The sequence below is a fragment of the Epinephelus lanceolatus genome, chromosome 17 (assembly GCF_041903045.1).
Source record: "Epinephelus lanceolatus isolate andai-2023 chromosome 17, ASM4190304v1, whole genome shotgun sequence".
In the NCBI taxonomy this organism is placed as follows: domain Eukaryota; kingdom Metazoa; phylum Chordata; class Actinopteri; order Perciformes; family Serranidae; genus Epinephelus; species Epinephelus lanceolatus.
In genome coordinates, this window is record NC_135750.1 from 20,470,680 (window position 1) to 20,531,627 (window position 60,948).

The 60,948-nt window shown below is 39.5% G+C and overlaps 1 protein-coding gene across 1 annotated transcript; it reads right to left on the minus strand.

Annotated features, from left to right (window-relative positions):
• Positions 1-44,239: 44,239 nt before the first annotated feature.
• On the minus strand, positions 44,240-56,163 carry chst3a (carbohydrate (chondroitin 6) sulfotransferase 3a). Its single transcript, XM_033612383.2, has 4 exons — positions 55,545-56,163; positions 53,318-53,483; positions 50,665-51,216; positions 44,240-49,448 (listed from the first exon to the last, which is right to left on the minus strand). The coding sequence occupies exons 2-4, from the start codon at positions 53,395-53,397 to the stop codon at positions 48,752-48,754; spliced, it is 1,329 nt and encodes a 442-aa protein (XP_033468274.2). The 5' UTR covers positions 53,398-53,483; positions 55,545-56,163; the 3' UTR covers positions 44,240-48,751.
• Between the last annotated feature and the right edge of the window lie 4,785 nt (positions 56,164-60,948).

The window sequence follows — 60,948 nt, forward strand, 5'->3', positions numbered from 1 at the left end:
CATTACGTTCCTGTTACCAAACAGCACTCATGAGTCAATTTGCCAAATAATGCGAGCACAACTTGACTGAAGAGGCACATCAGGACTGTTAACGCTTGCGATTGTCAGTGACCAGCGGACGACAAATATATCTCATCTGACAAATAACAGAATTATCCTGAAGGGGTTTACAGTCAGTGGTGGTCTTTCATTTTTTGGCTGGGCCGTTGTGCTCCCTACGAGTAGAAGTCATCTTGATTGAATCCAGGACATTAAGCCTGTAAATGTGTATATATACATGATGTTTTGATGTTTGGGACAATTCATCTTTCTTTCTTTGCACACAAATAGCTCAGCAAACTTAACCTCTGACCTCTACAGCACTGTGTGCATGCTGTATGTGCCCATACAAATAAACATAATTTGCACACATTAAATTCTTTGCACAAAAAAAGCTTCTTCTATGGTGTTTGTGAGTGGACATGTGCATTTGTGCCTTACTGCATGTTTGACTGTGCCTGTACAAGTCTTTGTTAAATTTATAGAAATTCTTATGTGTTCTATGCACGGGTAACAACGTTTTTTGTGATGATATTCAGTGTTTTAACATAAGCTCTCTGTTGCTGTCCAGTGCTCACTTGCCTGTGTTGCTGTCTACAGGTTTGGATTGGGAATAAATAAATAAATAAACACAATAAATAAACACAACATTGTGTTTATCATGACAAATGGAGGCAGAATCTTAGAAATAATCATCTGAACATGTAGCCTTCTATAATATTTTTACTGTATCTTGTGATCATGTACACAAAAGGCGGGACAACTTTTTGGCCACCTAACTTAATGAAAAGGGGTTTAAGATGAACAAAATTAACAGTTTTATTAAATATTAATTGAATTTTTTATTCTACATATGACACATGAATATGGCAAAATACTAAATGATGAGATGAACATTTGCTAAGATAAGTTTCTTTTAGTTTGGACTACTTTTTCTGGTAATCACACTAGTGTTGTCATGACACTGAAATTTCTAACTTCAATACAATACCTTAAAAGTACTGGATTTCTGTACCAAAATGTTCTGTAAATCCCACAGAGAAAATTGACTTTGAGTGCATACATTTTTTGAAGATAAGTATACCAAGGTCATAACATGACAATGACAGCTTTTCTTTTCTTGGTTAGTAGCACAGAACAGCAGAATGACTGTCCTAAACATTAACACTAAGAAAGCGAAAAAGTGCAGCTGGTACCGTTGTATTGATGGTGACAACATTCTTGCTCCCAACTCATCAAATACCAACGCTTGGTCAGTGGCCCTCACATCAAAATATGATGCTCCAGTACTTCTTATGGGTCAGTTTTAAACACTCATGGATGACATGTAATAATTAACATTTGTTACATGCATTGTGTATATTCAAAATAAACTTTTAACTTTGGTAAAAAAAAACTTCCTTTTTAGGTTTACTTCCTTAGATTTAGATCTAAGGAAGTAAACCTAAAAATGAAGTTTTACTAAAAATGAAGGTAACATTTTACGTGCATCTTGTTAAGTAGTTCCATTATTGAGGCATTACTGAGTCAATCCTATTAGTCTTTTATAATCTGACATATTCAATTAGTTTAGTATAACCAACATGATTTACTTCAACCTCAAAAAACTTAAGTTAAATGAACTTAATATTTATCCAAAAGTTGCGTTGATATTTAGTGATCCAACAATTTAATTGACGATATTGAAACTTATTAATTTTAATTCCATGCTACTTAAAAATGTTGATTTTTACTGACTTCTTAAAATAAGTTAAAACGTCTTTATTTTAAACATTATCCACTAACCCCATGAATCATTTTTTCGAGTGCAGGTTAAGAAAAAAACATCACAGTTTGCCTTACAATAAGAACATTGTTACTTACATAATGTAACGTCACCTGACATACATGACTAGGGTAGTATGCTACACACACTACATTGTTATTAAAATAACTTGATCGACTTTTGACTTCACATGGGAACCAAACTAGGGGTCTCTTGTGTGAAACTTTGTTTGACGGATCCATACCTCCCCTCCAAACCCACCCTATACGGATTTTCTCACTGTTCATACAACAGCAGTTGCTCGGAGCATCAAAAAATTCAGCCATCCAGTGCGTCTCATGCCGCCTCTAAAGCTTGCCTTGGTGCATTGGTATTTGACGCCGAGGGCCGCTGACCAAGCGCCAGTATTTGACTAGTTCCGTGTGAGACTGGGTTGATACTGAGGAAAATTTGTGCTGAAACAGCTGAATTATCGATATATTAATATTTTTGATAACACTATGCCTAAATCACACTTGTTTCCTTTGTTTGTTGGTGCGAACACCAAATCAGAACGTGTCACTGCCACCACTGCCAGAAAGCAGGCGCTATCCATTCTGGTCGATGTAGAACTGAGTACTGGATCCCCATCGTCAGGGCTCATCAAACCCCAAGATTTATCCAGACAGGAAGGTACGTCTCTTTTGTGTGAGGCTCACATATTTGTCCCTCTTGTGTCCTTCATTGTTTAGGCACTCTGCTTTTTGTGCGCTATAAATATGAAAAACAAGAATTTGTTCTTTACTCTGGATGACGCCTCCTGATTGATGCCTTCTGTTCACACTGATCGTACATTATGGAACGCATTACAGCATATTGTGCATCTCAGTAAGGGTCATTTTCAGAAAGCCGTTTACTCTGCCGCTGCAGAAAATCTTAAATAAATTTAATTGTCTGCATCCACCATCAGAAATGACTTTATGCGTTTTGCTTCATAATTAAGAGCTTTCACATCCATAAACTTAAATCACTGTGCACAGCTGTTGAGGTGTAATTAAAGCATTAAATATGTGAACGATCAACTCCCACTAAACAAGATGACACCAACACCCCCGGCACAGAACTTAGAGGTGAACCACAAGCTGGCTGGGCTTTTTCTAAAACTAAGACCTGCAGTGTTTCTGTCTTTCCTCTGTTTTCCAACTCTCAGATGTCAGTCCCATAAATCTGACTGGTTGGCCACCGCATTAGTAGCTGAACTGATGCTAACACCATTAGCTGATGATTTAATGACACTGTAGATGAGGACAGTCATCCTCTTTCTATCATTCTCTCTTTTTTTCATCCCCGCCTGCTGGCTGAGGATACAGGGAGTCTGTGTGTTTTTGAGGATGAGGGTGGTGGCGCTCGTATCTCATCCACCTCCATTACGCCAAGGTCACTCCGTTGCTTGTCTTAATGTGATCAGGGAAAGTGTCACTTTTGCAGTTCTGTGGCAGTAAATAAGAACTGGCTCTAATTTGAATGTAGTGTACCAGAGGCCCTTTATGGGTTGTTAATTTAGTGTTTAAATACATTTAACAGTTGAGAGACAGTACTGATTAGGCCGGCTCTCCAAGTGAAGGCTATTTTTCTCTCCACTATTTCCACTGACTTGCTGTAGATTATTATTGTTATGATGTGACAGATGAACGGCAAGCTTATTTTGAATTAAGAGGAACTTCAAAGGCAAAGAGAGTGATGAAATCTGTCATTTTCTTAAATCATTTCTCCTTTATTTCTCCTTCAAATTCCTCATGTATATTCTTTCTGTTAAAAGTAAAAAGACTTGTAGTGAAAACTACAAGTTACGTTGTATTAAAAACACATATATACACTAAGCAAAGGTTTAAAGTCGACTAATACATGTGATGTACCGACTCTATTTCCTAGAAATTAAAGCTCCGGCGTACAGGATTTGGGGGAATATAGTGGCAGAAACTGTATATGATTTTTATATGTTTTCATTAGTTTTATAACATAGACTGTAAATAAAAATTGGATGACATGACAGCGCCCTAAAAGACAAGCCAAAACATCTCAATTGCCCCCTGGTGGCTGGCTGCAGTAAAGGTCATAAGCCCCACCCCTTCTATGTTAGCAGATGGGTCATGGGCCAAAATAAAAACTCAAAGTAGATGTGAAATAAATTTTTCCCAAAGGTGGTGTCTGTCATTTTTTCTGTCATGTGCGTTCAAATGTTCATTTCTCTGATAAGTTTGATTTTAATTGGTTATTTGATGCCATAAATCTGAGGTTTTAAAATAAATCTGAGGTGTGCTTGCCATTGGTAGAATGGGTGTATGGGCATGAACTCCATACCGCAGACTTCACTACGGCGCAGAGTCTGGCTCCAAATGACGTCAACAGTGCAAGATGGTAGCAGCCATATCCAGAAAATTCTGGCTCCATATTTATACAGTAGAAAGAAACTGAGACGCGTCGTTCATCTCTCTACACTTCACCCATATTCTTCAGCTCACTCTCTTTGATCAAATACACTAAATTTGTTGTCTGTTCCTCACACTAGTCTTAAGACCCGTGTTGATTGAGCTTTTAAGGCAGTAGCACCTAAAGTTTGGAATGTTCTGCCTGCTCTCTTACAGTTTGTTGACTCTGTGGTTTCTTTTAAAAGCCAGCTAAAGATGCACCTTGTATGTAACTTGTATGCACTAGATCGGTATTTCATTCATTTTTACTGTGCAAATAGTTTTGCTATTTGTGCACTTTTAATGAAGTCACTTTGTCTTCTGTGTTTCTTGTCTTTATGTATATTGCCCTTGTGAAGCACTTTGTGACCTATGTCTGCGAAAAGCACTACATAAATATATTTTAGTTACTTACTTACTATACAGTCAATGACCTGAAAATAGAATCTTTGTGTTCTTCACCTTAGAATGAGCTGGTCATATCTACATGCAGAGCTGGTCCTCTGCCATGGAGTCCACCATGTTTTTCTACAGCTGCAAATCAAACACTGGCACTAGATAGGTGGATGTGAGTTTTCGTGTCGGCCACCATTGTTTTCCTAGATGCAATCTGCAACCTCAACACCAGATACCATTAAAAAACCTACACGCTGGACCTTTAAATTTACACATTACTAATATGCAAGAGCAAATACATTTCCACCTGAATTGCTTTTTATTGAACGCATCATCCAAGATGCAAAATGTTCATACACAATATATCTGACATTTGTTCTTCCAGCAATATCTGCTTGAAGCAACTAAAACATGATTTGTGTTTTTCAGGATTCTATTTAGGCATACAATTTTCTTAAACACCATCTCTGGTTAGAAACTGGGTACCATGACATAATACATGATGCCATATTTAAAGGTCCAGTGTGTTGGATTTAGTGTCGTTTAACAGTGAGGCTGCAGATTGCATGTTGGTAAACTAGGGTGTCCGACATGAAAACACAAAAATACAAAAACGCAGAAACACAAATGGCCCTTTCCAGAGACAGTATTTAGTTTGTCCATTCTGGGCTACTGTACAAACAACATGGCAGACTGGTGAAGACGACCTACTCCATATGTAGATATAAACAGCTCATTCTGAGGTAACGAAAACACAACGATTCTTGTAATAAATTTATTTCTGCCAATAGGTCACCCTAAATCCCACACACTGGACCTTTATCACTGGTGAATCAAACATGTACATTAAACTGAATCTGGTACATGGCTTCATTTGCTGAGCTAAGCCAACTGCATGTTGCTCACTTTTAGCCCAGCAGCTACACCTGATGAAGTCCTTGAGATTTCATTGTCTTTCATTATTTTCCTCTAACTCACCACTTTTGCCCACTTCCTCCACCAGCTGAGAGCACACAGTGGCCGTGAAAGCCAATAAGGCCCAACCAGCCACCTCCACACTACAGATTTCTCCTGACACCGAATGCCAGTTATGAAATTGGGGGATAAGTTAATGTGTCACAGTAGCATTGATTTTTCATTTGCTTCTCACTGCCCTCAGTCCCAGAGCCAGCCTGGGCCTTTCCTTCATGCTTCAGGATGGATTACTGTGGCCCCTGTTGAAACAGAGCGTCGTGGGGTGACAAGGGAGCCGATGCGGGTGTTCATGAGAGGTGCCACACCTGATTACAGGTGACACCATACCAGTGTCATCCACTGTGCCAGGAGAGCTCAAATATCAAAATCAACTCAGTTCAGTTTTAATCTAATGTGTCTGAGTACTCCTGTGAATATTTTAAACCATTCCTCAATACTTCTTGTGCAAATTATAGATATATCTATGTGCATATTTTTTAAACTCAAAATACAATGTAATATTTTGTCTGATCTATAAATTGTGAGGAATTTGAAATCAGTTCTGATGATGTATAAGGAGGACAATAAGGAGGCGTCTACAGCGGGGATGAAATGAGTGGTACAAGAAATCTGTGGCTGGTCCCTATGAAAGGAAAAATACGCTCACGTAACAACAACACGGTGCTCAATGAGCTATGTCCTCAGTTCCATATGAGATTGGTTAATACAAAAGCTTGCTGGTGAAAAACATTGTCCTGCTCCCAGTGACAAAGACAAAGTGCCTGTGTTTGGCGTACGCGAGTCAAAGGGACAGGTGACGACAGGGAGGGAGACCAGGGAGGGAATTTGAATTTCACATCTAGGAGGAGGCAGCATGTCATTAAAAACCCTAATTTCAGTGTCAGGTAGACTTACAGGTGATCCATCATCTTGTCAGAAGAATTTTATTTTATTTTCAAAGGAGTTCAAAGCAGGCTTTCCAGACTTTTTACTTCAGTTCCAATTAGATTTAAACACAATTAACAGAAAAGTCTAGTCCCACGTGTATGGTCGAGAGATACCTGCCCACTCAAGCAGATCTGAGGGAGAGCGATTTATAATGCAACTGCATACATTCTGCATAAATGATAAAGGAACTGAACTCCTTCTACTGTATGCATTATCCTCCAGCACAATGCAACTATATCATAATTAATAGATAATAACTTTTAAGTTAATCTTTCAGTGTTGCACACACAGCAGCTGCACTGCCCTTCATATACCAGCAGCAAACTGCATATCAGCACCCATGAATGCCATTTATTGGTACATTTCTAAATGTTAACGCCTGTCAACTCCAATCTCTCCAAAGGAGGCGCTCGGGAAATAAAATGCATCGGAGGGGACCTGAGAGGAGGACACACGTTAACCCAGATAGGCTGTGACAAAACACCATTACCTTTTCCTGTTCACACAGCGACGTACAGGACAGCTAGTAGTCCCCTGTCCCTGGGAGGAATCCATCTAAATGAGAGACACACACATGCTCTCACACTTTGGGGGGACTGTCTTTGAACAAGGAGTGTGAAGTTAAGAGTTTTCTAGATCTATAATGAACAGGTGTGACTCTAAATCTGTTAAAAAAAACATCAACTGGTGTGTTTAACTGCCTTATATCTTTTTTATAGTAAAGATGCTATTCTTTTGTTTTTTATTTGTCTGATGTTTGACACTTTGCAGGCAACGGTGAAAGGAGTATTCAAATTAAGTTTTCAGTATCAATACTACAATGTAGGAACAATCCATTACAAATAAACCCTGCATTTAAAATATTACCCAAACATTAAAGTGTAAATAGTATTATTAAAAGTGCACTATGAAGGGAAGTGAAGCCAACCCCAGTCGAAGTGAGAGCAAACCCAGATTCACTTTCATTTTGGACAAAAGCTTTGTCCGCTTGGCATTTTGCCTCGCTATATTTCCATTTTTCGGCACTGTATTCAACATTTCATAGCTTCCTCTTGGATGTGTGCTGCTTCTTCCTGATCGCCACCTTTTTTTTATGAAGTCCTGACCTCATCTGAGTGCTATGCCCAGGAACTTCCCCAACAACAATATGAGAAAAAATAAAATAAGAAAATAGCGGCAGAGGGCAGAGTATATACAGATAAACACACAGCCACACACTTCTAGTCATGTTTGAGAGGGATTACTTTTGTCTATACATTGTTATTTTTTGGAAAAGTCTGCGTAATGTACCTTTAAACGTTGGCTATTAATCACAAAATTTACTTAAAGTATGAAAAGTCAAAATGCACATATGCCGTATTAAAATGGTTCATGTGAGATTTAAATTATTTCATGGGATCACTGATATAGGTGGATTCATGAATCTGCAGCATTTTTATGTCGTAGGCGGTTAAGCTAAGGAGCTAATTTATATATAACATACTGTTGGGTAGTTAAGAAGTATTTTAGATAATTTACTCAAGTAAAGTAGGAATTCAAGACCATAAAAATACCCTATTATATGTAAAAATCCTGCATCCAAAGTCTACTTGTACAACAGTACAGACCTATAAGTAACAAAATCTAAAGTCCTTATGCAGAATGTCTCCTGTGAGTGTTTTACTATGTCATTAGATCATTATATTGGTGTATTAACATATAAGAGGAGCTTTAATGTTGTAGTTGGTTGAAGTGAAGTTCATTTTAATGGCTTTAAAAGCTGCTGGATAGTTTAATCTTTAAAAATGTGTCATACTTTATAACATGATCAGTCTTATATGTGAAATCTTTATGTAAAGAGCTATCAATAAAATAGTGGATTAAAAAGTACAATGCTGTCCTCTGAGTAAAAGTATACGTAGCATGTATAGGGAATGCTTACACAAAGTAAAAAGTACCTCAAAATTGTTTGTAAGTACAGTACTTCTATTTGTTACGTAGTTACTTCCCACCATTGAGTTTAAACTGTAATGATGTATTGTGTTTTTCGAGTTATAAAAAGTATAGCTGTAAAAGCAAGTGAAATGTGGGAGGAGAAGAAAATACTGAGTAGAGAAGATGTAGTTGTTAAATATAAAGTGAAATATCTCAAAGCTGTAATTTCAGTACTTGTTACATTCCACTTCTGTATGTAAAATATGAATAAGAGCCAACTCTCTGACTGCTTTTTTTGATTTGAAAAAATGCATACTTGTAAAAGACAGAAATCCTTCACAGTGTGCAGACACTGAATAGTGACAGGCCTCGGATGGATGTGACACCAGCAGTTCAACCACAGTGTGCTCCTGCTGGTGTCATAACATGGATATATAACCACTGTCGTCCTTACACCAGACTGCCTAAATGGACAAAAATGCCAGGGCAGCAGAAAAAAAAATGGCGAACAAACCCAGGGCTTCATTAGCAGAACCTTCCCGGCATGCTTTGCGATGACAAATGATTGACTTGGAACAATATCTAAGGCGATCAGGATAAAGTACCAGCCATTTCAAGGCTCAGCAAAATTCAAATTCTAATTAGACCTTGCACCACATTCCAAATAAAAATGGGTCCCTAGGTGGTTTACCCTATCAGGTGTCTCTCCCAGACCACTGAAACAAAACGAATAAAGAAAATGATTAAAGCGATAACAAAGGCATAAAATTCAAATTATAGCAGCATCACATCTGGGATCTGTATGTCACCGCACTACCATTTCTGCTCTCCCTCTCTTTTTCCCTGACTCTCACTAACCCGTTCACACATTCACACAGCATTCCTTTCTTTCTGCATGAGGGCAATCAAAGACCAGAAAAAGACAGAGAGCAGGAGAGAGAAAGGGAGAGAGGGAGTGAAAAAGCAGGGAAATTAAAAGGTAGAGAGCGAGAACGCAAATAGGCTCTCAGCTTTAAGGTTATTAATGACTCCTCAAAAATGTGCGACTTTTCCAATCTCTCTGAGAAGCGCTTGAAGGAGCCTGCAGATGAAGCTGACCTTCACAATGTTCTTTGGTCTTTAGTTAAGAAATTCACTCACCATTATGGCATCATTAGGGAAACAAGGATAAAATTACTCCATGGTTAATGACCTATAAGATCCCCACCAAAATTTGTTTCAGATCTAATAAAACTGAGCTTAACACACTCGAATGAATTATGAGGACTGCTACGCGGGGTATTAAAATGTGGGGAAATAGATTTTCTGAAGCTAGGAGGACTGGACTTTTCAAATCAGATAGTAGAATGGAATTTTCTGGGCAATAAATTCTACCATGTCTCAATTTCATTTTTTTTTTACCTCACAGAATTTCTCAGGCAATGATGGAATCTGTGAGTGGGATGGCCTCTAAAAATTCATTGCCAATTGCCGTCTCCTCCTCTATCCCCTTAAGGTAGATAGATTGATGGATGAATGGCTAAATGGGCAAATAAGTGGAGAAAAGTATATCCGAACGAAAACTCAATGTATGATGGAAATAAATGATTAGATACACGTATAGAGACTTAAAAAATCCCAGAAGGCACAGCAAAGAAGGCGTGAGAAGTTAAGGGAAAAAAGTGCCTTCAAGAAGTGTATCAAAATCTGCACTGATGCTGATTATTTTATGTGTTTACATTTTCTCTAGCTTGCTTGCCGCTAAATTTAGCACATGCCAGGCTGGTCATTAGCATAATGCAGGGGCAGCTGAGAGGACACAAAAAAACTCAATAAAGAGGAAAATATAAAGCTGCAGGCGACTGTGCCTCCGCAGCATGCAGCACATGCACATACATCAAAGTGCGCGCACTAATACACCTATAGAACTTTACATGTAACATGTGGAGAATCACAAGGAGAGAAAAAAAGCTATTTTAAAAGCAGCATTGGTTTAACATGGTTTGGTTGCAGCCCCTGAGAAGGGGTTTGTGAGCTAATGGCATTTGCTCTCTTTAAACTTTAATCTTTCCTATTAATTCCCTGCAACTGGAGAATGTGCGAGAGTTAATGTTCCATGAACGTGTTTCTCACTCTGCAATCTCTTCAAGCTAATTACCTTCAGGTGCTAAATGGGGGGAAATTGCAATCCATTTGGAAGGGAGAAATTTCACCTCCCCTTTGCCTATGTAACACTGTGGGTGCCGTTAAAAAGAAAGAAAATCAAACATAAGAAGCCAGGTCTAGAGTACATTTAATCAAAAAAATAGACACTCTGCGCAGAGCCCTGATTGGCTCTCCCATTCCAAGGTAGCTTTGGGAGAGTAAATTGCTTCCTGTAGTTTCCCGCCTCGCTGCTTATTTTGCAGGTCACTTGGAGGTCAGCAGGTGCAGCAGTGGACAAAACGCCGAACAGATGTTTGATTGACGTGGATCGCGCAGATTGGCAATCAAAGTTTTCTGATGAGGAAGGAGAGGCTCACTGAGCGGCCATTTCGAAGGATGAACACCAAGGAGATACGGAAGAAGTCGAAATACAAATTAAAAGCAGATTAAGTCAACGTGACAGATTCACGGTTGCTTGTACGGAACATTAAATCTCGGGGAGTGACACGGTATTCGTCAATGACAGAATCAAGTTGCAAGTGTACAAATGGTTCCCGAGTCAATCACTAATCAGTAACGCAGGATGAACAGGCTCATTGCGGACAAATAGCTTTGATAAGTTTTTACCTTTTAAGGGCTAGCCTGTGGAGGAGGGTTATGTGAAGAGGAAGTGGAGGGAGATAGGGTCGGGGCGAGTGAACAGTGGGGGTTCTTCACTCTCCTCAGAGGAGTCTGGAGCGTGGAGGGTCACTTTGTCCCCTGTTTGATCTTTGTCTTCAGATGACATGGCAGGAAATTAAAGATGAAAGGAGGTTCTGACTACTGTCTAATAAACACAGAGACAGAATGCCCTCATTTGCCGCCACATATCCGGTCTAAATATGTCGGATCCGTGGGTGATCCGCACACAGACCTGGATTAGAAAAGCCCTTTTGTACACAGTGTCCTGAAAAGAGGAGGCTACTGTGTCAACTTTAAGAATGTGCTCATAACAGTACAACTTTATTTGTTTTCGAATCCATTAAAAGTTACAAATTAAAAACTGCATATGTGAACATTTATTGTTTTTCTAACTCATTGCCAATGCCTTTTCATAATAATGCACGGTAAATGGTCTTTTTCATAGTCATTAGACACAGTGGCTGTGTTTAATTCATCACTGAATATATTTTATGAGCGTACTTAAGAGATAAAATGATTTGAATAAAAAAAGTCTAATATATCTAACTGATTCCAATACTTAAAAACAAAAGGGAGGTGGTGTCATGATGTACAATGAAAAAAAAACACATTTTTCTCGGCCGTATTTCTTGTGTGTAATAATAAATGAATTAGTAGTGGGGAGTACTACAAACAGTCCATATCTTACACAAGCACTCGTAGTGACGGCCCTGAGCTCCCACTGTGTTGAGGAATCTCCTACCAGCAGCACTCCCACCCATTTATCTCAGTGGCTGAGAGCAGGAAAAAGAGCACAAGCTGGGAGGCTGAGGAAACATCAAAAGAAGAGCATCCCAGATAACTGTAGCTCTGTTTTGCTAGCGCCGTACGAAAAACACCTCCACGCTGGTAACTAAAACCCAAGAAGCAAGATAGCTTACTCGATTGCACTCTGTGTGGCCTTTTGCTCCATCATTTCATGCAGATTGCTTGAAGGCATAAGTAAACCTCTGAACGGCCGCTGATGTTTTCTTGTGTTTTTTATTTTTTCTGAACCCTGTCTTCAATTTTTTTTTCTCTATCTCCCTAAAATGCCAAAGCTATTTGGTTAAATCATTAGAGGTGTTACGGTCGTAGAATGGCTCAGGCGAGCAGCATCCCTGTGTAGTACTGAAAGGTTATTTTCTTCATGAACACTTGAGGGTCCACTGATCCCTTGTAAGTGTCTGTTGGAAAATGCATTGACATTTTACGTGAATGGAAAAACCCTCCTCAATAGACTCTCTTTCATTGCTCTTCAGGTTTCAGGTCATTATACCCGCAATAGGGGACCACTCAACCTAGTTTGGTATTACCTCTGAGAAAACCCTTATGCTACTTCACTTACTCCATTCACAAATTTGGATTGGAAGTGAGAGATATAAACCTTTGACCTGGAGAAAGATTTGAAACATGTGAAGGTGTTTGTCCAGTGCAGGCATCACTGATTGTTTTTCACAGCTTGAGCTTATGAAACATAATGTCTGCCCATGCATTACTATAATTTTTAGGTCACATAAATGAATCAATTGGAACACATTTTGCAAGTGAAAAGTTATGTGTAAACTCCGATAATAGATTTGTTGAAGTTCTGCCAACATTCATATTAAATATTAAAAAGCATAAAAAGCTTTTTTGTTTACGGTCTAAATTATCACAGGTGAGTTGCTGCGGCTTCAGAACAAACACTGAAACAAACGTGGGTTTAGAGGTCCTCTGCCAGAAAATTTTGAGTATCAAACACTTTCTTGTGAATTATTATGCACCAATTTAGGCCTTTTCTGCCTTAATTTATGAGGCAAAGGCCTTGAATTTTGTCAGAGTAAAGGTCCTTTGCTACGCTCATGTTTTTCATGGGGGAGACAAATGCACAAGTTCTAAATATTGAAGGGGATGTAGCCCCTGCAGCCCCCTGAAATATACATCTATGTATTGAAGGTTGCTTTAAGCAGAATCTGAGTGTGTTTGTACTCACAAATAATGTATATGTTGATGTATTTATTTCATCCAGTAGTCCTAATTGCACTATTATTTTATTCAAATCTGTGCCTTGTGTACTACATGGTTGTCTACTGTGTGTCTTGTTTGCATATGATGGTTGTATCTGCTATGCAGCTATGTCGCACTATGTGCCCAAAACAAATTTCCTGCTTGGGACAATAAAGTTGATCTTATTTTATCTTATAAATGAAGGGTATACATATAAATATATCTGAGCATAAACGGGGGAAGGACAAGGCCACAGTCGGTGGTGGAAGAAATACTCAGATCCTTTAATTATGTAATAAAAGCAATAGTGTGATGTAAAGTGTGTAAAAATATTAATTTAAATCTTACTCAAAAGCAAAAGCACAGAAGAATTGGTAAAAAAGTGTAATAAAAGCATCAAAAAAGTAGATATTATGCACTATAGTGCTATACTGCAGTATTATATTATTGCATTATTAATAATGATGACTTGACATGTAACCAGCGTATTAATGATACAGCTAGTTGGACCTTATTTTAACTATTTTAGATACAGTAATGTTTTAATCTACAACAATGCATCATTTTGTGTAATGCCACGATATGTTTTGTATGTAAAGATAAATGAAGGGGAGTAAAAACTAGAATATTTCTGTCTCAAGGTAACATAGATTGGCAACAAGTAAAATGCAAGTACCTCAAAATTGTACCCAAGTACCTAACAACTTTATCCTGAAAAACGTTATGCAGTCCAACACAATGCCATGCAACAAAAGCTACCTTTTAGACTTTTATAATGTCATTTTTTAAAGTCTGTTTTGAATATATGTTGTTTGTCTGGCTATCAATTGTGTCATTTTTGTGTCTGGTTGCAGCATGTCCCTGACATTTTTGGAGAAAATCACCTCCACAATGGGATTTTTTACTCCAAGTTTATTGCATTACAGTATGTTTTACAGGTGTTTTTGTGTCAATCCCATGTACATATATGTAGCAGAGGCTAAAAAGAAAAAAAAGGCAGTTAAGTTAAGGCACAGTTTCTCTAATCATGCAGGATTCAGATGTAGTCATGGGCACCAATCTCCATAGACCAAGTCCATTCAATGCAAATGCAGCACCTGCCATGAGTTGTAAAAGCTTTTGCAATTTCAGTGAAAACAGGGTTCACATCATTTGGAAAGGTAGACTTGCCATTTCACGCACCAGTATCCCAGCAATCCGTAAAGACCAGGAGACATTCCTCGACAGGATTAGAATTTTACGATCACCAGGAAAACGACTTTACCCCCAAAAAGTCATCCTCTCCCTATCTGCGTTTCTCACTTAGTCCCCCAAATTTTGATCTTAACTGCCTATAAGGTCATGTGTTTTTTTTCTGTGGATCCTATAGCATAAATTATGAGCATTATATTGATTATTTTTCAGTGTCTTAAAGGATCAATCATATCAATAAACATACAAAATATCTTACAGGAAATCCCGAATCAATAGCTGCCAATTAAATATAATAAACTTTAACTTATCCCACCAGCACTGAAGAGAATACTGAGATGGTCAGAGACTATATGGATAGTAGTTGGCCAGCCTTCCTAGTCCAGTCAGGCTGAGTCAGTTCACACTGATAACGTAGGTAATGGTGTTTCTGGAAGAGTGAGGCCAGATGAAATACACCACACGGACAGATACCACAGGCATACTGGCCCCTTCTGTTGGAAAATTTCATTTTTTCCGGCAGGAAGCCATGAATGCTGAGGCTGAATCCAAATCCGGTTTTCCGCACTTTATCAGCGTGTGGCCCACCAAGTGGTGAGATGGCGGGGGAAGCGGAGGGCTGAGGGTGGGGGGGTGATCCATTCAGCCGAGACCCTCCACTTTAATCCAATTTACAGCCTCCCCCAGCAAAAGATAATTACAACCCTTAAACCAGCTAGGAGAGGGGTAGAAAGAAAAGGCCTCACTCACCCAAACTGTGCCTCTGGCCCCTGAAGTCTCCACCTAGAGAAAGAGGAGAGGGGGGAGGCTCTGTTAGCAGGACTCAAGCAAAGGCATTGTGACAAACTAAGAGTGTGTGTAGCTAATGAGGCAAAGTGATTTTTTTTCCAGCAAATGGATGCCCGCTGGGCAGCGGTAGAATGCACCCCAGGACTTCTTTGCTCACTGATGTCCACCACAGATGTAGGGGAGGTGTATTTTAGGTTGGTATTTCAATAAGTGCGTATCTACTGCATGAATCAATGTACTTCAATAACGTATATTAATAGTAAACAGTAATCATAAAGCTCTCTGATGTTGCAGCCCTATAGATAATCCAAGTGCTTTTAATAAATGGTTTGTCAGGATGTTAACACCATATTTGAGTCAACAATTTACAGTTATTCTTTTTGTATAGGGTTATGGTGTTGACGATAAATATATTAGCTTATATAGAAAATAGCTTACAGATGCTCTGAAATTCAATCCTTAATTTTCACTTTTTTTTTTTTTTCACAGTCTGCATCTTTGTCAGAGGTCTTTGAAGTGTGAGCAAAGGAATGGGGTTAACTTTTGCGAAAAGAATGTGAAGAAATAATAATGAAGGGGCTCACAGGGGAGCGGAAACGCTGGCCAGTCCTAATTAATAGAAGGAGAGACACTCCCAAAGTCTCCCATTCACAAGCTCACAATGGAGTTCTCCACCAAGCAGAACCTGGAATGGAATATGGGAGGAGTGAATGGAGACAGGGTGGAAAAAAAAAGAGAGGGAGACTCAAGCCCTCATTCTCTTTGCACCCGTCTCTCTTATTGTATTTCTGTTTTATAGCATTAGACCCAGGCCTATGGTCCTATAGTCCACGTTCCATTCAGTGAGACTGTGTTCAGAGAATCCCACTGGTCAGTTTTGTAAATATGGGTCCTGGCAGTATGTATGAAAGGATGGCACATTTCCAGAACTTATCCAATGTAGGCCTCTCCTCCTGCTTCTTTCAAATATTGTTCCATCCCCTCCTCACCCCTTTCACTCTCTCCCTCACACCACCTCTCCCCTCTGTCTTTCAGGTGCATTAACAGTGGCTGGAGTCAAGAGCGTTGGTAGCCTATCCGGGGGCAGTGGCGATGGCGGGGGCTTATTTTGCCACAAGTCAAGTCAAGAGGGGAGGGGTTTGTGAGGGGCAACAGGAGAAGTGTGGACCCACCTGCCACTGATTATCCTCCCAGTTAGAGGGTTTAGTCTTGACCTCTGAACTTCAGAGCTGCCCCACACCACTAATCTGTTAATTAACCGAGAAATACCCTGGAAAAACTTTGAACAGCCATTGTGTGTGCGTGTGCATGTGTTCACGTAAGTGTGTAAAGGGAAGAGACAACAAGAGCAACAGAGAGAGGGAGAGAGGGAGAGAGTAGTGTATAGAGGGAACACGCTGTTGCATGTGGTTACTCTGTATATAGCTGGCACATTCTCCTGCTTGCTGCTGTGTTGCTGGATAAGTAGGACACTTCAGCCATAGTTTTACTTGGTCAGCACTCGTCTTTGTTGCCAGCGTATCCAGCCTGCTGATAGAGGGGGCGGCCATCTCTACAGCTTGATGACAAACTTTTGACCTCAAATGAACTGATGACCCAAAATTACAGACTGTTTTATCCTTTATTTTTGTCATGAAATGCAAAACTGCAAAATTCATCGTTGGTCTGTCTCCCCTAGGACACTGTATAAAAGCATATCCTGAGATGACGCCACTATCAACAGTACATTGTTTCAAAAAATTAAATTGTTTTCTGATCTAACACTAGAGAGTGGATACCTGACCCCAGCCTAACATGACCTGATGACACCTGACAGAACCCACCAGGCCTGGTTTGGACAAATGATGTTTGGGTTCAGGTCAGGTTCGGACATTGCTTTAAATTCTTTTTAGTGAGAACGTAGTGTAAAAAAAAAATTGATTATGGACCTACTGTCAGAGCTTCAGTTTAAATTAACTGCATCAGGCTTTGGTCGGTTGGGATATAAAAAACAGAATTACTGTTGGGTTCGGGTCCAAACCCACTCATCCGAATAAATATTGATATAGTTTGTTTCTGATATTTTACATTTGTACATTTCATATGTAGTGGATCTGTTGAAACTTTGCGTTTTCAGTTTTCAATTTTATGTCATGACATTGCTTTGGTTAATGTGTGGTTAGGTTTGGTCACAAAAACCACATCTTTTTGTTTTTTATTGGCTTAAAATACCCAGTTTTGTCGCTTCAAACATGGCTGGAAATGTCCCAAACTCTGGTTAAAAAACACCCGCTTACGTCGGGCTCGGTTACTACTCTCTTGAACTCGATGTGGATTTCGACAGAAATTTGGTTACAGGACCTTTGTTATCATGGTTACAAAACTAACCACAAAGTCAGGAAATGACTCCAGTTATGGTTTAAAGAGATAAACTCAGTGGGTAGAGCTGGCGTCTCATGTACAAAGCCAATATCCTTGCTGCAGCGGCTGCAGGTTTGATTCCAGCCCACAGCCCTTTGCTGCACGTCATCCCCTCTTTCTCCCCCTTCCACACTTAATCTGTCCTGTCCAATAAAGGCCTAAAAGCCCAAAAAATAATTTCTTAAAAGAAACGAAGACTGAGTGTTAGGTGGAAACAGGAAAAGAACAGGGTTCTCCGGTGTTTCAGTCCATCATTTTGTTGACCTATCGATCCAGACCATCTCTCTACCCAAACTTTGTGGCTGTTAAATAATGTCACACTGCTTCCTTCTTTGTTCCCGACTTAATTGCTTCGGCCACTAGAGGGCTTTGTGACTTGAATGTAAACAAATGTCGTTCTGAGGCACTTCCTGAAATGACTGTTGCTCTCATTTTTCCTGAGATGACAGCGTCACTATGTAGCAGTGTATGTTGTATACTATACATCAGCCTAGTGCAATGATGTGCAAACCATTTATCGACTTTTTTTTCCTAATGTTATGAATTATTATACAAACACTGCAAATGCTGCACAACATGCATCAACAATACTGTGCTTTAATTATGCTTTTGTCATGGCGACAAAGCAAATTTGAACACCACTTGATAAAACAGGGGTCTCATATTGCAAATCCTGTTTAATTCTGTTGAATTTCTCTGATCTTTGCTTTTCTATTGTGAAATGCTTGACATTATTACATCTTCAGGAATTTTAAATCATTCAAATTGTGAAATTATTGATGTCTGATTATACGCATTAAAAAAACAACTAACCTGTTTTATTATTTTTTTCATTTGATACAGAAGACCAGAAGAATAAACTGCAAAAACAAAACAAACATCCATATCCTAGTCATAAAAAGGGCTGTACTGTATTATTTAAGCTAATTTCTGATACATTGTTCTCCACTATAATGACCCCATAACACTAATATAATAAAGTATATTTTTCTTGGTTGATGAGACACACCTGGTAGTCCTGCTGTAAACAAACAAAAATCTCGGAGGTTGCTTTGACTGGTGGGGCAGCTGATAAGTGGGGCAACAAAGTCAATTAGTTCTGTGTTTATTAGTATGTGACAGGTGCTGGGTCATGCAGATTAACTCACAACCCTTGGAGGGATGGGACAGCAATAATGGTGAAACATGTCCGTCCGACCAGAAAGTAAAGGTAGCAAAAGGAACATAGCAAAGCCTGCTCAATTAATTATGTGGATTAATGAAGTTCTGCTTGATTAAATGTTGATGCCATTAAAAACGCCTATTTTTTCTCCCCAATGTGACATAATGGACTCTCTTACATAAATAATGGAATCCTTCATGGTTACGGAAAACCAACACATTATATGTTAGAAACCACTCCTCCTCCTCCTGAACCCCCAATCAATTAATTAAGGCTATTGCCCTTGATTATCCAATCAAAGGTTTCATCCAGGTTTGACCTCTAACCTTCAACCTTCTGTGACTGGAGGGATATTGATTGAAGGGAATGGTTTATTTTCAGCTACTGAAAAAGTGAGTTTGTTACCTTTAAAAAGAGTTGCTGACAAAGTGTCCTTTCATTGACCCCAGAGAGCTGCTGTTGTAGCTATTGTTTTTGTACACTTCAGGCTGAACGGACGGCTCAAACATCAAGTTGCACCCATTTAGACAACTATTACATTAAATAATTGTCAAAATGACGCAAAGGATCAATAACACTCACTGTTCTCTGAAAGCTACTGTTGCAAAAAGTTACCCATCCTGTTATTGAGACGTAGTAATACCCTGTTTATTTTTACCTTCAATATAATGAATTATTTCCACTGTTTTATTATGTGGGTGCATTTGATGGAAACATTTGTTGCTTACCGGTAAACTTCCTCTATCAAAATAGTGTTTATTTCCATTTTTTTTGTTTTTGTTTTTGTTTTGATGGAGGATCTTTCTCCTTTTGTGACAAATTAAGCATGTAATGTTTGCAAATGCAATTACAGCATAACGGATGTTTTTATAAATAAGCAATGCATCAACAAAAACGCACCAATCAATGGTTCACATCATCCTGACCTAAAGCTGCTCACCAGTCGGTGGAGTAAAGCAACGCAGGCATAATGAGCTATGGTGTGGTCAAACTATGGTCAGCCTCAGGATGTCCTCTTCACAGCTACACGTTGATCCGATTAACAATCAGTCCGGTCTTTACTGTTCATTTCACTGACTTTAATCTCTCAGGGGTCGCGATAGGTTTGGAGTTGTTCCCAAATCTGCCTTTGCTGCTGGTTAGTCAGTGATGTTAGGGTGAAATGGATCGAAATTTAACAGAAATAAAACTAGTTTTGCAAGAAAATAGAAGGGAATCATGTGTGATAAAAACTTCCATTGTTACACTGTTCTTCTTTCTTGTTAGTAGAATAAACTGCCACAGCAATACTTTTCTTTTCCACTACTGTTACCATCACCATGGGGCCCAACTGTAAACAGCATTAAGACATAGTTAATATTTAAACAACCAAAGTCATGACACAACCTCAACAAGGTAACAAGAATCTGCCCTCCAAATATCAGCTTGGGTCGATGATTAACTAAAGGTCACATTCATCTTTGCTGTTTTTATTTTCAAATCCAACAGGGTAACTTAAAATTTTTAGTTCTACAGCACCTTCCCCGAGTGGATTTGAACTGCAAGGATTCATGTGAACAACTCTGCCCCCTGGCAGAATTGGAAACACCACTGATGTGTCAACATATCATATAACAGTTGTGAAATGCCGTGGCCGCATTCATTCCTTGTTTTGGTGCTTGCTGAACAAGGCGGCGTGGGATTGCTCTCCCTCACCCTGTGGTCTGTCCTCTAGGGTGCAAGGAATCTGAGTCACTCACTGCACATCAGGCTTTCCCCCCGGGGGCCCTGGCACTGGCAGAGGCAGGTTAACAAACTGTAAAGGCTTCAACTGAGCAGCGCACAAACTGTTTTCTCTCCACAAAGGGATTGGCTCCAACAAATGTCATAAGCCTATAATGAGATAGCTGATCTCTGTAGTAAAGAAGAAAAGAAAAGAAAAATGCTTCCCCTCTCCAGTCAGCGGTTATTAGAGTCAGTGAAAGTAAAAAGGGGAAGCTTCCCCATTTTCTTAGAGGCCCTCGGAGGCCGGCCAACATGACAATGCTGGTCAATTAATTGGTGAAAAAGTGAAAATCCAATTAATGTGTATCAAGCTGGCAGTTTTGCATGATGATGGCTCATTAGGAGACCAAGCTGAGAGTGGAGGAGTAGAAGGGTGGAGGGGCTTAAACCCCACTCATTAAAGCTCTGTCTTTCTCAGTGGGGTTTTAGGGACTGGCTTATTTATGCAACAGGTTCTAAACAAAACCTCAATGTAACGCTCATTTAGTAAAATTGAAACTGATGAATTCCTAAATGGCCTGGGTGGGGATTCACTGCTTCTCAGGCCAAACCTACTAACACACCGAACTACTGTAATTATTCAACATGCTAGTTTTGTCATTATAACCTAAATTTAAAAGCTTAAGCAATAATATAATGCTCAATATACATCTGCTGCATTACCTCTTCGTATGAAATAATGTTTATTTGTATTGTCCCTGTAAGCTACAAGCATCACAAACATAGATTTTGGGGGGGATGCAGGGGACAAGGGGACACATCCCCACAGTAAAAACATAACGTTACAGAGGACTTATTTTGACAAAATTAAAGACATTTACACCATAAATTGATGCAGAAAACGCAGGAAAAAAGAGATTACTATGTATCTATGTTGCTTGCATGTCTGTTTGTGCTAACATGCTGTTTGTTGTTGTTGTGATATTGTATTGTACTGATGCTCTGCTGTTGCTTGCTGCTTTGCATGGCTTCTGTTCTATTGTGAGAATTTCTGTTTGCTGTAGTTAATGCTATGAATTGTCCTGTGAATTTTATCCCTTTATTGGTTTCAAAACGTCTTGCCAAAGGACTGTAGTTGAAAATTAGTCAGCTGGCTAACACTGGCACATTTACAGAAATGTTGATTAATGTGTGTTCTCCTTATAAATAAAATAAATGGAATGAAATATCTGCTCAAAAACTTTGGGTCAAACATGAGTCACATTTTTAAGCTGCATGTACTTGAAGCATGTTCTTTCTAGCAGGTAACATTCTGTCTGATCCCTCTCTTTATTTGAAGAATATCAACTTTTGCCATCACACAGAAGAGTTTGCATCCCAAAGGCTCGATTGAACAGACTGAGGAACTATTTTGCTTTATTTTGGCTCCCGAAGTAGCCTCAGCATACCCATGTTTAACACGGAATGTAACAGGACTTATTCATTTGCTGCACTGCATATACTTGTCATAATGTCTGATGTGATTTGTAGCATTTGTAGTATGTTTATTGTTAATTAAATGTTTTGTATTTTTGTATTTATGTGTAATCATGTGAAACAGTTTATCTTATATAAAATATGGTGCATAAAAAACTCACCAGAATGTAAAATAGGTGTTTGATGCTCAAACTTTTCTGCCGGACACGCCCCAAACCCTCCAATTTTGTGTGTCCCCCCAGTGCTGAAATAAACCCTAAGCCCCTGAATGTTTTAATAGAGAATATCAAGCCAAGCTAAAAAACTGCCAGCTGGAATACTGAATGGATTATATAACATTAGTAAAATGCACATCAAAAGACGTAATTGCGTCCTTACATAACATTTACACACAAGAGATGCTATCAAAACAGTTAAAAAGGAGGGGTAATGGCCCTATCAGTGCATTACAAAATGAGATGATGGTGCTCTCTCCTCCACTTCTGAACCTCACCATATACTGACAAAATAAAGAATGTGCTCCCATACTCTCGCAGCCAGCCTGTGTTTGTCTAGCCTCTGCCTCTATGTGTAAGATTAATACTCTTGCCACACTCTCATAGAATAATGTCACTTTAATCTTGTTTGGGGCGAAATTCGAAGTGGAGTGTGTCTACTTGTTTCCTGAGATTACTTCATCTTTCTTTCGGCAGCGGTGTGTGACTCTGCCGCCTGCTGTCCCCTGGCATTGGATGTCCCATTACCCTTCACACGCCGCAACTTTCTGCTGTTTGCACAACACTGGCCACAGGACCCAACAGGAGGCCAGTATACTATTGATGTTTTTAGTTTTTCTTTACCACTGTCAAGTACATTCTGGTTGTGTGAAGCCTACTATAGAGGTATACTGCCAGTGGCTGAGCCATTGTGAATATTTTAGATGCTTTGAAATGTTTCACCCAGCAAAGAATATCACTGCATCATGTGTCGCTCCTATTCAGCTTTAAACAGCAAGTCACAGAAAACATTTCGAACTGCGAGCCTTGGTTACTTTGAATTTAGGCAGACTCTACTTAGTATTTAGCTGCTTTTATGCTGATACATAAATTATAATCTTTTTTAACCTCTCAAATTGTATTGAAATTCACTCCACTGCTTTCTCCGATGATTAAAAAAGCACATTTCTGACAATTTCTGGAACGTCCAGATTTTTTTCAAGGTAGGCTTGCTCTTAAAAATGGTCATTGCATATTGTAGCCTACCACAAAGTTTCCGCTATAAGATTCTAGACCCCATTTGGTATTCAGTCATTTGTATTTTTGTACTCTCCTTCAATTATTTACAATAAGTGTTTTCATGCCTTTCCACTGTGTTGACCCCAGCATGTCTGAATGAATGAGCTGCAGTGCGTCAGCTATAAATCCCTAATGAGGCTTGATGTAAACACCACAATACAAACCACATAAATTCCTTACACACACACCTGCATGTACATGCAAAAACACACAAACACAACCTCTGATCCCAAAGCTTCTATTCAAGAGGATTTTATTGTCTTTTTCTCTGTGATGACTGTGTGTTTTCTGTCTGCTCTTTAAAACCTGTAAATAATTAATTAGACTCCACTAATACACCGCAGATCTAAATTTATTACGATAACTGTGTGTTTAATATTCTTGTTAGTGAATATGAATTACAATTTATGCCTGCAAATGGCCAGTGCTGCCATTTCCGTATGTATGAGGTGGAGAAACACACTTTGTATGGCAAGCTTTGTGCTGTTTGGAGAGGCAGTGTGTTTTTCCCCTCACTTCCTAATAATCTATTCTGTTCAGCCAGCTGCATACATTGACAAATGTTTCCAGCATTAGGTATTTACCCGGTGAAAGGTAATAGATGCAAGGGTTTAAAAATGCCTGCTGCAAGAAACAGCAAGAAAAAAAAAAATCACAATAAGAAACATTTGTCTCTACTTTGCAACAGGAAAACTGTCTATTTGCAATGGCTGGTTTCTTTATAAAACAAGGACAAAATTTACAAGACACATGCTCGTTGCATTTTTTAAATCTTTTTGAATAATTCCCAAATTGTTTTTCACCATTAATGAGGGGGTAACTTTGTAAAAATGCACACTGTTTGATCTAAAAGCAGACATGAACAATTATATTTTATGTTACTGTGTCCTATGAGGGAAGAGTGCTGCACATGGGGGAGTTGGCAGCTCAGTTTATCACACAAGATGCTCTGAAGTTCAAATATTCACTCCAGTTGTGTTTAAGATACAGGCTAATTCACTGCTGCTCGTGTAGTAAAACACACCCACATAAAATCTGTAGTGTAGTCTAATCTGCTGATTGTCTTTTGCTTAGTTTGTTGTAATTTTTTTTTTTTTAACATCTCTTTCTGTCTGATTTATATGGGTGCAGCTTGTTCTTGGAGGCTAATGAAAGATGTGACGGTGCATTAATGAGGCTGCTTATTTCAACTGAACTCCACTTCCTCCATTTACCTCACTCACTTTGTTCTCCCAGTCCACATTTCCTCTCCCACTCGCGTGTACTCTGTATCATGCTGTTAACGTTACACCCACTCCTTTACTCTCTTATCTCACTCAGCTCTGAAACAGTTCTCTTATTTACTGGCTATTACTGACGTCAGATTTTTTCACATGAAACAAAGTTGCTAAAGGAAAATTTGATGTTTTAGCAAGGGGATGAAATTAAAACTGTGTCAGTGTTTGACTTTTGTGTTAGACTTTTGTTCGTCTATGTGTTGTTGCAGAAGTTCAGCATTTTATCTGATGATCAGTAGGTGCAGGAACAGTGTATTCCTGCCTGATACATACAGGGAATTTCCACTGATGCAGCTTTCTAAAAATACATATATAATGTTCTGTCATATCTACCACACACATTTTTATGTAGAATAAATATTGTACAACTCACTATAAAAAAAAGACTAAATCCTGAGGAAATACTGCAGGAAATGTTTAAATGAAAACTGAGTTATGGCCCTTTTCACTACAGAATAAAAGTCTTATTTGTATGAATTTCACGATAATCAGAATCTAAATGTAATAATAATTACTCAAAATAAATGTAGCTGTCTGACTAGGAATAACGTCTCAGTATGGTACACCTCCAGTGCTGACAAGTGTCTTTAAATGAACGTAACAGATTTAAGAATCAGAGGATCGGTTGGTGTTGCACACTCGCACTCAGCCTGCTGGGATTAATGGATAACTCCAGTGAGAGACGCCTCTGTTCTTAGGCAAGACAAAATGACCAAAGGCAGCCAAAGAATTTGGCGGTCAGTAACTGTGGCTGTTTCCCATACATATATTATTATAGCAATAGTAGCGGTGGTGATTGAATTTCTGACCTTTTGTTGAAATGGGAAAGGGGAGGGGTGCATTTCAATTTTTGTTGTGTCATTCATGTCTTAAAATAACTACAGGGATGAAAGATCATGGCTTGATTCAATTACAGTGCTGTGTAAAGGCTAAAGATTACTGTATTCAACATGGACCCTCACTTGTTCATAGCTGAGATAAATATAGATGCTGATTTCACACACTTTCAATGGATAGAAACAGCTCAAATGAACGCAGGCTTGCTCTTTGTAGCCCTGGAGAGCTTATATGACAGTAAATTTCACAGCTACAAAAATGAAACACAATTATTTCAGCCACAAATAAAACTAACACATGGCTCAATTGGCAAAATTAAAGCATGACGATACAATGAGATATAACTCAAGTTTCAGTTTAAGTACATTCTCAAGATGACAAACCTGATACTGGACTCTTCGTGCCACTCAATCCATCCAACACTCGAGAAACTAGAAAAGTTTGGTGGTAGAACCTGGCCGGCTCTGCCAATCAATAGCAAAGTTTGCATTAAAAACTGCTGACAGCTGTGGGAGAGAGTTCCCACTTTCATCTAGCGCTGTCTGGCCCTCCAGCTAACCTCACCGTCACCCTCTCCCTTCTCAGACCTGCTCTCTTTATTAATCTTTGTCGCATCCCACAGCTCGACCCCGAGAACTGCCCCAGCCACGTTTTTCACTTATCACTGAAAATTTTTAGCTCATTTCTTTTTCTTTTTTTTTTGTCTGTGTGTTATCAAAGAACACTTCACTTGATAGCCTTGAACCGAGGGCCCTCCACTCCCGCGGTGGAGCCCACCCAGCAGCTCTGTCTCACCATATCAACCTGTTTGCTGAAAGAAGGAAAACGAGCTCACCGAATGAAGCGTGTGTACGTGTGTGTGTGAGTGTGTGTGGCGGAGAAAAAGAGGATTTGTTTCTCCCTTAAAACTTACCTTTTTTGTTCCTTCTGTAAATCTCAATTTGCTGTAAAACTAAGCAACAAAAAAGACAAAATATGTCAAACAGCATAGAAATAAAGACAAAAACACGTCCCTACTAAAACAGGTAATACAAGCACACTTTGATTTTTAGTTGTCTGTTGAACTTTGGTCCTTTGTTCCTTACTGCTATTTCCTAAGTCGTGGAAACAAGAGGGTCCCACTTGACAGTCATTGCTCAAAGATGACCTGCCTCTGGTAAATGCAGGCCTCTGCTGCCCCTTAGAGGTGGATTTAAAAAGGGGAATTTAAAAAGTCCCCTCAGCAATACAGGAAAGACTTTATGCTTTGAATAATATCTATTTTTATGACTATTTACAGCTAAAATTGAAATATTAATTCATTTTCATTTTGTCTAAGTGATGGATTATTTTAACTTTGAGTGAAAGTGTCGGTCTCGAGCTTCTCTGTCAGCTCGCAGCCTGGTGTTCGGTGTGTGCGCGGCAGATCTAATCCCATTAGTGCTGCTGATCCTGGGCCTCAGGATCCGTCGTGTCTCTATCAAACCTGCTTTATGCTTTGTCTGTTGAACTCCAATCTGTTTGCTTAGCAGCAGAAGCAAACAATCTTGTTTACAGGTTGTACATAAAAAAGACCAAAGCAAAAATCTCCTCAGGCTTGTTACACAGTTCAATTTGTATTTTAGTCAACACCAAGCTGAACAACGGTTTTTTATATGACTCTTGAGGAAATATTTAAGCATTACGCTCGTATTACTGCAAAGGTTAATATGCAATATTGCAGTTTTAGTTGGATTATGTACATCCAATACTGCCCCCTGGGCATCAGGGAGAGATTTTATATTTCCTTCTTTGTCACTTTTTTAAACAACATAACAGTAATATGAGTTGTGTTCATGCTCAGCTCAAAATTAAATGTCAGTACCACTGCAATTGTCAGAAATAATAACCTCCCATTAATAGAATAAATCAGGAATGCAATGAACAAAATAATACGATTTGAGCTAATTGTGAAATAATCCCCTTTTAATACAATGACACTATAATTAACATATAATAAATTGTAAATCTACCATCTTTCTAGTTAATGTCATCGCTGCACTTATGAGTTTCATTAGAAAGACTGAACATTTGTTTTAAAACTTTAATAAATTACCTGAGAATATTTCAGCAGTACAAAATCTCAGTGTGGTGCCACATTTAAAATGAGATGAATATTTAGGATAAAGGGGGAATTATTAAGGATCCATTTAAAAGCAGAACATGAATAGTTGCAGTGGAGATGAGGTGTTTAAAAGCTGCACGTGGGACTATGTGTGTGCAAAACCAGCCTGCAAAGGAAAGAGCTGCAGAAGGCATAATATAGTTGCTGTAAACTGGCTCTTGGAATGAGAGACAAAAAATTTTTTTGGGTGTTAAGGCGGCTGAAGGGATGGTACAATTTAAAGTCAAATCCTCATAACAGTAAGCAAACTCTTTGATAGATGTGGTCTGGCATGAGGGGTGCTGGGTCAAAGTGCAAATATTCAGTATTATACATCTGGTTGCTGCTATAGTTAGTTTGTCTCAGTGGACAAGATAGTCTCACTAAGACGTGCAAAATGCCGAAAAAGACACTGTGCATACACACTTTAAAAAAGTGTTTCAGTAACATGGTTATCAGTGTTGTAAAAAATATCAATTTATCAATAAATATTCATTCTGAATATTTGAGTCAGTTTCAATACTCATTTGTACTCATGTATTGTTACATTGGTACCAGCTGTGTTTGTTCTCTCTTATTGTAAATGTTACCACAGTCATTCTGCTGCTCTCTGCTACTAACCAAGAATAGAAAGTCATTGTTCATGTTTTAGTCTCGTTGTTATATTTATCTTTTGAAAAAACTTGAAATTGTATGCCCTCGATGTCAGTATTTTCCAAATGGTATCAAAAATGTTATTAAATATAGATATTTTTCAAGGCACTGTAATTCCAGTATCGTGACAACACTAATGAGTACATACAATAGGTGCTCGAGCTGACTGACCCCACAGTCCCTACTTGAAGAATCTGGTGCTTATTTTGGTAACAACTAACCTAGAGGGCAAAGATTTGTCTTCCAGATCTGAGTCCAAGCTGTCCACATGTCTATTTGTAACTACATTTTTGCACCATAATATTAAAACAGTACACATGGAAACAGATGATTTGGTATCATTCTCATCTGGACTGATTTAATCATGACCCCTGAATGAGCATAACGGAAATATTAACTATGAACAAATAAAAGGCCTAAAGAGGCCTTACGAAAGGAAAGCAGGCATTGCAAAATCTGTGATGCTCATGGAAGAGTTTGCTGCCATCCTTTTTAGCCACCTCAGATAACCAGGAGAACATGGTCGTTTTGCAATATTATGTTCGGTGAATCAGGAAAAGGCCTAATAATAATGATGATACATTTTATTAATGGGTGCTTTTCAAGAAACTCAAGGTCACCTTATAGGCAAAGATAGAGAAAATAACAGCAAATTAAAAAAGTTGTCAAGATACGGAATAAAGTAACATAAAAACTTACAACCATGTTGCACAAACATTAAAGCCTTTTATTGTAATTGTTCATATTTCATTGAAGCTCGTCTAAAGTGGACAATAGATTAGAACAAGGATGCACCCTAGTCCGGGATGATCTCTACCATCTACTGATACAATATAAAGCCAAATGAGACACAGTCCCCCAGAATAAAACAAAGAAAAGGTCTGCACCTAGCCGTCTGAAGCCATGGCACCGGTTAGCCCAGGTCATCTCCTGGGATGGAAGGTGTCCTGTCCAATTAAAATGAGGGGTGGGCAACTGGAGGAGTGGGAGTTCAGGTATCTGAGGGAATAATTCATGAGAGAGGTTAAAAGAAATTAACCTCCAATTAGGTGCTGTGGCTACAGCAATATGAGCATGTGAGCCATGGACACAAAAGCAGCCCAAAATAAGTTTCTCCTCAGGGTGGATTACTTTACCCTCTGAGATAGCTGTATTTAATTTGACTAATATTTATTACATTAACAAAGTAGACACTGTATTATTTAACAGGACTTACAATACAATTTGTAATCACATTATTGAGTCAAGCAGCTCATGCTCATAGCTTTATATGGTCTTATCTCAGAGTCTTATCGTCCCATATTGTGTAACAGGATAACATGGCAGTTTTCCTCCCTTAAGGAAGAGATGGGAACCAAATGGAAGGCCAAGAGGAAGTGTATGCAATGTCATTATATCCTAAGGTGTTAAGTTCCTTTTTGTAAGTATTACTACGTGCACTTAACCTTCAATCCCCAGCCACAGCCCCTTTGGGCTTGTTACCTAAGAAATATGTCTCCTCTTTTCTCCCCTCCATGAGGTTCCCCTGAAACTTGTCAACGAGACAATGCGGAAGGAAGTAAGAGATAAAGTTGCCAGGCTCTCCTTCTGTGCAGTGTTTATTTGCTGTGTCAAGGATTGAGAGATTACACTGTTTCTACGCAGTAAGGGAGGAATCTGGTCAAGCATTTCCTCGGGCTAAAAACATCACTTGAAGAGGCAAAGGAGGATTACTGACACCTGCATTTAGGGGAAAATCCTGACTTGGGCCCATTTGCTGTGAGTAGGGAGTCATCATCAATCATTTCTTTTAAGTGTGGAGAGGCTTTATTTTGGGCTGGGAAGAGACTTGGCCTGTACAGTATTAAATGGCTTTACTCTTTTTCAAGTTGTGGTCAAATCCCATCTGTTATCTAAGCACTGAAGTCTATGGGAATATAAACGCTGTTATTCTCTAAACCTTTGCATCCAGACAGTGTATTTAGCATTAAACACAGGGCTGGATGATATGCAGAAAAATTGACGAATATTGCAATTCTGGTATTAGTGGAATTTTAGTGGGAATGGTAATTTTTGCATTTTATTTTAACTAAATATAAACTTTTTTAAAAGATGAAGATGTGATTTTAGCTGGGGTCTGTACCAAACATGCATCTTCCCTTACTTCTAGAATATAATGTTTAGGCTGTGGCATCTCTGTAGCACCTCATTCCTTCATTTATAATTTTATGTTGTGACGTAGTTTACCTTTACCACAAAACACAGCTCATGTAATTTGGATATTGCATCTGGCCAAAATGTGATTTTGTTGATATTTTGACTAATTGTGCAGCCCTAATTAAACATATTATTTCTATAGCAAAGGGATTAAACCTAAACTTTTATGTATCCATTTATTAACAATAGATTCATGAAGACAGAGTAATGAAAAAGTAAAAAGATTACACTCACATATACTGTCAAATGTGAAAATTAAGCAAATTGATTTCTTTTAAAAACACAAGAAGAAGGCAATGAGCAGAGAAAGAAGAAATGACCCCAAAAAATTGCAAAAAATTTGTTAAGAGAAAATTAAAAGCAATAAAATTTCTAAAAAGAAATAAAAAAACAGAAAAAAATAAAGTTAAAAATAAACAAACAATGAAATGACCTGGCAAGAGTGTTTAAAAATTAAAATTAAATTAAATTCTGTAATATAATTATAAAATGCAATGTAATTTTTCTGTAGCTTTTGTCTTTTTTCCCCTTTTTTTTTAAAAAAAAAAAATCTTAATTTGCTCAGGGTTCAAAGGTTTAAATATTTGCAAAAGACGTCTGAAAGCAGCACAAGAAAAGTGATGTCACTCCAGGTTTCAAAGGGTTAAAGCTATAAGCTGCTCTCAAGTTGTTCACTTTTGTTTATGTTAATACAATAATTTGTATGATATCCCACAAAAATGCGTATACAATGGTTTGTATGATATCTAACAAATAAACGCGCCACAAGAAAAGTAACGTACTTAACTGGAGTTATGCAGGTTAGGTTTACAAAAAGAAACATGGTGACGACGTACCTTAAAATAACTCAAAGCCCTCTGGTCTCACATGGTACATGAACACCAGTCTCCTGGGGAACAGTCCTGCGTTGTTTGACTCTTCCACCACCCAAACCTGCCTCCTTATGCAGACTTCTTTGGGCTTCATAATAGGTTACTTCCTTATTTACTCCCGTAAGGACATTGCTCAATGGATTACAGCCTTTCCAAGTGGGTTATACACAAATTACTGGCTCATGATTACGTGGATTATAAACAAGTTATAGTCATTACTTTTCGTAGGTATACGCGTGAACAGTGCATGTGAACAGTCTGATATTTTCAGACATGATGTACCACACATTGACACATATTTAATTAATATATGCATCCTTATTAGTTATCACCTGTCCTTTGTATTCCCTCTACAGACGCCCACTCAGAGGCAGTGGGGATGGTAACACTAACCCTCATGCTGTCAACTGTGTGATTGATCACCAGCAGATAAACATCAGATTGGCGAGAGAACAGGACAGACATTGATCCCCAGAGGAAGAGAGGACTTGTCACACACCAGCATACACAAACCTCAGTGAAACATCTGTCAAAATACCACGACGACAGAGAACTGTACCTCTGTGACTAACATGGAAACCCACAGACAGCTGTCAGCTGTTTTGGATGCTGGTTGATGACCAGAGAGTACAATTCTTTTCCATTACTTAACTTTCCTGTCCAAAGAGGGAAGAGTTTAAATGGTACACAGCCTGACCCTGAGATTCTTCCTGACTGTATGACATTATCTTTAAAAAGTCAGGAATTAGACAATTAGTTATCGTTCCTGTAGAGTCGTGGGGATGAACTCCTCCTGCCCTGAGGCACACCAAACAACAGGAGAGGGTGAAGTATTCCCTGTTGCTCGTTTTGGTCGCCGTAAAGAATCCCCTGTGACAGTGCTGTCGCAAACAGACCTGAAAACAAAGTAAGAAATGTGTACTTTTACAAAACATCAATCCCAGCTGGTCACATGAAGCCCTCTCACCTGGCTGCGCCCTGAATATGTTTTTCTGTCATTAGCTACAGACCTCATGCGATGCCGTACTTAAGAACAGAAGAAAGAGAGGAAAAGAAAATGAATGAAAAGTGAATGGTCAGTCTGACAAAAGGGGGCCAGCCTTGCGTCGACAGGAAGAAAAGCATTAGCGCCCTTTATGTGCACGGCGGCGGATTTCCGTGTGCTACACTGTCAGTGTATTTTCCCCTTAATTAAAACAGTCACAAGTTTCATTGAGCGGTGAATCAAAGGGTGGCTACACCATAAAGCAGACTCAACTCTGTAACCCTGAGTGTGTGTGTGCGCATGTGTGTCTGTCTGTGTGTGTGTGTGTGTGTGTGTGTGTGTGTAGAGTTTAGAAATCAGACTCAAGCACACACAGGGATGGGGATGGAGGGGATTTAAGCTGTGCTCATTCCCATGGTCAGTCACTCAGAATCGGTCATTACTGTCCTGCCCGGAGATGAAAACACAGCGATTAAGAATTACTCAGAGGAAAACATGACCATTTCTAAATGGCCTCCCCTGTGACCCCCTGCCCTCAAAGACAGAAACCATTTTAGATTCCTTTGTCAGCTTTTATTTGCAGTTTGTCGCTCAAATAATATTCATTAAAGTTTCCTTTAAATGCTGCAGAGGAAAGTGATGTTTAATCAATAATATTGTAATCATCCAAAGACAGGAGTCCTTTTTTACACAGGGACTGTGCAATACAGACACTATGAACTACCTTCTGTACATCATCTTTGCATATTTACACAGGATCAAGTGTGTCATTTTAAAGGGCATGCTGGCATTAACACAACAGTTTGGTCTCTAGTGTGACATGTAACTCACGTCTTTGTAAACAATAGCAATGGCCTAAGATGGCAGTAACAATTATTTACCGTCCCTGTTAAATGGCGGCTGATCTCGTCCTCTGTTCAGATGGTAAGGAGCTTTGTTGTCCCCCGAATTTGCAGACAATTTCAGCTGCTGTTCTTCTACTTTGAGTTAGCTACTAACTGCTGCTAACTGTTTTTTCAAATCTCCCAACAGTGGGTTGCACACATGACACATCGTCAAAACATCACACCCATCCCATCCTGCCAGCTATCACTTCCTCACAGATGTCAATTCAGTGCTGTTACTACCTCTGATGCTGGCGTAAAGGCAAGACAACTCTGCCCCCCATTTTGCGATCGTACCTATTATGAGGCAAAATAACAGCCTGGCATTACCGCCTTGAATAAGCAGTGTAAAAGGGGCTAGAACTTTTTCAGGCAGGGCATTTCCTCGCCTGGGTCCAGACCTTTGAATATGCCCACTCCACTAAGTTCAAGTTGACTGATTCATCTGGCATTGTGACATCTGACAGTGGTTTCTCGGTTAAAATAAAAAACAATAAGTCATCAAGCAGTGTACAGGAACCCATGAGGAGTAATAAGAAAAATGGAAAATGCTAAGATAGACGTTGCTATCGAGGCTATCTAAATCGACATGTCATCTCAATCTCACCAGACATTGTAGCTCCAATGTTACGGTGCGTTGACACCTGCCCTGTTTGGTTCGGTTTAATCAAACTCAAGTAGGTTGCCCCCTAAGTGCGGTTCGTTTGGGCAGGTGTTCACACAGCAATTGCACTCGGGTTCACACCAAAACAACTGGACTGAGACCTTCTTGAAGAGATGGTCTTGGTCTGGTTACAAACGAACTCTGCGTTTTGTTTGTGACAAGAACATGTTCTGACCTCGATCTGAACCAACTGCAGTCACATGACACATTGTTTGGGTTAAACATGAGCATGTTACAGTCCTGGAGGATTATTAATGTGCGCCTCCTCCTGTACTGCCTTAATATGCACATTCAGCACATCCAATGCATCAAAACATTGTTTTCTAGTTGGAGCCGCACCTCGTTTTCAAACTGTATGGTTTGACTAAAATGAACAATGACAGCAATATAGTCCATGATGAGCAGCGCTAAAATCAACCTGCGTAGTTGTCCCTCCATTGTGACATTAGAAAGTGTCACATTTATCTTGCAAGTGTACACTTCTTAAACGTTCACTTCCTGGATTTTTCCCACATGGAAATTCTGACCAATCAAGAGCAGCTTTCTCACACAAGGCATTTTATCTGATCCGCTTGTAAATGCTGCCATGAGAACACGAACCAATTCTTGGCAATTATGCAACTTTGTAACAAAATTAGTCCCTGATCCGGACCAAAGCAAGAGAACCCTAGGTCTGAAAGCACCCTCAAAAATCAGGGTGGACTTAAAATTGAATCCCCATCCCCCATGGAAATCAATTACAGTGAACATAATGTTAGACTAAAAACTTCTGTCTATCACAAGGCAAGGCATTTCCCACTTTATTATTTTACCCAAACAAATTCTCATGTTAACCAATCCCACGGTGAACCAGAGCAGGCTTCTCCAATGACAAACCTCGCCGTCTCTCAGCAGAATAACATAGCCGGACAATAGCAGACTTAACTGAGGGAAGGGAAAATGCTTGCTCCACTTTGGTCAGTGTATGGGATCTCCTCTCCGCTGCTTTGTCATACTTGGTCTCTGGATCAGGAGAGCACCCGATCCCTGACGGCCTAATGACCCAACACTTTCCGCACCATTTCATTTCCTTGATGGTGGAGGGGGCAAACCGGCACCTACGATCATCCCCTCATCAATTATCAATCATCCAATGTTTGGACGATTAAAAATGCAGCATTACTTTTTTCACTCCCACCACAAGACAAGCCCTCTGGGTTTTGTTGGAGCAGGGTGGGATTCCCCTCTCGTGTTCTCTCCAGGGGACGGTGAAAAAGAACGAAGGCGATGAATTATGCAGGGAGGATACATAATGGTAGAAATTGCTAATCATAGCGCATGCAACTCGAGAAGGTTGGACCAGCAGACTGACTGACAGAGGGGTGCAGAGGAGACAACACAGTATAAGGTAACACTGATGTCTATAGATGTGGGGGCTCGCTGCGGGCTGACATTTATGGGGTACACCCATCACTCAGGACAGAGGTGCACTGAGGAGCACTGGCATCATAAGAGGAAAAAGTGACGTCATGCTATTGCTATTTTCGTATTCAACCACAGTGTCGACTGAGGTTTGGACAAATGGAGGATCAATACCACAGGCAACTTTATGACATTTGATTGCTAAGCATGAAAACTAATAATCATTTCCCAAATCATGTCAAGATAAAGCTGCCATAGTTTGGATAGAAGCCACCGTTTTGGAGGTAGCATTATAAAATTTTAATGAAGATGGTGGTGGCAGCAGTGATGGGATTGTATTGTCTGACAAAGCTGACATTCCCAGAGTGAGTTTTAATCCCCAACTCTGGCACTTCAGATAGACCTTTCCTATGGGGCTCGGCGTCTGGAAGACATTCAGCTGCACACTGTTACCTTTTGTTTCACGTCAGTCTAACACAGCCTGGCTGCCTCTGTGAAGTTCACTGGGAGATTAAGGAGTGAATAGGAGGGCTTAGTATTACTTAGTGGATGGCACAATATCATATGATATCAATTTCTGCTGAGGATGCTGCTGCTATCAGTTTTGCAATATCAGTTACGTGTTCTCAGCAGACTTTTACACGTTGGAGTACAATGATGATCCTCTTCATCCAAACACTGTTAGATAGTTTACAAATAAATAAGAAATGTTAAGTATGCAGCAACTCACGTTAACCCAAAATTTGATACAAATGAATTCTACATCAACACATGTACCGTGGTGCATGTGTTGATGTAGAATTAATTGGTATTAGTTGTAGAATTTGTATTAATTTGTACCGTTTGAGAACTTCAGTGTTTTAAATGTAATTTTAACTAAAGCCACCTTTCATTATTTGTATTGCTAATTGGCATATGTTTGTAAATATGTTATATTTATATGCATATTTATATCTGGTTTATCTGTTTAATCAACTGTATGCACATTAGTTTACCATACTACTATATGTGTATATATATATATATATATATATATATATATATATATATATAATATAAATAAGAGATTTCTTTTTCATTGCAGCCATACAGTTTGGATGTTTTGTGCTTTTTGTTTGGATGTTTTTATGGATTTGTCTAAATTTTTGTTAGGATTTAACCCCTGGTCTTGTGGAAACAATGCTTCTTTTCAGCCATGGTGTAATTCTCAAAGTTCTCAAATATAACTTTATATTAAACCGTAAAGTATTTTTGCAATTATTATTTTAGTCAAATTTTAATGATTGAGTACAACTGATAACCCAACAATACAATTTTGTGAGTCTTAAACAGAAAAGACAAAGACAGGATGCTTTGTTACAGTCAGTGTTGGTGTAACGAAAACTGGAGTAACTACACCTCTCAAAAATGTTGCTTTTCAAAGTAAAACTAGTTTCAAAAAGTAGTTCAACTATATCTAAACTATATCACAGGAAATGATCACAATCTGTGGGTGCAGGGGTGTCGATTTTGGCACTAGAACAGGCAAATCCTCTCACAGACAGCACAAGGATGTGCTTTAAAGAGAGGATAGGGAGCAATTGTTGGGGTGGAATTTGCAAAATGCTTCCTGAGAAATTCAAGGTTTTCAATCCCAGACATCTTTGTTGAAAATTAGAGGTGATTTTAGTCAAATAGCAGGTGACTGTCATTAAATGCCAACTGTGGCTAATGAGCTGTGGAATTGTGCCATATTGTATAGCACAAAATGTCATGAGTTGAATGAATATAGTTTGTAATTCACTAAAAAAAACACGACTCGAAGTAGTTAACGACTAAAAAAGCTACTGAGATCTGAATGTAGTTAGACTGCCATCTAACTACTGCAAAGTGTAGTTAAACTAGTAACTCAACTATATGGAGTTAACTACTCCCCAACACTGGTTACAGTATTCTGCAACACCATTAGTACACAAAGGCGACAGAGTCATGCAAAATATGTGACTCTGAAAGAAATACGCAGCTTTCTATGTTATAGCTGAAACAGAATAATAAAAAAATAAATAAAAAAGCAACACAACATATCTGGGACATTTTCCCTCCAACACAATCTGCTGTGTAATGGCACCCGCATAAAAGCGGTGAGTAAACACAAAACTGGGGCCAGTTGATAGTGAGCGTTTGTGCCGTTTGTTGTCACTCGGCTCTCTGTCACAATGATGGAGTGTCTGTCTGACAGGTGCTGTGATTTCCCTGACCCCATTGTATTCAAACAACACAGGCTCCTCACACAGGAAGAGCACAGAAAACAATGGTACAGGTGAGTCTGGGAGAATTTTCCCTCGAGGGCTGCACACCTGACAGTTAAGAGGTGTGTGTGATGTGTGTGGATGTGTGTGTGTTGATTCTAGCATCTCCAAAACACAATGTTTTCACATTTATGTGCAGCTTTTAGTATTGGTGTAGAAACAGTTGTTTTTTTCCCCACTAGAGGGTGTCCACTTCTTTGGTCAGAATCATTATCGACTGAAGGAAACTCATCTAGCAATGCACTCTCTGGTGGATAAAATTCCTACGTTCTCCTCCTTCTCACTCTTCCTCCTCATGATAAAACAAAAGATGTTTAACATTAAGATGTCTTTAGAAACTCTCCTGCTCATTTCACCCCATGATAATTCTGACTCGCCTTTATCTGCCGTGCAGGTGTCATATTGTTCGATGATTCTCATGAGGAACTGTCCCAGATTAGTAAGTAAGGGGACATGTGTGTTAAGTCCAGCCCTGCCTGCCTGTCATTATTTGCGGATTAGTGCTGGCCTGCACCCTCTTTGATGTGGACATCTTTTACACTTCCGTCCCATTGAGCTCTAGGGATGCGGCGAGGGGAGCCGAGAGAGCAACAATGGATTGAAGAGGAACGGGCATAAGCAGGAGTCATTTTCTGCTTTGTCTCGAGCTGCGGGAAAACTTCCTGTAATGAGCAAGATAAAACGTCTCAACAATTACCGCTGCACATGTGAGCAATCACCTGAGAGAGGCCCCACACACATGCAAATGCACATATGCTCACATGCATATAGTGCATACATATATGCATTTCTGCACGCCTATGTGCACACAACCACACACACATATTGCACACAGTCATATGTTCTCTGTGCACACAACCCCACACACACACACACACACACACACACAACATCTGACTCTTGATGATCCTGTGGGTTGTACTGCCCTCTGCAGGACACACAGGAAATAAATGCAGCTGATCACAGTACACTATACATATACAATCAAATCCTTTTTGTTGGACATTATTCATGCTGAAAATGTCACAACAGCATCATTACTGTATGTTTTAATGCACAAGACAAAGTTTACGGTTTCAATTTTAAACCTTGCTTTTGGGTGGTGCTCAACAGAGCAGCCTATCTGTTCATGTCCAGCTTGTGGCTGGAGTGGAGCCCCTTACAGAGGCGAACACAAGGCCTCTTTCAGGCAGAGCGACTCCAGAGGCATATGAGGGCGCTCAGTGTTCCACCCCGACCACAGGATTTATTTACCTTCCAGCGAGGGGCAGCCAGTAAGAGGAGATGGAGTGTGCTTAGAGAAAGGTAGGGGTGCAGAGTGTGTGTGTGTTTGCTCGAAGGGTGGAGAGCCGGACTGAAGCAGCACAGTGATTGTGGCGCACTAAATAGCTTAAGATAGAAAGTGGATGTCATGATCCCAGAAAAGAAAAAGTCACAAAGCAGACACACATTAAAAAAAATACACAGAGAACATTCCTTTGGAGGTTTCAAGAAACCTTTCCATAAACAATCATTACCTGTCCAGCTCACCTAGTGTGAGAAGACTGACGCTGGACAGGGGATGTTTAAGAGAGGAGGAACATGGATGAGAGCCAGAAAAGCTCGATAAGGAGGGGGGTGGGTTTCCTGTTTCTTTAGCTCCCTCCCTTCCCCTCCCTTACACAGCACAAGCAGAGTCATTGAATCTACATGTACACACAAGGACACTGTGTGCATCTGTTGGTATAGTGGTTTAATGGCATGACAGTCTAAACCAGTGTCACCCTCTGAGCAAGCGGTGCCAAATTGTACCTCAGATAGTCATCTATGGAAAGAGGCGCACGTAGGTGACCATGCACTGATTCATCTGTGTGCAGTACGTCACACACAGCACCTTTTATATTCATGTTTTCTAAGCTGCAAAATATGTGGCGTGTTTGTAAAGAAGGAAAACTACAAAAATGAAGAAAAGAAAACAGAATTCACAAGAATTCGGGGATTAAAACTAAAGTCATGAGACAGAAAGGCCAAACAAAGTCAGTAGATCCACTGTGCTGCACAGATCCCATCCAGCTGTCTTTCATTAACACAGTGCCAAAAGGTTTCATCAGCATGGGCTAGACAAGACTTAATGACTTTAAAAGTAATCAAAGTGATTCTCTGAAACATACACAGCATCTGGGTGACATATTTACAATACAGGGCATGGACATGATTATAGAGAGGGTGGCCCCCAATATTAATGTGTCAACATTCTAGTAATGAGTACACACAGAGAGAAGAAAGCAGAATAAATAAAACATCTGGATGTACACGCTTAAGTAAAAAAAATCTGTCCTTCTTCCTCTTTGGATTATTTTGTTTTTGTTTTATCTTTTGTTTTGTTGTTCTTGTTCTCTGTAAAGCATCTTTGAATATCCAGAGAAGTGCTCTATAAATCCAATGTATTATTAAAAAATCTACAAAAACACAGCCCATCACACACACAATACTCAATGTTAAGTATAAATTAATGTGCTAAACCTATGCAGCAACTGAAAGTTTTATACAGAGTTCAATTATCCAAACACTCAATTATTTTTCTGTCTTGTCAACAAAAGCTTTTCCTCACGGACAAGTAATCAAATAAATAATTCATTCTGACAAACACTTATACAAACGGGGATTTTCTGTCCAGAGAGAGGATGTTTGAAGCGATTACAACTGTACGTGTGATTGCATTGAGCAGATCATTACATCTATAATTGCCAGCTGGCACTGGAGGAGGAAAACATTATGAAGACTTAAGCAAAGTCAGAGCCAACAAGTTTATCTTAAAGTTTAGGAAAAGAAGAGAAGACAAAAAGAAATGTATCACACTGAAGTGGGTGTTAGTATTTCAGATTAATGCATACTCCAAATACTTTATTAACATTTACTTTACTCTGTGACCATTTATTATATCTGCTGGTTCCTAATATAGCCTCTCTTATGAACGACCTCTCTATGGACTCTGTTTCTGTGTTCATGTTGCTCACCCTGTAAGTTCATTGAGTTGAATCACCTGTCCTCAAACACTCAAATTAAAAGTTTGCCTCTGTGTTAAATGTGTCTCCTTCCTCTGATCTCTTCCAGTGAGCCAACACCTCACTGAAAGAGGAATGTGTCCTGACCCTGACCTGAATGTGGTGTATTATTTTGAGAACTCAATTTCTTGGGCCTCGCTGAAGCAATTAAAATGATTAAATCACAAAAAAATGAAATGCTGAGTAGCAGTTTAACAGCCCAGTTCATGTGTTCACTAGTTTAATGTTCCTTATTTGTGTTTTAAGTTTAAATCTATTACCTGACAAGACGTGATGGGGTAGGACCATTCCTGCCATCAGCTCTTGAGTAAATCAGTCGTCATCATTTATACCAGTGGTTCCCAATTGGTGGGTCACAAGCCCATTCTGAATGGACCAGAGGTGACTCACAAATGTGTCAAGTTAGTAAAAAACACACCTTATTTTTACGTACAGTGAATTTCCAGCACAGAGCTTTTATTTGAAGTGCTGTTTCCTGCTGTAGAGTGAGTGATTAATAGACAGCTACTTGGAGGATACAGCAAACTAGCTTGACGACATGGCCAAATGCAAGTGTGACGCTGAATATATTAAACTGCGTGGACCTTGAACTAATGACTACGGAGAAATCTGGACCCTGTGGATGGACCAGTTGGGAACCACTGCCATTTCCAGTCAGAAGGTCACAGGTCAGAAGTGTTACTTCATTGTAATCAAACTTAGTCTGGATTACAGACAATGCATTTCACAGAGAGTGCATCCTTGGGGCCAAACAAACGTGTTCTGGTTTGCAAAACGTGCTTTTAAAACTTTTTAAACATGTCCTATTTGGCTTTCTGTCCTCTTATATTTTGGTGCATTGTTGTTTTACCTCAATCATGTATATGTGAAACTGTTGGGTGTTTGGGGCTACTGTGTATATGTATAATTTTCATATTGAGTACCTAAATTCTGCTTATTAGCACGACTGATGACTATGCCATGTCTCTCACTTTCATTTAGTGCTCTGTCCTTGCCTCCACAAACTTGCATCTTCACATTTGCAGTCAGCACAAGTGCACATCACGTCACCCTTGTGTTCCAAATGAGCATGAGCTAGTAAAACACTAAGGGACCCGCTTTTGAAACTCACTTCTCTACAGCACCACTAGTGCTTAAGAAATGCTTAACTTGAGACTGGGCCAGAGCTGGCTCATCAGTGGCTTATTACAGGACTTTTCCTCTTTTGCCGATGGCAACATCTGCTGTGTTGCTGTGGGAATATTCAGCATCAGGGAAACGATCTAGGCTAGAATCAGCTTGACCAACAGCTGTGAACTCTGAAGTGCTTTCTCTCAGCCGGGGCGTGAAACAGACAGAAAGAATGCAGACTTGAATGGGCTCACTGTTTCCGCCTTTTTTCCTCTAGTTATTCCCACTCAGCCTTTTAGGGGATCCCTGGCAACAGCATGCATTTGGATGTGGAGCTAGACTGAGAGAATGCAACAGAGTAAACAATCCCACATTAATCCTCATGTCATCCATGTCCTTCTCACTCTCTTCCAGTGCTTACAAAGATGCATTTGACACGGAGGCAAAAATGTTTGTTGTGGGAACTATGGAGAAGGAATGACCGTCTGAAAGGTTTTTAAAATGATATGCAACAATCAGGGATGAAAAGAGTACTAGAATATTGTACTTGTGCTGTTACTTGATGATGTTGTATGATACTCATATTAGAGAACATCTTTACACAAAAAATAAACTGCATTAAATGTCAGGGTATACACATAGTGGAGCAACATCAGCAACATGACCTCTTATGTCCAAACCAACAATAAAGTCCCTTTCTATTCACTTGTAATTGCCTTTTATAAGTATGCAATAGTCTTTTTAAGTGTAGCCTCACTAGAATTAACCAGAACAGAGACAAACTCCAACATTATACCACCTAAATTAAATAGCCCGACATTTATCGAAGAACCCACAGCAGGGTAAAACATCACAATGGCACACAGCGTAGGCATGCAGCCTGTAGGGCCTAAACAACACCACAGCTACAAGCACAAATACACAAATTCCAGAGAAACAAGACAGACTGCACAGGTTTTAAACACCGCAAAGTGCCCATAAACGATGCTGCCTTGCAAGTAGTGGTTGTTGATGTTCTCATCTAGAGAGTTCAGTCAGTGTGTTGCTGTACTCACCTGTATGAACATCACTCTGCAGGACTTCTGCACCACCACGTTCTCCAACATCTCTGCCCGTTAATATCGTCCCACTGCGCTCCTCGAATTCTCAACGTTTTCGTCACAAACAGCAGAAACTCCTCACAAGTGTCACTGACGGTGAAAGTTCCTCAGTGAACACAGGAGGCTGGACGCATCTTGAGCGTGTTAGCATGTTGTCTATTAGCCTGAACCAGCATGCACCTGTACACTAGGTGTGTTTGATTTGGGTCACTGTGCGTGCTGCCCGGGTGGTGCGATTGATTAAAGCAGCTACAACTTTTTTTGTGTGTGTTTTGTTTTGTTTTGTTTTGTCTGTTTGCTTATTTGTTTTTCCCTCTTTTCTTTCTTTCTTTTTTCATTTAACTACTCTATGCCAAGGCACAGTATTGTTAACCAAAACCATACCTCATATTGCCATGATCCTTAAAGGAATACTTCACCTATTTATACATCTTATGAATTAATCTGAGTTTTTCCCCTTGTTGTTATTATGAAGGCCTGACATAGACTGTGGACCCCATTACCCATACCACCATACTATATAGTATGGCAGACAAAGATTTAATATTTCCCAATACATAGTATGTCTAATGCAGTAAGCCAAAAATACCAGGATGTTCTACTACATCTGGTCCAATTTTGCAGTATGCAAGCCAACATGCTTTTCTGGCTATTCTGACCCACAGTCCTCTGTGCAGTGGACAATATGTCACATTGACTGAGCTGCAAACAGATGACAACTTGACAGCAGATTGACAGCTCTTAGAAGACACACTGATGGATGACAGCACATTCAAAAAGTGATGACCAGTCAAATAGTAATAATAGGAATATTGATTGTTTAAGTGAACAAAATAATCATAACTATTAAAAACAACAACAGGACATAACTATAGAAATAATTGACAGAGAAATGCAGATGTAGTTTGACTGTTGCAAATATAATATGTTAGAATCTACAATTTGTGCAGTTATAACTAGTTAAACACACATTGCAAAGTAACAACAGCAGATCTCTCCAGGTTGATCTCCGTCTTTGGGAACTCAGTAAATGGCATTTAGTTTTATCTCCAAGGTAACAGATATAAAAGCAAGGGGGTCGAAGTTCAGAGCATAATCTTATGAGAAAGTAGTATGTCCCAGTTGTGTGCATACTGCATGCAACAATACGTACTTTTTAAGGGCAGCTGCAGTACCTACTAAAAGTATAAAAAGAAAGTATGCCGGCCTGCAGAAAAACATCATTCCTGGGGCACTCTACTACAAAATACAACAGTTGAAATAAAAAGGACTTATAAGGAAGGACTTATAAGTAATAGTTATCGATTTCTAGAAACCACCTCCACCTCCTCGTTGGGACAGTTATCATGAGCAGCTGACTGGAATTTCATACTGCTGGAAAATATTCAAAAATTAACTTACATGTGTGATTTGCTGCACTGTAACATGATGTGTCATTTAAAATGTCGAGCAACTGCTGCTTTTATTTTGTACGTTTGATCTGCAACAAAAATAATCATCGTATGTTGGACAGAAGCAGCTTCAAACCACCACGTTACAACAAGAAAATCATTTTAATCATCATTTCAATAGAAGAAACTCTAACATTTACATGTGTGTGATACATTTCTGGTTGCTTCAGTATAATCTGTGCTTTGGCCCTTGGTTTCTCCTGCAAGAATAACAAGAATATGACAGTAACTTAGTGATAATAGTTAACACTGACAGCAAGTTATTGAAGAGATTCATAACTTTGACAACCTATAAAGCTGTTAGAGAGTAACTTCACTGTCCATCTGCTCAGTTTATTCCAAGCACAAATGTCTTTGCGAAAATGTGGCTGAATACAGAATTTTAGAAGAGTTTTAAAGGATGACAGCTTTACACAAAATAACTGTAAAATGAACATACTATGGATGGACAGCGAAGAGTTTCTGTTTAACAGAGCAGATTTAAGTCACAAAAATGAGGACTTAAAAGTCCAAGTAGACTTTAAAGCAAAATAATAATGTCTCAGGTTTTGCTTTAAATAGCCATACCACTTGACTGCTTAACTATTAGTACTGCAATCTCAGAACCCATTAGCTACCTGTCTGACAAAGATATATACACTCTGGGGGCAAGGGACAATATTTCAGAAGACTCGGTGTAGCCAGCGGATATCTGGGCCAAGACTTCTTCTGCCAAGCGCTGGTCATTTTGGCTAATCCCTATTGTCTCTGGTGTCAGACGATAGCCAGTGGGTTCTGAGACTGCATTTCGGACAGTGTGTTCTGCCTCTCCACACAGACTGTTTACCTGCTGATTAATCTCTATGAACAGATTCTGCATACATGAATCTTCAGACAGAAGGCAGTGGGTTCTGAGATTGCCTGCCGCTTAGTCATGATTGGTCAATATGACTCCAAACTACAAACAGAAACCTGGGGCCGTATTCACAAACATTCTGAGAGAGCTCCTAACTTCGGCTAAACATTTATGTAAGGAGTCTTTGCCTAGTAATGATTTAGGAAAGTTCTCAGAGCAATTCTGAGGAAGGAAGAGACAGATACCTGTATCTGAGTGAGGAGGTGTGGTTGACCCCGTTGCTAGGTATGATACAGACTGCACTGCACTCTTGCTTTTTTTTCCAAATATCTTACAACTTTGATCATTTTATTTCTTTATGTGTGTGTATCACTAATGAGATCGACCACAAATATTATCTCTGCATGATCTAATCTGTAGCATTTCATTAACTCACTGTCATCCAGCGTTTGGAGAATATTTCTCTGACCTCTTTGTGTTCCAACATTTTCTCCTCTGATTAAGAAACTCTTAAGTTTCCTCTCTGCTTAGGTGCTCTTTTAAGGGCTAAAATGCTCTGTGAAGAACTTTTATTTTCACAAGGACCTAGTCTTAACTTTAAGGGGAAATATGTTACAGTTCTAAGAATTTTCTTAGAATTTCCTCACTAGGAGCAACTCTTAGCAGTAGGAAGCTTTGCGAATATGGCCCCTGAACTCTTGCCATGCCAAAATCTTGTCCCGTTGGCTGTTTATAAAGATTATTGGGCCTATGCATTGACAGGACTTGGTCTCAGCTATGCAGAGAATTATCAGGGCTTTGGAAAATAAATAGTTGAAATGCCATGGGAATTCTTCTATAAAGAGACCTGAAAGACATGAAACTAACTTGTCACTGGCTGATGCAGAGTTGTGAATAAACTTCGACTTTTCCTAGGAACTGAGACTTGAATTGAAACTTGCTTCAACAAGAACTGAGACTTGACTCAGACAGCTTTTAAACAGCTCTGCTATTGATGTTTTGATACTTTTTTCCATCATTAAAATGTTTAATTCAAGTTGACAATAGAAACAGTTCTCTATCAAGGCTGAACCACCAACCATCAAACATACCTTTATGAACTTTATTGCCACACATGGGTATCTGAATTAGTTGAATGCATAAACTGACTACACCCATTATTTCAGCTGCGCTTGGTATTTCACAGTATTCCCTTTTGGCTAACATACTTCAGTAGTGAGTCCGGGCACCTCGTGGCCTGCCAGTCAAAATGTATTCATATTTATGTTTTAAACTCTAAGTTAGTATAAGACCTCTATTATATGTAACTCCAATGCATGTCCCTTTCCATGAGCAGCACGGCACTTTCGGCAGTGCCTCAGCCAAGCTGAACACAATGCTACCATTGAACTAGAGTCACAGTGGATACCTTTATATACCATCAAGAGTGACAGTTAATGCAACAGCACCTGGGTTTCACTTAAAGTGATAGGCCACATTAATACAGCTACATACGTACATCTTATATAGTATTAGTAGTCACCAAAACCATAATGTATCACCAAACATATACAAATCTCACTAATAATAACTTTAAAGGGGGGATATTTAGAATTTTGCAGGACTTAATATTTCTGGTGCTTTTATTTCTGAGTTGGGAAATAATTGGAAAAAAAGATTATCTGTTGAGAGCCACATTACGACTGTGGCTACCGGCTATTGGGAAAAAGCAACTCTTGTATGTTAAAGACACATGTAGGTATCTGACCTAAGATATAACTCTTCTATAGTATTACACTACTCGTGTTATATAATCTCATGAGTATTATATATCTATTTTAATTGGCCTCTTTTTAATGGTACACTGAGAATTGCTTTAAACAGCATTTGGTTAAAGACATTAGAGATTATTCTGTATTTTTACACAACGTGCTTTCGTGGAGATGTGAACACTCATCATGAAGACACCACAAAATACAATGCCATGTTTACCTCACCTGAGTCGGATATGTAAAGCCCTATGAAAGAACATCAGATCTAATCTAAAGTAATTCTTTCAGTTGCCTGGGTGAGTACAGATCTATAAAATTCAGACTGAACAAGGCAGAATGAAGCACTAGCGTCATGAGGACTAGACAGAAACAACCTCTCTTTCAGGCTCAGTCCACACAGATATAGGTATTTTTGTAACCACGAGTTTATAATGCTCTTTGGGCCTCTGTCCACACACAAACTGAGTTTTAGGTCACTAAAAATAATCTTTTGTAAGACTCTGGCCAGGGCAAAGATGACAGTGATGTCAGTGTGTGTGCCGTTAAGTCCTTTGTGAGGCATCACAAATGATGCAGCATTTCATGCAGTGGTGGACATGAACAAAATAGTGCCAGTTCTAACCTTGCAAACAGGACTTTTTACATGTTTACACCTAAATGTACAGTTTCTCTCCAACTATATTAAGAAACAAAGGCGTCAGAATGTGCAACGGAGGTCACTGCTCCACGTAGCCTTCTGATTGGCTAACATCTTCTTCTTCACATTGCTTTAAGGTTACAGTTATATCAACGCCTATGAGCTGGCATGCTCTTAACAATGCTCCAATTGTGTTCTGGCATTTTCATTTGGATAGATTTTTTATTTAGTACGTTATTTTATTTCAGTATGTTTACATGACTTTAGAGAAAATCAGTTTATTGTGTTTGTCCGACTAAAACCAGACTTTCAAAACACGTTAACATGTTAGACAGACAAATCATAATCTAATTTCTCAACGTCAGACAAACACCTAGATAATGTGATTGGGAGTCAGATTACTCCTGCATGTATGTATACAGTCAATTGGACCCTAACTGGCCTAGGTGCTCTGTGCATGCTCCAGAGTTTTCTGGCTTTGACTTGGGAGTCGAATCTTATTAATACATAACAGACGAAGAAGCCGGTAGCAACTTGGCGAAATCTACATTCAGAGCTGTGCACGTTTGAATGGAAGAGGAGAAGAAGTTCATGATGCGTCAGCTGAAACAGTTAAATACTTTGAAATACAAGGATGGGAGGAAAACACGGAATGGCAACCTGGACAACGCTCAATTGTTTGGTCTGTGAAAAGCCACCTATTGTAGGGGAGCTGGACATACTTTGGTCAATAAACTGATTCCCTCCTGTGCTTGTATACTGGGACAAGGACAGAAGTCCAATTAAATGGCCTAGTCCAGCTCTATAACCGTAGCTCGCCTTAACTGTGCATGTAAACGTACTGAATGTGTGTGGACAGGATTTGCTTCGACAACGAAGGAGGGAAAACTCAGTTTACAGAAATACCTGTGTCTGTGTGGACTAGGCCTCGGACACACACACAGAGACAGACAAATCACACATCACTTTGACTTTACCTTTAGTTTATCCCTGAAAGTCTAAACATGATCAACTATAGATAAAATTTTACATAAGAATCTCTTACAAGTCAGGCTTGACAGCTGCTCATTTCATTTTAAATGAAATACAAAGCGCCACATAAAGCTTCAATACCAGGCTTCTCAGTGAACACAGTATGCAAATAAATATTTATTTTTCTCAAGTGGCTCTTCATTTGTCACAATGAGGCACATTATTGGTGTGTATGAATATTATCGTATGGCCCAAAGCTTACTGTCACCAGTAAAACATTTCGTGTCTGTTATGGCACCTTTGCTGACTAGTTTTGGTCTGTGCAATAATGGCTTCTCCTGGCTTCAACCCATCGTGTGCAGCGCTTTGCAGATTCACAGCTACATTTATGACGTCTCGATTAATGAAACAGTTTCTCTTCAAGCAAACTGATGGACTTATTCATCAGTGTCTTTTCATCATCCACAAACCTGTACCCAAACAGCTTCATGGTGGGTCCACACACTCTCTGCACTACCTGAGCCAGTGTGAAGGGAATGCTAAATCTCCATTTCTCTGCCTGCTCTGATGAGTTCTTCTGGGTGGAGTAAATCCCGCTAGCCCCCTGTGTGGTCTGGGTGTTCCTCAGAATCCACTCCCTAGCTTGGGGGCTAAATGGTATCCCCGTGAACCTGTACATTTCCTCTGCCTTCTGCATGGGGTAGCGGGCAATATCCTCATAACGCACCAACATGTAGCGGCTCCTTAGCCAACGAGGTCGGCTCAGTCCCACCTCTGCAGACATCCTAATCTGGTCGCAGTTGCCTTTGAGCCTCTTCACCTCCTCGTCATCTTCAGGCACCTGGCCGTCCTGCGCCCAGGCCTTCCATGTCTGGTACTTCGAAGAGAAAGCCACCATGCGGGATGCTAAAATGGCACGTGGATCTCGGACTAGCTGGATCACTCTCACATCCAGACGAGGATCCTGCACCAAAGGCTGCAATGTGTCCAGCTGGCGCACACGGACTGTCTTAATGGCATGGTGTTGCTTGGAAAGGCAGGATTCAGATGCGAGGGTCAAGTTCAGCGGCCCACAGCGACGAGTCTTACAGTGATACCTAAAACAAGAGTGGTATAGTGTGTGTATGATTAAATATCTTTCATAGAGTTGCAGAGAGGAGGAAATTATTTAAGATGTCTTGGGGTGCTTTGGATCAGCTGGAACGGTTTGTGCACTCACAAAGCATGTAAGGACACAAGACTCTTTTGGTTGTGTCATCATTACAAGTCATAAGACTGTGGATAATAATAATTTAAAGGGACAGTTCACCACAAAATCAAAAATACATATTCTTTCTCCTACCTGTGGTGCTATTTATCATTTTAAACTGTTTTGGTGTGAGTTGCTTAATGTTGGTGATATCGACCATGGAGATGTCTGCCTTTTCTTGACTTTAATGGACCTAGATGGTGCTAAAAAAAACAAAAAAACAAAAAAACACAGTACAGAGGGAGCACAGATCTACTCATGGACAAGAGGCTTGTGCTCATGGCAGTGTGAGATGTAAACATTAATGGATGTTCCTTTCAGCTGACTGTAATGTTAGCCAGCGCAGTGGTGCTAGGTGAGCTAGCAGTACTTCGGAAGAAAGAATATAATTCCTAAATTAAACTGCTCACAACAAGGTCTGTGGATTTTTTTGCCACTTTGAACACCACAAGCTGAGTGCCATCTACTTCCATTATATTTGAGAGAAGGCAGACATCTCTATGGCCGATATCTCCAAAACTTTGCAACTCAGAGCAAAACAATGTAGATTCATAAATAGCACTACAGGTAAGAGGGTAAATATGCATTTTTGGTTTTGGGGTGAACTGTCCCTTTAAGGGGTAAAGTCAACTATAACTCCCAGGGGCATTTTGGTAAGCAACACTAAATTACCAAGCTTAGAATTTATGACTGCAACTACTTATTTTCAGTCTGTAAAATGTTAGAAATGGAGAGAAATGCCCATCACACTTTCCTAAATATTAAGGTGATGTCCTCAAGCATCTTATTCTGCTTAACATTACAAGACACATTTACATGTCTCTACTTTGCAGAGGCTTATTTGAATTATTAGGCAATATAAGATTAATTCAGCAACTATGGAGAGATGTGAGAGAGACTTCTCAATTTATGTGTGAACACTGAAGATATCATCATTAAAGGAGAAAAACTCCTGCCCTCCCTCTATGCAACTGTATCACAATTCAATTTTATTTCCTTTTTCAGACTCAACTAACATTTTAAGTCTGATCAATAATAGTGAGTATCTAGAGAATCTACAATACCTTTCAAAAACATCTTTGATTACTGGACTGCAGACAGATTCTTCACAAAGCGATAAACTAGATTCTCTGCGAAAAAGAGCTGGGGTAACGTGTTCCTGAGGAGGCGGGGAGATGAACTTCTCAAGGGGAGAGAAATCACACAGGAAAAGCCCTTGGAGTACATCCCGGTAGATTCCTGCCAACACTGTTCCGTTGTTTGCCTCGGATGCCATGGTCAGCATGCGCTCGACATGCCACAGAGGCTCAAATAGATAAAACATGTTCTCCCCGTGCTGGTTGAAAAATTCCCCCACAAATGAGGAACCCGTTCGTGTGGTGGCTAAGAGTAATATGTGCTTACGGCCACCGCTGAAGCTGTACGTGCCTAAATCATCTAGTTCGTCCTCTTCTTGCTCCTCGGATAGACTTGAGTAATTCCCTTTTGTGCCGGTGAGTTTGGAGAGCAGCATTTTGAGCATCATCAGGGAGCCATTTTGTGTTGTGTTGCTGTAATCCAGTGGAGTCTGTGGGGTCTGCTGTGGAATCTGCCTCTGGATCAGCTTATCAGAGACCCTGATGAGATACAGAGGCTTGATTAAAGAATATCGACAGGTGGAGCAATATAGACATCTAACATAGGTCTTACATTTACATTTATCTTACACTTTTATATATGAAGCTACAGCCAGCTATTAGCATCAAGACTGGGAACAGGGAAGCAGTTAGCATAGCCTTTGTACTGATTAAACAAGGGAGATTAACATGTTAAACAGTGAGCTATAGAGGTACTAGTAGCCTGAGCTTATAACCTATGGACAAAGCCAGGGTGGCTGCTTCCCCCTGTTTTCAGCTGCTGGCTGTATCATATGAGAGTGGTATCAATCTTCCCATCTAACTCCCTGCAAGAAAGTGAATAAGTGTATTTTCCAAAATGTTATTGCTTTAAAGTTACAAGGTGGCCTCTAGCCACTGTAATAATCTTCCACCCAGTCTCTGCAGACCAGGTAGATAGATACTTTTATTTGTCCCTGTAGGAAAATTGGTTTGCAGCTTAATGACAAAGGCATTCATATACCCATACATATACCAGGTAGGGGGGATGGACCAGACCAGCTGGACATCTTTTGTAACTACAAAAGTGAGGAAACAATAGGGCATATGACGCTGGTGCATTATCTGATAAAAACTTTAAGAAGTTTTTCACAGATATAAAGAGGTTCCTCACATAAAACTAGGCCACCTATGCAGTAGAAAGACACAGATACTTTTGAAATTGGGGTTACATGACTAAAGAAACAGAAAAAGAGGGCTGTGGCATTCGCTTTTCCTCAAGAGGTAGAAAACCTGCATTTACCAGAATACCCTCCACCGTACAAGACCAATAAACACTCCTGCTGGTGGGTAACATAATGCAATCTCATGTGTTTAAGAAAATGGCGGCTGGCTGGTAGCAAACGATCTCGAATTACAATTAAACGCTGAGCTAAAACATGCTTCTGAAAACATTTGAGGCAAGAAATAAGCAATGTACTAACGCAATCTTGGTTTATATTCAATCAGCACTGCTTAGTTTTACCATTTGATCTCAGTACTTTCGGCCTCCATTTTCACTGTGCAGGAGGCAGTATGGCGCCCACTTTCTGTTCACAAACTCTCACTATTACAGCTTATCTGGGCATTAAAATATGTTTCTGACAACATTTTAGGAGAGTCATAGGCAGTGCAGTAACATAATCTTGATTTATAGTCAGCTGTCTGTCTCTTGATCTGCTTCTATACTCTTTGTGTCTGCAGTGGCAGCATGGGTGGCGACAAAATGAAACCACAAAAGTACATCCTGTACTTCGAACAACTGCCTGAGCACCAGCTATAGATGATGATGTGAAATATGTTGTCAGGCGGAGTTTCGCCAGGGGGGCAGGAGGAGGGATATCTAGGCACTGGTTAGATGGAGTGAAGCTTACCACAGTTAATCTACACATACTATCCATATTGTTTTAATACAAAGCTGGTTGAAAATCAGGGAAGTATTCCTTTAATGGCATGTGGAACAAATAAAAACTTGGATCTATTTTGAACTTTTGAACAGAGGAGGGCAATATTGTCACCCAGACAAAGTCAAGGAGACGTCTCTGGTCACCCACAATGCTGTATGCTTTCTTCATCGCTCTGTCTCTGTAGATGCTTTCCATACTCGGTTATGTAATATCTGACAGTTTGCTGGTCATAGTTACAGCCTTTTAGTCTTTTTCTGTGCCTCAGTAGCACTGGCAAACCAAAAGGCAATGGAGAAGGATGGGACACTTTCAATAAAAGCTAAATATTCAGAGCATTTTGCTGTGGACATTTAAAAATAGCCATTTCTTTAGAAAGTACATTCTCTGCTGTGTCTGAGTGCCAATCAGGTCAGTCCACAGAATCTAATTACACTTGTGGTCAATGACGATGCCAAGGTACATGTAATTTGTAACAGATTGTATTGGCTCTGCAGTGATAAACAAAGGGTGCAGCCCTCTAAAATCAATGGCTATGTCCTTTGTTTCAGAGGTGACCACTGACCTTCTTAGCATTTTCAAGTGCAATATAGATATTGAAACAGACAGGAGGCAAGATACAGGGCTGGCACACGTGCATTTCCAGATTGCAGATTACAGACTGCTCTTTATTCTTTTACCTAGATAGGATGTTGCTTTCCTTTTCGATGATGACCAGGGCCACGATACAGATGAAGACAATCGCATATTTGGTCTTCATTCTTGAGTCCTGGCTTCGTAACTGGACGTCTAGAGTTTAGTGTGTGTGTCGGTCATAGCTTGTCATGCAGAGGCTAAAGCTTCAATCTGCAATAAGAAAAGTACATTGGTTTAGACAGTAAAAAAATACACATGTATCATAATTCCTGTGTAAACTCTTGATGTTTCCTGGGCAAATACAGTATAAAGATTAATAAGAGGTAAGAAAAAATCTCTGTCCTGGATTACACTGAAGACATAAACCGTTATAAAAAGAATCTCCCATTTTAGCTCTGAGAGACAGATCTAAACTCAGCCAGACGTTTTTTTTTTATATTGAAACAACAGACGCATTGATCTGAAACCTGAGGAATGTTCAGCAGTTTGTACAACACATTGCTTTTTTAAAACCTGTTTGCCTCATTTCTGAGAAGCCCCAAAAAAAAGACAGTCTTGCCGCACTGGGGTTGGTGATAAAGCAGAAAACGGATGAGAGGGAGGTAGTTACTGTAAACAGAGGCTGGTTTTCAATGCCAGCAAACACAATGGAACACTTCCACATGGCACTGAGTCAGGAAACAAGGCAACATTCTCTTTAACATGAAGCCACTTTACATAAGTGAATGTGTTGCTGAGGTGCACCATCTTACAGGTGAATTCTTAGATATCATTTCTGGGAAGTTTGCCCACATTGATGAGTAACCAATAAGACACAAGCCTCGACATGTCGACAGTGAAGTGATTTAATGATACTGATGATCTCATATTTGCTGCAGTGCAAATTAGAGCTTGTATCACATACAAATCTCGTGTCATTAGCCGTAGTGGTATCGTTCCCTGCCTTTGGGAGTATTGTGTTACTCTGCAACCTGAACTCATAAACGGCAAATCCGTTGGGGACACAACCCACATTGATGTAGCCATACCCGCCCACGCTGGTGTCACACCGCTCCTCTGAAAGACTTCTGAACAAATTAACTATTTTGACATCATTTGAAATGATTCAGTACGACAAATCTCTTAATTCTGAATAAATTGTCCACACACATTTTTTAGTGACTGAAAAAGAAATGTAAACTACGCACACACACACACACACACCACACACACACCACACACACACATGCCATTTGGACCTGTCAAGCCAGTGAATAATTTCTACAAAGCATATCATTAAGGGAAAAAGACACAGTTTTCAAGGCGTTGCGGAGTGATTGTGTGCTCTGTAAGTAAATATCACCCAATTATCTGGGCTTAATACGCCATAGCCGTCAAACTGTCAGGCTGAAGCACTTGAGCTGAGCACTTTTACATATTCAAGAGTCAGTGGAGCGTTTGGCAAATCTGACTATCTGCTCAAGCAGAAACACACATCACTCTGTTTATCATCTCACTACAAATTACATTAATGGCTGCCTTCAAAGCCTTGAAGCAGCATATCATGGAGACGCTGAAAGCTGAATTCCCACTGAATGCTTTGCTGTTCATCCAGGGGTGTTAGTGTAAACAATTAACTGTTACAGCCAAATGCTGAGAAACGTTACACTATGGGTAGGTGCTGTGTATCAATTATAACTGATTGATTTTAGTTTGGATGTCATTTAGATATAAAGAAAATTACCCCCTCTGTGTGCTGTGTGAGTGGTGCCTATTTAATCCTATAGCAGTCATTAGGGGGGAGGGGGCTTTCAATTCAGAAGCATTTTCCAAACCCCCACCACTGAACCAGAATGAATACAGACTAATGAATACTTCTGCATACTATTAATCCCTGATGCCATTAGATGAGGGGATGATGCTTCCACATATTCAAAATCAAATCTGTAAAAATGGTTAAATGAGCAACTCACATCTGTAACAGAAAGAATTATTGATTATAGTGGACTCCATGGCAGCCTCCATGTTTGCACAATCACCATTTATATACCTGCATCATGCCTGAAAACACACATCACACATGTATGCTTTGACAGTTGGATTTAAGGTGGACTTTATCATTATTCATCATGTAACGCGTTTTTTTCCGCGCATGGCAGCAGGATGTTTACAAGCTGCACCGTGTGCCGGTGGCTCTGTATGTTGTTTTTCTTTTCTTTTTTCCAGCTTTGAGTCATTTCCTTCCAGAGAAAAATAAGATGCGGAGATATTGGAGTAGCGGAATGCACAAACCTTTAGCTGATCTCTCTCTGCAATCGAGCAAAAACGATCCTGATCTTGTGAGAAACAGTATCGTCCCCTCTGTAGCATCTTGCTGCATTGTGTCGGACAAGGACACACTGCTTCATTGTATCCTCGGACGCGGGCTCCTCTCCTCTGCTGGATGAATGAGAGGCAGCGCGGACGCACGGATGTCTTGCAGAAACATCGGCACCAGCGAAGGAGAATTATGTTTGTTTGTTTGCTCCTTTTTTGATTAAATATTGAGTCAAGAAAAATAAACTCGGAGCCACAGAAGTAATTGCAAAATTCTCCCCGTCAAGCCCGACTGACAGAAGCGCTAATTCGCCTCTAAATTACGCTTGTGTCGCTTTAAAACTTTATCTCCAACTTTCACCATGTGCTGGATACCACCGCGCGCGAGCCGACTGTGGCCACGCTTCAAGTCACCGCTCTCCCTGCGTGGGACATCCTGTGCTGGCGAGGTCACGTGATCCCCAAATACCCTGCAATTATGTGTGTAGACACCCCCACCCCCATGTTTGAGGAAGTGCCCCCAGAGCACAGAGGCTATGCCACTGTGTGCATAGTCATTTAAATCACATTTAATTGCATGTTTTCAGTGTTGTAACCTGAAATTTTGTTTCACAGCCAATAGGCTACCATGTTAATTTAGGAATTACTGCCATAACATAATGCAGTGTCTATTCACTCCATGCATGAAGCATGAAGTCACTTAATCTGTCAGATATCTTAATGCATCTTCAGAGCAAAACATGTGAACCTGTATGCTACTGTACAATTTTTTGTCCATCTTAATCTTGACATAGGCTAGTTTGGGTAAGATATAAATGCATATAAATACCTCCATTAGACAAATAAGGAATTAATAAGAATAAAAACTACTGCTTTTCTTTGAATCAGAAAGAAATGCATTTATTGATCTCCCAAGACAGTAGGTCTCCTTTTGACCTTCCCTAACACCCGATGGTCTTAACCCTAGGGATGCCATCTTTCAGCCTCAACCTTCCTGTGGATATAGTACGAACTGGCGTGTAATTGTATTTTCTTTCCTTTAGCTGGCAGTGTGCTATCATTACTACTATTTTTTTATTTTATTTTGTTTTTGTGGTGGTCTTTTTATTCTGTGTCCTGTATTTCTTATGTCTGTTTTTGTGTTAAATACTCAGAAATAAAATGAAAGAAAGAAAGAAATGCACTTAATGCAGCTTGCCATTACTTAAAATTGTCTCCTGATTGCACCCCTGTAATTATGTTACAAGCCACTTGAACTGATTATCTGCACTGAACAAAATAAAATGCATATATTCATTGCTTTACAATACTTTGGGTGTTACAGTGCAAGTGCTAACACATTACCACCCTTGGGGAATGAGACCTTACAGGTAGAACTGCAGATCCAGTCACCTTCCTCCCCCTCATGTTTGGGGAGGTGCTAAGTGTTTAGAGTTATCACTGCTATCAGGTGGAGTTCTGTTGGGCTCATTAGTGTCTGTTGGAGGAGGTAAACAACATCCACTGCAGGTAAAGCAGCAGCCATTTTCTGTAATCACCATAATCACCACCAATGGCGTAGGTTTTGTGTATAAAGGGACAGGTGTAGGTGTAGATTTTGTGGGGGCAAGGAACATGGTTACATCTGGTGACCAATCACTGCTCTTCATTACACGCACCCAGTTAAAAACTAGAGATGATCGAGCATTTTCAGTTGTTGGTCCTAAACTGTGGAACAGTTTCCTACTTACAGTCAGATCTTACCCCTCCACTGACACATTTAAAACCCCCATCACTTTGCTTTAGCCTTTTAATTATCTTTATGATGATATGCCTGAGCACACTGCTTAACACATGTATTTTCTGTATTTTATTTTGTTTTTTGTGCAATGCTGTTTTTGTGTTAGGATTTTGTCAAAATATTGTATGCTCTTGTTCATTTTACTTACATTTTCCTATTTATGACTGTTTTCATTCGATCATTACTGTGTTTTTTTAATCTCTTTCTGAAGCACTTTCATCAGCATTTGTTTTTAAAAGTGCTCTATAAATGAATTTGACTTGACTTGACTTGACTTGACACCTCCCCCTCAGTATTTACAACATATGCATTTGTCCATCCCCCATCCCCCAATAAAACCATGAAAGTAGCAGAGGACTTCTATTGTGACAAAATGCAGAAAAGGCACAAATTAGTGCATAAAAATCGACTATAATGCAGGAAACTAAGTGTTTGATGCTCAAAACTTTCTGCTTGACGACCCCCAGACCTCCTGTTTCATGTGTCTTGGGGACACGTATGAAATATGGGGATTGAAATGGGGGGTTACTGCAACAAATTAATGTTTTAAATGTCTTTAAATTGTTGAAATATAAGTCCTCTGCTACTTTTATATTTTTATGGCAGGGGAACAAATGCACTTGTTCTAAATATTGAGGGAGACATATCTCCTGCATTCCCCCACCCCCGAAATCTACACTTATGATCATCACCATTACCTCCCACAGTATTAGAATCTGAAAGATGGTTATGTTGTGCTTTACAATGTACACAACACACCAACAATTGAAAAGAACGTGTTGATCTTGAAGAAACATCTGTAATGTGGTCCAGTGTTTTTAATCATGTACAAATGCCAGTCCTTTTAGGTCCTTTTCAATTAAGACTTTTTGTCACAAAAGATGTAAATCATAAGATGAATGGTGGCTGAGCTCCATTCACCGCCTTCACCCGATCCACAACTCCAGATAAACAAATCTATTTCTAAATATTTCCAAACATACTGTACTGTTAAGTGAAAAAGTGAGAATGTCTTGACATTTATTGTCCACCAGCAGTTTTTCACCACTTGGAGGCAGCAGTGTAAAAGAATGCAGAGTCCTGGAGCAGCAGATCATAGAGGGACTGACTGCCTGAGAGCACCAGCTTAGTTTCAGCATCAGGGTCCAACATGATGTACGTCAGCATCATGTCAAACTCACCTACAAAAATAATATTTGACGCAAGTTGATTTTGCAGCTGCATTGCATTTAAACATATTAAACACATGCATGGAGGGTTTTCAGTTTGTACATTTCTATGAATCACGTATTTGGTTTCATACACACATTTTAACATCACTTTTATTTACTTTTGTATTCACAGATTTTGTGTGTTTATGCTTTATTTGCACATATGTATCATGCATGCGTCTGAAGTACAGTGACAACCTCTGCCAAGGCCTTAAGGTTTTGTTGAAATCTTAGAAACACCCACAAAACAGGACTTATATAAACTATCTTACTGCCTCAAAAGACTCCTGTTACTGGTCTCTAAAGTCCATAATGACTCCTGCTGACATAGTGTGTCATATCTTTTCGGATTTTGCCTGATTCATGACTCTGTATTCACTCTAGCACTCTGTGAGGTTTATAAAATGAAAAGGCTGTTAACCTACAGTATACTCTACATGGAGAGATTAAAGGAATGACCTAGTTTTAGAGTGGACCAGGACTAAAAGCGAACCTCTGCCCTTGGCAAACCGCACTAGAGATTATCAATAATAATCCAAAATGGTAAAGCTGAATTGGGTATCTTGACAACAGGTGCTCTGACAGACAGAGTGATCCTGTAGTGACACAAGATCTGAAGGTTACAAATTATTCAAACTCTCCCTTTCTATTTTTGACCCGGTAAATCTCTCTTTTTTTTTCAAGTAAGCTCCAGAATTTTGTATTTGTGAAAAAGCAAGGAAAAAACAAGGATTTACCAAAGCAGTATTTTGTTTTTTTTACCACTCCAGAAACAAATACGCTGTACACTATACAAACTGCTGGAGAAAACATTGCTTACTTGGACTGATATATATATTTGATTATTGATATAATGATACTTTTCATATATATTATGGGTGTATTTTTGGTGTATGTGGGATTCTTGTAATCCAAAATGCTGCAGTGATAAGCTGTCATTTGGTAGTGTACACGTATATTTGACATTTTTATGGACCCTCACGTTTCAGAGACATGAACAGGACTGCAGCCAAACTAATTCTACTTGCAGCTCTCTCTGTCAACATCGCTTCTTGATGAACAGCCAAAAACGTGCTCTGAACTTCAGCCACTAATGTAATCAGGAGGGAGACATTTGCTCATGTAATAATTTCATGTCATTTGAAGATCAAACACATTTAAATGCTTTAACTATCATTTTATTAGGATAAAATAACCTCTTCATATATTCATTTGATTTCAGTTACTCTAGTATTTATTTTTATAGCCTTTATAATGTACTAGCTCATATTTACTGAAGGCTTGTTTATGCCACACCCCACCCATTGATGAGGGCATGCATTATTTTTCCTGTCCTAAACTTAAATCACAGTACTTCTTGCACAAAAGGCAAGGAAAGGTTGCTTTATTTATGCAGCACATTTCATAAACAAGTTAATGCAGTGCTTTAGGTATAAGTCACTGAAATAAACAATAAAAAGGAAGTTGGGTAATAAAAAAGTAAACTAAAAGAAAAATATAATGAAAAAATAATCAAGATAGAAGTATTTTTGTAGATGAAATAATAACATTTAGAGTGCAGATTAAAAGCAATTGTTTGAGAAAGATCTCCTAGAAGTGCATCCCAGGTATTTACAGCACAGTAGCTAAAAGCAGGTTCACCATGTTTGGACTTAATTCTGGGAACAATCGGCAGACTGGTGCCTGCTGACCTGAGAGGTTTGGCCATTTGATGATGTAGCTTCCTTGATGTGTTTTGGTCCCAGAGAAAGATGACCTTGGCTTATGATGTTGCAAAGAAGCATAGTAATATTTACTATATTTCATCCTCTGCCACTCTTGATTTCTTGTTTTTACATGGATGTTAAACCTTCTGAGGGTCAGTTCCTTTCTAAAGTGGCTGAAGTGGTCCATCTGGTCATGATTTGAGACACTGTACATTGGCGTCAGTGGCTTATCTATACTGATACTTGAATCTTAGGACACACTGAGGCTGTTTAGACACAGGTTTGGCTTTGTCTATTGATGACAATAATCCTCGCAGCAGCAAACTGAAGTTAAGAGAAATTTCCCCATGGGCAGCCTCACAGCTCCATCCCCAACAGGAACAAAGAGGTCACCATGTGCCGCTGTGATTGAAGGCACGGGATTAGAAACTAAGACGATGACTACAGATGAGCAGTGAGCTTTTAGCCGTATGATTTTTTTTTTTTTTTTTTTTTTGCAGTGATCTTTGCAAAGACACTTGCACATTTAAGCTTCAGTGGCAGGTTTTTTATTGAGGAATATGCACACTGGCACACATCTGAGGGTTTAAACATTTTAAACAAAGGTCACTGTGACAAATAGAAAAACAAAAAAGCAGAGTGGAGGGGGCTTCACATCCAAAAAACTTTTAAGCGATGCTGGA

What these genes read in the sequence shown, in the direction of transcription:
- chst3a (XM_033612383.2), bottom strand. Translation starts at nt 53,397, where the DNA reads ATGAAGACCAAATATGCGATTGTCTTCATCTGTATCGTGGCCCTGGTC. An exon ending in GAAAGCAACATCCTATCTAG is followed by an intron (nt 51,217 to 53,317) that starts GTAAAAGAATAA and finishes GTATCTCATCAG; the next exon opens with GGTCTCTGATAAGCTGATCC. An exon ending in ATCAAAGATGTTTTTGAAAG is followed by an intron (nt 49,449 to 50,664) that starts GTATTGTAGATT and finishes CTCTTGTTTTAG; the next exon opens with GTATCACTGTAAGACTCGTC.